Raw genomic sequence first — 57,966 nt, 5'->3', positions numbered from 1 at the left:
AGTTTATCTAAAAAATTGTACCAAACACTATTAATGTAACTTTTTATAAGTAAAAAAAAAAAAGTAACTTTTGAAATTTTCCAAACAGACCTTTATATAGACTTGTATAAAAAAATGACTTATATGTGAAGAATATTTGAATTGTGAAGTCGGTAAAAATGATTATTAAACTCATTGGTTACAAATTCAAAACAAAGAATAATTAATATTGAATTATAATTATTTATGTAAAATAAAAATCGAGTTATAATCATCTTGAGTAATGGATAACTGCAACATATTCAAACTTTTGTATGAATACTAAATATAAATCTCTATATAATACATATAATTACTGATTAGTGACAAATTTTTTTATCAAACATGATTTATTTCAGTATATATTTTAAAAATAATTAATCATACTATTTTATACATAAAAAAATTAATTATTCGTATAAAATATATATTAAATTACAAAGTACACATTAAAAATTAATTAAATAATACATATATTTATATATAAATATATAATAATTAATTTTTAGTATGTACATAATATTTTTAAAAATAATTATAATTATCTATTTTTAATATTGTATCTAATTTAATATATAAATAAAAATAAATAGTTATAATTATTCTTATATACACATTAAATATATTTCAGAGGTACATATTTTTTATTTTTGGATAAACTATCGTTTTAAATTTTTTAGATAAGAAAATAATAGTATACTTACTTCTTTTCTTTTCTTTTATTTACCTACCTAGCTATGTCATATATGTCTCACATTTTCCATATCTACATAGATACCTTCAATGTGAATCGAGGATACTTTACTTAACACACTTCCTCCTTTTCTTTTCTTTTCTTTTCCTTTTTTTCCTCTTCGCTTGAGAAATTCAAATTGTCTTTTTTTTTTCTTCTCTTGAGAAATTCAACTTGTTCCTAGAACTTTAACGTTAATGTGAACCAATAAAGTAGCAGGTGTTCCGTGAAGAACGTAAAACAACATTAATAAGACCAGCAGAGGAAAATTCGCAAAATTGAAAAAGAATCATCTACTTTTTGGATTTATCACATGTATTTGTGTGTATATATGGTTGTCCCTTTCTGTCCTTAATGTGCGTGTCACTATCTTTGATTTATTCAAGTTGATGTAGAAGCTATATTTGAAATTACACGACTCAGTTTCTTCCTAATTCAACCAATTTGATGCATTAGGTTTTCTTTCCCCGCCAACTAAACCACTCTACACTCCACTGTTAGGCCCATTAATTCGAACTTAGTTATTTAATTTATTCATCTTAATTTAAAGATTTTTGTTTTTCAAATATTGTTTAAGTTCTTATAGTCTATATAAATCTTTTTTACAACAAAATTTGAATATATATATATTTCTAACAGATATAGTACAAATAATTTGATATTCTAGTTTTTTCTATATCTTTTAATGTTTTATTTGCCAAATCTCCGTTTATATATGGAAAGATTATTGAAGAATATTAGGCAGTAGTTAGTTGGGGATTATTGGATACGATATTCAGCATATAGCATTTATATTAGAGAGAGAAAGCATGCATGCATTCAAAAAAAACGCCGTATTAATAATATACATTACAACTCAACAAAAATTATTGGAGATAAGTGTTTCAATGAATCGATGCTTGACAAGTTTCCTAATTCATCAACAACCACCATCATGGAATATAGGAATAAGTATGGTAAATGTATATAGTTGAATAAAATTAAGGTGTATGTTATGAATATTGAAAATACTTGATGTTGATGAAAATAAAAATCAGTCGTCGGTATATTTGTATTGGTCACTACAACAAAAAATATTTTTAATCACAAATTTTTAGTGGCATTAATCTAATAGTCATTATATATTTTATTTAATTTATATTTTTATGGTAATTATTTATTTGCTATTATTATTAGAGTTTATCTATCATATGCTTTAAGGATATATGTTAAGACTACAAAATAAAAAACTTTTTATTAAAAATATAAAAAAAATTAAATTTTTAATGCATTTATTTTGTATTTATTAAATAAAAATATTTAAAATTGTTTACTATTGACACTACAGCAAAATCTAATTTTAGCAGCTATTTTAGGAGAGCAGTCAATTAGAATCGCCGTCGTTGTTACTCTAATTTCACATACCAGCAGTTGAGAACAACCCGCCTCTGAAGAACAAATATTAGCTAAATCTTATTACTATATGTTATAATGATAATTATATATTTTTTGCATCAAGTAAAAATATTTTTATTGCAATTGTATAATTGCTACTAGATATTTTTAAAAACAAAGTATAAAATAATTAATGTCTAATTGTCAGTAAATATATTAGTGATTATTTTTTTTCATTAAAAAATAAATAAATAAAGAACTGCTAAAAATAATTTGTCTAATAGTGTGTTTATATATATTATTATTTCACACATTCATTTTTCATAATTAAATTTGAGTTTAGTCCTTTTTAATAATTTAAAAATTAATGGTTCTTTTTCTTGATTTATATCTCTTAGGTCTTTGGTATTAATTAATTTTCCCTAAAGCTTAAGGGATATAGATGGCTCTCGAATTCAAGATAACATGATTAACATCAATAAACAAACTTTATAATTTATATTCTTAAACGATAATTTGGATGAACACGTTAGTTTTTCATTTATCAAACTTCACACGGTTGTAATTTTTGCTTAGCTTTTTGTGCTGCTAATCAAAATACTATCTCAGACTAAATACTTAAAAAATCTAATTAAATGTCAAATAGACCGTGTCATGTTTATGTTAAAATTAGACATTAAAATATAAAATATACCTTAAAAATAAATTAAATTATACATATATTTATATATAATTATATAATAACTGCTTGCTGGATGATTATTTTTAATATGCATATATAGCATTCTTAATATCGAAAATACATTTCTCTCTTGAAATTTTGCTTAATTAGTAAGGTTTAATACAATATACCATAACAAAAATACACATACCAAATGAATATTTAATAATAATAAGATCCTTTTCGTTTATAATTACTTATTGTGTGTTCTAAGTAGCGTGCAAAAGCATTTTTCATACCATAGAAGACGTTTATTTCAGCGCAAATTTTTGGCTTAAGGACAAAATCTGTAATTCACTAGGTGAACGAAAAAGAAGAAAGAAATGAAAATCAGTTTCTTCAAAACAGACAAACAAACAAAAAAAGCATGCAATTGTTAGGTCGATTTTAGGTGAACACCGCAAATCAGTGGAAAACATTCCCAAGAGAATGAGCCAAATCGCAGTAGAGGGCCACACCAACCGGCATTTGAAAATTGGAAACATTATAGAGATAATTGGACTATTATTATATTGAACTTCACTTAATGAAACCTAATTTCATAATTAACAACCACTGCCAGTACCAGCTACGTGTATTTATGTCACCTCAACACAACCATCCACTAAGATATCGAAAGCAACGCCAATCGCGTGAACAGGTTTCAGACTAATCAGGCGTTAGAATTAACCAAAAACTTAGCTAGGTATATATAGTTAGGTATAAATATAATGAAGGGAGCTACTTCTCTATTTCCCTTTATCTAGTAAGAGCTATATAGAGGAAAAGAAACAAAAATATGGATAAGAAAAACGGAACTAATTGAAACATATACGCCATGACATATCTGCTTAATCATGAGTCCATGACAGAACTAGGAAGAGCGATATATAATTATATATATACACAACAGAAGATGATATATATATTATTCATATTTGAAAAATTTTATTCTTATTGAGGAAGAACTAACCCGGATCCATGCTAGACTAGCCAAGTTAGCTCGTGGGAGAAGGAGGACGGTCTTACAATCGGCAATGGATTTGTGGTGGCACTACACCACATCCGGCAGATAGCAGCGGTTATGTATAGGATTAGCAGCGGTTTTTTACTGCTGCCAAACGAATAGCAGCGGTTGATAAATTCGCTGAAAGATAGTATGCGGCTAAACCCTTAGCAGCGGTTATTAGTAACCGCTGGAACAACCGCTATTAAATGGTATTTTGCAGCGGAATTATTTTACAGCGGTTTCATCCGCTGCTAAATCGTCAAAATATGATTTAAGGGAGATTGAAGCGGTTGTCAACCGCTGCAAAATCCCATACGTTTACTAATCCTGTTATGAATATAGCAGCGGAATTAAAACCGCTGCCAAATGTCGAGTAACACTTTTTTTAAAAAAAATACCAGAATTTATAATAGAAAATGACAACTCTTTTGTTTTTTATATGTTCATCCACTCAACTGCATTAATTTATTAAAATAACCAACAACCAATCCAAAAACAACACACGAAACAAAACATAATTAATAAATGCAAAGGTGAATCATTATAACGATAATTTGCATCCATTACTGTAAACTACAAATAAAGTCAACAAAATAAAAAATTACAAATAAATATCTCAAAAGTCATTACGAAAGTAAATAATAAAAGAGTATAAAGATTCCAACACTGATAAGTCAAATCATTAGTGTCCACACATCATCTTGCATGGGATGAGGTTGGTGCACTTCTCAAAGAATCCAAACCCGCAGCTATTTCAGGTGGCAAATTACCTCCTTGTTGCTGGATTATGTATGTCAACAAATCTCCCATTGTCTATATTTTTGCCTTCCCTTCAGCTGCCTCTGTCTCTATTATCTGTCTCTTTGCCTTTTCCTCTGCTGCCTCTGCCTCCATTCTTTGTCTCTTTGCCTTTTTCTCTGCTACTGCTGCCTTGAGTTCTGCTGCCTCTGCCTTGAGTTCTGCTGCTTCTGCCTTGAGTTTCACAATCTCCATTTGATACTCCTCAATCTGTACACCGTAGTCCGACTGCTCTGGAATGTTACGAAAACACCGATTCGGACATGTACCAATACCGAGTCCACGAACTCTTCTTGGGTGCTCCTTTCCAAGCACTTGTGCAAGGGAATCATTCTGTGAAAATTCCTTGCTAGAGGGGTCTTGGCTCTCAACAAATTCAATTGCTTCCTGCAAACATGTGAGGTCCGGATTTACACTAATCTAAATTCAATGATAGTAATTGCAAAAGGAAATTTGAAAAAGTAATGAACATGATTTACCCCAACCAAACGCGCTTCTTCATTCATATACTTTCCATTCTTTTTTTTATGACTCATGGTCCATCCCTCTCCTCTCCCAATAGGCATTTCCAGTCGTTGCTCCTATAACAATCATCAACACACATTTGTATTAAACACAATACTGTATTACCAGAAACACGTCAATATTGTTGAACTGAAGTTAAATTAATTACTTCTTCGTGTCTCTTTCTTGCCATCATTTTAGAACCTCCGGTATGTGTGTATTGTTGCTTTGAACGATTAACGGTATTTTTTCTACACTTCTCCTGCACACAAAACGAAAAAAAATAAATGTTATCGGAATAAATTACGACACTGTTAATGATTCTATAAATCAGCCTTGAGCGTACAACTTCAGGAAACAAAAAAAAATGATAAAGTGATGACCTTTTGGGTAGTAGTTTTTTCACTATCACAATAAATTCAGCATATTTAAAATCGCATACATTGAAATTTCAACTACATATTTGTTACCTGCGTGTCATCGTCCAATCGATATTGAAGAAACTTTTTCCAGTGATTTGCCTCTATTCCTACTGGCTTACGCTTGATATTTTCCTCAAAAGTTAGTTCTTCGTCATAAACCTTATGGAACAAATGATTTCTTGAATTCCTCCAGCAGTTTCCTATTCTTTGTAAAATTTCCCGCTTTATCCACCCTCTTTTATCGTCCTCATAGTGGAAGGCTCGCTACAAGTAGTTCAAATCAAAAGACAACATATAATAATTAACCACCTCAAAAAGACATGTATTATCAAAATACATACTTTATGACATCAACAATTCTCTACAACAAAACTCACAGAATTCAACTACAAGAAACCCAACATGCACTATCCTTCTCTATTTTACCAGACTAAAACAAATAAAATAGAAAACCAATTATGTATCCACCTACTAACGGAGAGTTGCTGCATAAAAAAACAGCATCCCCATAGAAAGAAAACAATGAAATAATCTCTCAAGAAAAAATTAAAACCACATAATCGTTCAAAATTTCAAAGTTAGAACGGTAACATAATCAACTTGTGCGGATGTGTTCCAATTTTAATTTTGAAAGGCATTTTCATCTAACCGAAAATCATAAATAATAGCTAGTCACTCTCTAATTAATAGCAATAGGAGCAGCTTTAACATTCTCATGAGATTAATAAGTTTCTTCATTATTGTTGTTATTATTATTACTACAATTATTAGTTACATTGCTATACACGAAGGATCAGATTAATTGGGGATTAAGCTGTATAATTTTAAAAGTAAAAAAAAAAAACTAAAAATAGAATCACAACAAACCAAAAATACCCTTGTGTTAGTTTTACTTCAATTCCACCTGATTAGGCCACTTCCCATGTGAACAGAAACCTAAACTAGAAACACCATTCACATTCATGAATCTGATGCCATAATCCAAATAGCCAAACAACAATAATAATTCACCCTATATAGTACCCCATCCTCAGATCTTTTCACAATTGTCTATTCTCTCACACTATTCTAGCACCTCATCTATATCCCTCTCTGTATGTACTTGTGGACGCTGTTTTTGTAATTATCACACATTCAAAAAGCACGAGTTATATGATTCCTTTTCTCTATCCCAAATTATCTGTTACACTTTTACTAAAAAAATGAAGAAAGCAGAATTCTCAAATTCAAAATACATGAAATTCCTTCTCAAATTCAAGCTAAAACAAACATATTCACATTTGATTAATCATATAAAAAAACAAAATTAAAAAATTAAAAAATTAAAAAAAACAAGAAGAACATAAGAAACGAAGTCTGCAGAACACAAGGCCAGAACCAAAAGTGAATAGTTGAAAACAATGCTAGAAAGTATAAACCCAGAACTTACCCGGCAGCGACGGTGAGTGAGCAGCGACGGTGAATGCCCGCGACGGTGCGTGCCCGCGACGGTGACTGGCCCGCGACGATCAGATACAGTGAGGAAGAGAAGAATGGCGGCGGCTGGGGGAGCTGACAGTGGCTAGTAGGGCGTTGCCTCAGGGCTAATGTTGGCGGTGGCTGTTCTCCCCTAGGTTAAGCAAACTAGGGATTTAGTTTACTATGTGAGAGTGATGAGACATACGGAAGAGAGGGTCCGGTGTATTAGGGGTGGGGTTTTCTATTTTTTTGAGAACCGGTTTTTTGATAAACCTGACCGGTTCAGTCGGTTCACCTAATTATCTTATATTATTATTGTATAATATAATCATTTTAAATTTATTTTTGTGATAAAATTGTTTGAAAAAATTTTGATGAATTTCATAAATTTTTTGGAAATTATTTTATATTTACTAACTATTTTTCATCTTTTTGATATACATTTCAGACTATTTTTTTGGTATCATTGACCTATAAACATAAGGTGCGTAATTATTTATGTGTTCTATTTGTATTATTTGGAGTATTTTAGAGTTATTACTTCCCTTTTTTTTTTGTCATAATACTATTTTCGATGTGTGTTCTAATTATTTATCTCAAAAAAAAATTAATGGTTTGTTTACATCAATTTCTATCACCCTAATATTAGTACCAAACTATGGTATGTTCATGTTCATGTACAATGTACAGGATAATTAATAAAAAATAATTAAAAATTTATTAAAAGAGTTTAAACACAAATTATTATTATATTTAATATTATAAAAATCTTCAAACACATTCAAAGTAACAATATATGAATATTTCGTAATTTATCTACTAAATGCGGTAGGATTGAAAAAAATGAAATAATATTTTTATAATTATATTTAAATATAACTAAAACATTAAAAATAAATACACAACACTACAAAAAATCTACGGTAAAATATAAACTATAATAGTTACTTAAATTAAAGGGGAACATGCATGTCACGAATTATAAAAAAGTTATATATGAAAAATAAAAATAAATTGTCAAGTAAAAAATAAAATAATGAGAAGATTTAAGATAAGTCAAATAAGGTAAAATAAATACTGTGTAAAGTAAATAAAAAATGTATTGTAATAAAAGATTAATATAACTAATTAATATAATACATAAAGGAGAAAAAATTACATACGATATCATTGAAAAAATTTATAGAAACTTTTTTCCAAGAACAAACTAGTAATCAGCTTTTATTAAAATATTCTAAAAATGTATTTAACAAAAATAGTTCTATTAATCAAATTTTTAAAAGAGACCATCGAGTTATGCACGCACCGAATTATACTATGTATGTCAACACAGAGTGGTGTGGTAATAGTGTGTCATTTTTATTTCAGTAATTTATTCTTTTATTTGTTTTATGCTTAAAATATTAAAAAGATGCTAAAATAATACTACAAACTAGGGAGTACTTTTGAACTTAGTTAAAATTAAAGTTGAGTACCTTAATTGGTTGTAGATATGGACAGACCTTCGAATAGTTGTCCCTAATGATGTTGTCGGCTTACAATTTCTCATGAGGCTTATTTTTTTTCTTTTAAAACATATTTATCCATCATAAGTCACCAAAATGAAATTATTAACAAATATATGAAATTATATATTATCCAAATAATTAGGTTTAAAATTGTAAAAATTTAAATTAAATTTATTTAAAATTTAAACATTTAAATAATAACTATTTATATGTTACATAACTTGAGTAAAATATGTTATTATTAATAAAAATTTGAGAGACTAATTTAAATAAATATATATATACATATACGTATTAGCAATTTAAAATATTATTTAAATATATGAGCCAAATATTCGAATGACAACTTTAAAGTAAAAGATTAAAGTTTAACTAGAATATAAATTCTATTTAATTCAAATTATATTTTATTAGATCAAAACAATTTGAAAACTAAATTTAAAATAGCACGTTACAAATCAAGCATTTGCATAAAATTAAATTACGTGAAAAAGTTTAAACCAAATCAATATTATCCAAATCGTTTAAAATTATATCATTCTTATATTTTGAATAAGTTCAAAATGTACTACAAAATATATCTAAATTGGCGTACATTTCATCGTCGTTGTATACATGTAATTATGTACGTTTTTTGGTGTACAATAGATATGGACAAAACCTGGATTCTTAAGCCACGAGATAGCATAGAATATAAACGAGGACTTAATAAGTTCCTAGACTTTGCATTTGTGAATGCATCGTCGGATAACATGATAAAATGTCCATGCCCTCAATGTGGGTTTCAATTTATGCAAACAAGAGAGGATGCATACGACCACCTGTTGATAAAGCCTTTTCCTCCTGGATATACTTTGTGGTTGCGTCATGGTGAAAAACCAGCTGATGAGAGATCTACTTGCACACCGATACTTGAGAAAGTTACAACCGATGAAAATCCATATCTTCAAATGGTGCAAGAGGCATTTAACTTCACAATGCCTCCTGGAGGTGAGGAGACCACAACAGGGGATCCTGTAGAAGACGATGATCTGGAGTTGCCGTACTTGTACGATGGTCGAAGTCACGAGGCACAGAATTTTCACGATCTTCTTGCGGATGGAGCAGAGGAATTATATCTCGGCTGCTCGAAATACTCAAAGTTGTCTTTTTTGGTGAAACTTTATCACATTAAGTGTATGTGCGGGGTGAGTGACAAGACCATGTCGATGATCTTGGACTTATTGCGGGATGCATTCGAGCAAGCCAAACTCCCATCCACTTTCTATGAAGCGAAGAAAACTATACGAAAGTTGGGGTTGAATATAAAAAGGTTGATGCATGCCCAAATGATTGCATGTTGTATTAGGGTGATGATGAAGACGCGACCAAATGCAAACAGTGTGGGACTTCACGATGGAAGCAAAAAACGCGAAAGGGTTCCGTTACGAAAATCAAAATACCGGTCAGGAAGAACGGAAAGCCTCTCCCAGCAAAAACTCTCCGTTACTTTCCTCTTATACCACGACTGCAACGGTTATTCATGTGTAGCAAGACTTCAACTGACATGGTATGGCATAAAGAGTCTGACAATAATGATGGGTACTTGAGGCATCCAAGGGACGCTGAAGCATGGAAAGAATTTGATGCAAAGTATCCATATTTTTCCAACGATCTGCGCAATGTTCGTTTAGCTTTAGCTAGTGACGGATTTAATCCTTTTAGCAATATGAGTACGAAGTATTCCATTTGGCCAGTGATTCTTATTCTGTACAATCTTCCTCCATGGCTTTGCATGAAACAAACTTCTTTTATCTTATCTATGATTATTCCCGGTCCTAAAATGCCGGGTAATGACATAGATGTATATTTGGAGCCCTTGGTGGATGAGTTGAAGCAATTGTGGGATGGTGTTGAAACTTATGATGCTAATAAGAGGACCACTTTCAAGATGCGTGCGGCGCTAATGCGGACTATTAGCGATTTTCCGGGGTTGGAAAATTTATCTGGATGGAACACGTACAGTGGGTTAGCATGTCCGAACTGTAATGTGGACGCTAAGCCTCAGCGACTAACATTCAGTCGAAAATGGTGTTACATGGGATATCGCCGCTTCTTGCTTCGGAGCCATAAGTATAGACTAGACCGTAGTCGATTTGACGGACAAGCTGAAAGCAGGGATCCACCGAAGAAGTATTCTGGAACAGATGTCTTAAGACAGCAGTGTAACATGCATGTAACGTTTGGGAAGAACTCAACTCTGACAGCTAAAAGAAGACGCATTAGTGAAGATACAGATCAAGATGACTCGTATTGGAAAAAGAGGAGTGTGTTCTTTGATCTTCCGTACTGGAAGGATCACATGTTGCGTCATAACCTTGACGTGATGCACATAGAGAAAAACATTTGTGACAATGTGGTCTTCACTATTTTAAACGATAGCGTCAAATCAAAAGATAATCTTAAAGCTCGCAAAGATTTACAAAGCATGGGCATAAGGCCTGAATTGTGGCCGGACGAAGGTGGTAAATATCATTCAGCAATCTTCACAATGTCGAATCCACAGAAGGATGTATTTCTGAAGACTCTACAGAACGTGGTCTTTCCAGATGGTTACTCGAGTAATATTGCTCGTTGTGTTGACATCCGGCAGCGCAAGTTGTATGGGTTGAAGAATCACGACTGCCACATTCTAATGGAACAATTACTTCCAATATTGGTGAAGAATGCATTGCCAAGTCCGGTATCGAATGTGATTGCAAATCTGTCCTCATTTTTCCAAGAACTCTGTGGAAAAGCTATAAATCCTATGCAGCTTGGTTCCCTTCAGAATCATGTTGTGCAAACTCTGTGTCAGATGGAAATGATATTTCCTCCATCCTTCTTCACTGTCATGGTTCACCTTACGGTGCACCTCGTTGATGAACTAAAACTTGGTGGCCCGGTACATTATCGGTGGATGTATCCAATAGAAAGGTTAGCGTGCTAATAAACTCATTTAAGAATCCTTTTTCCAATTTTCTTACGTGTATACTAAACGTTATGTCGGATTCATGTAAAAGGTACTTGGGACGATTGAAGCAATACGTGCGTAACAGGGCACAAGCTGAAGGCTCAATTGTGGAGGGCTATTTATCCGAGGAGATTTTGACATTCTGCTCCAGATATTTGGATAATACTGAGACTAGAATCAACCGTCCAGCGTGAGTTGACGATCGACCTGTTGAGATAACAAACAATGCAGGATGTACTATGTTCCCTGAAATTGGAAAAGCTTCGGGGGCTGTATCACATTTTGCACTAACCCCAATGGAAAGAGATCAGGCACATCGTCATGTGCTAGTCAATTGCGAGGCCGTCGCTCCATTTATTGAGTAAGTATGCACATGTAATCATTAAGCACGATTATAACCAATTTCAAATACTCAGTCGTTGGAATAATTTCTTGTTATGTCATGAAGTAAATTTAGGTCAGAAACCAAGCGAAAGTTACGGGATCAAACAAGGTCGCACTTTAAGATAGACCGTGTTGTGCATGCAGAATTTTCAAGTCGGTTCAAGCGTGAGGTTCGCTGAAATTTAAGCTGACCAACTTATTTCTGTCCTAGAATTATTTCTTGTAAATTTCAATTTTTAATACGAACAAACTCTAATTTATGGTGCTAGGTTCCAATAGATAGTACCGTACATTCGAAAGAAATGAAGTTGCTGGCATGTGGTGCCATGCTTCAGGCAAGACGGTTTGGGTCATACAACGTCAATGGGTACAAGTTTAGGACTATCACAAAGGAAGATGGGCTGAAAACACAAAATAGTGGAGTTTATGTCTCATCCAATACAAGAAGTTATGCCAGCATGTGTGACAACAGAGTGGCTGTTGGTAGTGTTCCATATTATGGAAAAATTGTGGACATCATCGAACTGAACTACAGCTGCCATTTCACAGTGGTTTTGTTCAAATGTATTTGGGCTGATACAACTACGAGCAGAGGAATCAAAGAAGACCATCTGAGCCTTATCAGCATTAATTTCGCTCGTCCAATTCACACCGGTGATCGAGAAGAGGATGAACTGTACATATTGGCATCAGAAGCTCAGCTCGTGTACTATGTACGTGATGAAGTAGATCAAGAATGGAGTGTAGTGGTTCATGTAAAACCACGAGACTTGTATGACATGGGAGGAGAGAATGAGGATGTTGAAGCTGCTTTTTCTCCTCAGCCCGGGTTGAACATGTCAGCATCAGGTGACATCAGTGATTTACAGTTGACAAGAGATGATGATATAGAAGACCCAGTAGCAGATGGTTCTGATAACATAGATTATGTGCCATAGTGAAAATAAGGCAAAACATGTGCATCATTTTCATAGTATATGTGTGTGTTAGATAAGTTTAACAGTGTTTATGATGTGCGCAGTTTGCTGGTTACATTACTATCTGTGTTTTCGTATTTGAATTAAGTTTTCATTTCAAGTTGATTTTCATGAATGCCATCAGTTCCTCATCATCATTGTTATTGTTCTTAACATCCAATAAAGAAAATTATGACATCGAGTAAATTATCTTGAATTACAATATTGTTATCATTGACAAGTATAGTTAATATAAAAAGGTGTTGTAACAAGAGAAATGAAAACGGAGGATTTCTCATCATGCTGTGCAGGCACAACGTTCGCTAACAAAATGGCTATGGCCTCTCCATTCTCTTCATTGGAACATGCAATTACGGTTGCCAGAGACATATGGTCCCGTAAGTTGAATGTTAGGTCTTGGTTGGAGGCTTTATCAGGTCGATCTTGTTCTAATGAATACTTGGAAACGGCGAACGAAGCAACTGTGCAGGTATGTTCATTAGCCGTACTCTTAAACACTTGCGTTCAACATTATTTGAAAAATAAGAATTTTAAGTTGCTATATACTTATGACATTTAACCAGTGATAGTTGTTCCATTAATGCTAAAATTTGTAGGAACTTCATGAATGTGGATCAAGGTACGAGGAGAAATTTGGCTATGTTTTTGTGACATTTGTAGCTGGTAGGACATCTGAAGACATACTTGCTGAATTAAAGGTTGGTAATAAATTTCTAGCACAGTAAGTGAATTACAGAAACACGATATGTTTTACAAAATAGACCATCAACTATACATTTTATTATGGTGCAGATGCGCTTTAATAACTCGCATGGTGTTGAGTTGGAGATTGCTTCAAAAGAGGAATTCAAGTATATAGAACGTGCTATTAGAGAGCTTCTTTCCAAGAAATCTGTCCAAACTACTGAAGAAGGAGACGGTAATATTTAATTTTGCATTTGTTAATTTTGAAAGTCCTCTTCCCATATTTCCGAAAATTTCTTTCCTTAATAACTAGAATGACTTGGAAGTTATCATTATCTTTTAACTAGTGCTATATGTTGTTGGTTGCATGTTCATATATTCAGTGTCAGCGGAATATTCAGGCGAAATAGTTGCTGACACTCTAGATGGAGCAGGCACTAATTCAGAAGATGATTTAGATGCTATCTCCTCCGGTGGATATGACATCTCCAGGGATGTTGAGCTTAATAGGGTTCCAGAAGAAGACAATGAAACTTTAAACACCCAACACAGAGAAGATGCAGTACATGCTACAAAAAGGGGTTTCGATCTGAACAAGATGCCATGGTTTGGAGATGACTTATCAGATCCGTTATCACGTCACTGCAGTGCTTTTTTGACAGAGTATTTCTGGCCAGGTCAATACGATGTTGATGATAAATTTTGACTCAAAACTTGTTTGTCTACATTAGTAATTCTGATTTTTTTTCCATTGAACTTTGTCTTGACTTAGTGAATTCGGACGTTTACTTGATTTTTATGTTACCAGTTATGGTTAAATACAAACTCAAAATGGCTGATACTACAAGAGAAAACATGATTCGTAAATTCGACTTTAGTTATTCATGTATAATTTTTTTTTAACTAATGAATTCTTTTTTATGTAACACAAGATTGAAAATCTATTTAATGCATTAATTAAGTTGCAGTATTTGAACCTTATCTTTTCATTAAAAAAAATAATGAGGATTAGAACAGTTATAAGAAGGCAATAATGTTTATACAAAAAAAATTCAAGTATTAAAAAATATTGCAGCGGTTGGGAAAAATCGCTGCAAAACGAGTATCAATGTTTTCAACAACTGGACATTTAGCAGGGGTTACAGAAAAATCGCTGCAAAATGAGATTATTTAGCAGCGTCCCCTAAAACCGCCACAAAAACCGCTGCAAAACGGGTACATCTTGCAGCGGTTACCGTAAAATCGCTGCAAAATAAGCTCATTTGGTAGCGTCCCCTAAAACCGCTACAAGAACCGCTGGCAAAATCTATTTAGCAGCGATTTTATAAAACTGCTGCTAAATAACCGCCGCTATCTGCTGGTTTTCTTGTAGTGTGGGTACTTACATAAAAAACTTCGGTTCTCAAGTTAATAATAATCTAAAAAGTATAATATTTATGGTTAGATACCATATTTTGAGTATATGTTAAACTTTTTATTTATTAATAATATTATTTTTAAATTTTTAGTTTAATTTATATTATATATATTGATATGGCCACCTTTAATACGAGTTATAACTCGGCATTATAGCCGTTGTCACTAAGAACTATAACTGTCGCCCGTTATAAGCTCGGCCTTTCATGAGGCATAACTCGGTCAGATTAATACTCCTATCATAACTGACATCAAAACGACATAATAAAGTCGGTTACAAATCAATTCGAGAACCGACGATTATGGTCGAGAAGGTAACGGATGAAGAATTCATCATATAAAGGGAGGTAAAACATTTTTTTGGATGAAGTTGAAATAAGACAATACACTGACTTAAACTTTGGAGTGCTTTTGCAGGTACACTCCTCCCCTCTTCCTTATTTGCTCACGCTGTGACGAGAAGAAAAGCTCGGAATCGAGTGTTGGACGCTCAGGCCCTAAGGTTATAGCTTTGCCATCACCAAGTTGTGGAGGCCGACCTATTTCACAGACAAGATCAATTGGCGTCCACTGTGGGGCTCGAGGAAATCCATTCTTTCTTTTGGTCCCATCACCCTCACTTACACCTATGGCTGACGTACTACCCCCTTCCATTTCCGAGCTTATGCGGATGGTAACCGAGCTACAACAAGCCAACCAACGAATGGCCGATGAAAATCACATAATGGCTGCTCAAATCGCTGAACTGAACCATGCTCGGATAGAAAATAATGACACTCATCACCGGTAATTAGAGGATAATGAGCATCATTCCGAACACACTCACATCTCGAAGACCCTCCGAGCTGAGGGAGCTCAGCCTGAAGAAGAAAATGAAGAGTCTGACGACTCGTAGGACCCTTCACGCCAGAAGTGATGAACTTCGAGCTACCAAAAAGATTCACTCTCCCGCTGACCCTCATGCCCTATGATGGGATCGGAGACCCGAAGAAGTTTCTCGAAAAATTCCGATCAATAATGATCGTTAACGGTGCATTAGATACTGTTTTGTGCCGTTGTTTTCCGAATTATTTAGATGGTCCTGCACTTGATTGGTTGTGTGCTTTGCCTGCAGGTTCCATTTCACGACTTTAGCAACTGGCCAAACTATTTGAAGAGCATTTCGCCGGATCCACAATTTATTTGCATGACTCGGATTATCTTAATACAATCAAGCAAGGACAAAATGAGAGCCTGAAGGATTACATGACTCGTTTTATGAAGATCGCCATAAGCATACCAGACCTTCACCCCGAGGTCCATCTCCACGCAATCAAAAGTGGACTCCGACCAGGAAAATTCCAAGAAACCATTGCGGTAGCCAAGCCAAAGACTCTTGCTGAGTTCCACGAAAAAGCCAAAGGCCAAATCGATATCGAGAAACTCAGACAAGCTCGGAAGTCAAACAAAACGAACTACAGAGATGAACATAAGTCGCCGAGCAGTAAGCAAAGTTTTAAACTAACCCCTCGGTTTGATTCTTATACGCAGTTCAACACTAAGCGAGAGGACATAATAAAGGAAATCCTGAATTCAAAATTGATCAAGCCACTGAGAAAGGCTGGTACCTACCAAGATACTAAAAACGCAAATAAATCTAAATATTGCGCATTCCACCAAAAGCACGGCCACACTACTGATGACTGTGTGGTGGCCAAAGACCTTCTGGAAAGACTAGCTCGGCAAAGCCACCTTGACAAGTATATTGGAGGTCACATCCAAAAACGTACAACGACGTCTACAACCAATGAATTACCCGAACAACAACACCGGGGAAAAGAAAAGGTAACATCGAGCAATTATGAAAAGCCTTGAGGAGTAATTAATTATATTTTAGGAGGATACGCCAATGGAGGCTCCTCAAGCTCGGCGAGAAAAAAGATCATTCCGAGTAATATGTTTGTTAGAAGGTCCGCAAAGCGAAGCCGAAGCACTAACACAACTCCCACAAGTCACATTTACACAAGCAGATTTCAATTCTACCATACAGAACCTGGATGATCCCGTGGTTATTACTCTTCAGTTGGGCGACCTACTGGTCAAGAAAGTACTTCTAGATCCTGGAAGCAGCGCCGACGTCCTGTTCTACTCAACGTTTCAAAAAATGAAGCTCAGTAACAACATTCTCCAATCAACAGGGGGAGATCTTGTCAGTCTCTCAGGCAAACGAGTTCCAATAATAGGGTCAGTGTGGTTACAAACCACACTGGGTGAGCATCCTCTTTCAAAAATATGTGATATTCAGTATCTAGTAGTAGACTACTTCAGTCCATATAATCTTATCATTGGCCGTCTATGATGCACGGACACGGGACACGACACGACACGGGACACACCGACACGCGAATTTTAAAATCTTACATGACACGGAGACACGCATATATATAAAATATAAAGTATTTTTTAGATAAATTATAATAATATTTTGATATTTTATTGATATTAAAACATAAATTAAAATTTTTAATTATTTTTAATGTCTTATTTTAATTATATCAAGTATTTAAAATATTTTTTGTTTTAATAAATAATAATATATACTATATCTAAATTTATTTTAAGAATATATGTTAAGAATAAGACTGGACACGCAGACACGTGATGGTTTTTAGGTGTGTCCAGACGTGTCCGGAGAAGAATTTTTTATTTTTTTATTAAGACACGGTTGGACACAGCAGACACGCATGTCGGACAAGTATCGATGAGTGTCGTGTCCGAAATGTGTCCGACACGCGGACACGATAACTCAGAGAAGTGTCTGTGCTTCATAGTTGGCCGTCCTTTTTTAAACAAGTTCGACGCCATTGTATCTACTGTTCACCTGTGTGTTAAGTTCCCCTTGCAGGACGATCATGTTGTCACAATCCATGGAGATCACAAAGAAGCTCGGCACTGTTACAACATCGGCATGAAGTTCCAGAATAATTGGAAACAACAAGTCAACAATGTCGACCTAAACAACGATAGTTCGGCATTAACCGACCTAGATCCAAGAGCCGACTTCCAAGAAAGACCTACTCCATCTGATGACTTACAGAAAGTATATTTTAACAATGACCCTAACAAATTCACCTTTGTAGGTAAGTCAGTCAGTGTAGGCGAGCTACAAGCCATCATTGCCTTCCTACAAGAGCAAGCCGACTTATTCGCATGGACGCCTTCCGATATGCCTGGCATAGACCCACAAATCATCATCCATAAATTAGCTATAAACTCATCTGCAAAACCTGTGCAGCAAAAGAAAAGAAAACTCGGCGAAGAAAAAAGAAAGGCGTCATTGGAAGAAACACAAAAGCTTATCAATGCAGAATTCATCAAAGAGATCAGATTTACCACTTGGCTAGCCAATATGGTCATGGTAAGGAAACAAAACGGTAAGTGGCGCATGTGCGTTGATTTTACCGACTTAAACAAAGGATGTCCAAAGGATTCTTATCCTTTACCATCCATAGACTCTCTGGTAGATAACGCTTCCGGTTACGCTACCTTAAGTTTCATGGATGCCTACTCCGGGTACAACCAAATACTTATGCACCCCTCTGATCAATGTAAAATAGCTTTTATTATTGACTTCGGCAACTACTGTTATAAGGTTATGCCTTTTGGATTAAAGAATGCAGGAGCAACTTACCAGCGTCTTATGGATAAAGTTTTCACCAAACAAATTGGCAGAAACATTGAGGTTTATGTAGATGATATGGTCGCCAAGACAAAGGTCGGCAGCAACCATATTGACGACTTAATAGAGATATTCGGCCAAATATGCCACTACAACATGCGTCTGAACCCAGAAAAATGCGCTTTCGCAGTGCAGGGTGGTAAGTTCTTGGGGTTTTTATTAACAAACAGGGGCATTGAGGCAAACCCTGACAAATGCCGAGCAGTTGTGGATATGACAAGCCCGAAAACAATAAAAGAAGTATAACACCTCACAGGAAGGCTTGCGGCACTATCAAGATTTGTACCTTGTTTAGCTTCAAAGTCTACTCCTTTTTTCCAAACAATAAAAAGGAAAAATAGATTTCAATGGACCGACGATTGTGAAAGAGCTTTTAACACACTAAAAGCAACTCTCTCACAACCGCCGATTTTACAAAAACCCCTTCAAGGAGAAGATTTATTTTTGTACTTATCAGTTACTGATTGGGCGATAAGCTCTGCTCTTGTTACAGAAAGAAACAAAATTCAACATCCAGTATACTTCGTCAGCAAAATGCTCCATCACGCCGAGCTTAATTATCCGAGGATAGAGAAGTTGGCCTTAGTATTAGTCTTCTCAGCATGAAGGCTCCGGCCTTATTTCCAGAGTCATGTCATTAATGTCAATACAGATCACCCACTACGACAAGTGTTACACAAGCCCGACATTGCAGGAAGACTTATAAAATGGTCGATCAAATTATCCGAGTTCGACATCAGATATCAGTCAAGAGGGCCAATTAAATCACAATTCCTGGACGACTTTATTGCAGAACTTACAATACCCACAGAAGAAGACCACACAAAGCAATGGACCTTGTACATAGATGGCTCATCCAACAAAGAAGGGTGTGGTGCTGGAATACGACTGGAGGCCGATGATGGTTCCATCCTTGAACATTCCTTACACTTGTCTTTTAAAGCTAGCAATAATCAATCGGAGTATGAAGCCCTGGTCGCAGGACTCCGACTTTGTATAGACCTCCATATATCCACTATCAAGGTATACTGTGACTCACTGTTGGTTGTTCAACAGGTAAACGACCTGTTTCAAGTAAGAGATCCTCTTCTATCTAAATATTTACTGTTAGTAAAAAATTTAATTTCACAATTTTAAAAAATTTGAAATACAACACATACCAAGAGAACAAAACCAAAGAGCCGATATTTTATCCAAGCTCGGCAGTACCCAGTCAGAGATCTCTAGATTACACCAATTTACTATAACATCTCCAAGTGTTAACCTGACACAGGTGCTAAGTGTTACACAGGAAAGAGATTGGCGAACAGATTTCATAGATTACTTACAAACACACCGAGTACCAGATAACACCGATAATGTAAAAAAGTTTCGAAGACAAGCAACCTTTTTCACATTACTGAATGGAGCCCTATACAGACGAGGATACACTCGCCCATTACTAAAATGCCTTGGCAAAGACGAGGCCGAAATAGCACTGTCCGAAGCATATGAAGGGATCTGCGGAACACACACAGGAGCTCGGAGCTTAGCCTCCAAAATCCTCCGCGCCGGCTTCTTTTGGCCATCACTAAAACAGGACAGTCAGAACAAAGTTCGGACCTGTGCAAATTGCCAGAAGCACGCCCCGACCATCCATATTCCTGCCGAAGATATGCATCATAGCGACGTTACATGGCCTTTCAACCATGGGGATTAGACATACTCGGCCCATTCCCTACGGCGCCGGGCCAGGTAAAATTTCTCATAGTAGCAATTGATTATTTCTCAAAATGGGTCGAGGCCTAACCTTTGGCTAAGATTACATCCCACCAAATGATCTCTTTTGTTTGGAAAAACATTATTTGCCGTTTTGGCATTCCTCATCATATCATCACTGACAATGGTCGCCAGTTTAGCGATAAGAAATTTCAAACTTTTTTGCAGAACCTCAAGATCAAACAGCACTTTGCCTCCGTTGAGCATCCTCAGACAAACAGGCTAGCAGAAGCAGCAAATAAAGTGATCTTGCACGCACTTAAGAAAAAGTTGGACGACGCAAAGGGGCTATGGGCCGACCTTATACCTGAAGTCCTGTGGGGATATAATACAACACCCCAATCATCAACCAAGGAGACGCCATTCCGGCTCGTATATGGCTCTGAAGCTATGATACCACTAGAAATCTCCCAAAGCTCAATTAGAACACAGCTCGGCAACCAAGAAGAAGCTCGGCGAGCCGAGCTAGACATCATCGAAGAAATTCGAGATATAGCCATGCTCAGACAACGTGCGCCACAACAAACATTATCTCGGCGCTACAATAAATCGGTCAGAAGCCGAACATTCGAAAAAGGAGACTTAGTCGTTCGAAAGACAGAAGTCGCACGGCGACCACCATCACATGGCAAGCTCGCCACAAACTGGGAGGGCCCATATCGAGTTACACAAGTCCTCGGCAACGGAGCATATAAACTAGAATCAATAAATGGTACAATCCTACCCAACACTTGGAATGTATCTTCCCTAAAGAAATTTTATAGTTAAAAAGTCAGGGACAGGCTTGTACTCTTTTTCCTACTACCAAGATTTTGTTCCTAGAGGGTTTTGCTTGGAGAGGTTTTAACGAGGCTAGCCTACTTGCACCTTTGTATTCAAAGGTTCACCAAATTCATATATCAAATTCATCTTCAAGTATATATGCCCTATACGCATCTATCACTTTCTCGCTTTCCAATTTCAAAGCATAACTACAAACTCGTCTACAACGACGAACAGTTGTCAATCCGAAATAACTCGGCGCCACTAACATACACACATAGAAAGAATATCCTGCACATAAATTTCAATCAAACAAGCAAAAAGCTTTTCTAAAAAACAATTCAAATCCATGATATATAACCAAAACAAAGCAATTCCACCAGCATCCATACAAAACAGAAATTGTCACAAGTTTTTAACCTTAAAGAGGTTCTAACAACATATCCAAAAATATTCAAACAAGATCTATTAAATAGAGTTTTTACAAAACAACAGAAGAAATACTAAACATTCTCAGCCTCGTCTTCGGCCTCCCCATCATCCTCAACTAACTTTCCGTCACGAACAATCTTCGCAGGATCCATTTCAGAAAGATCAGCATCAGGAACCAAGAACTTCACCTGTAAGCATGCCCTCTCAAAACCTTCAACAAAAGAGTCCAAAATTTTATCACCTTTCTTTTTCTCCATCTCTTTCAGCCGAGCAGTAACCTCAATCAACCGAGTTTCCATGCTCGCCAGATCAGCTTCCTTTTTCTTCAAATCTTCTACATCCTTAGCATAATTATCTTTTGTTTCCTTCAACTGCTTCTCAGTTTCAGTCAACCGACTTTGTAACCCAGCAGCAATACCATTGCTCTTAATTAGCTCTTCTTTGTACACAACACATTCCGCTTTCTCACCCGCAAGCTTCTTATGCCTCAATTCTTGGCTACGCCCTAAACTAGCAAGACTAAGACCAACCACCTACGAAAACATGATAACTACATACATAAAACATACAAGTAAATAAAACCAAACTACCAATATAAAAACAAGACCTTACCTGCATGCACTGGCCAATAGCCATCTCACCAACCTCATTTGCCAAAGAAATGTCGGCGGAAGATTGACAATATTGGTCGGCAACAGCCATGTAGGGGTACTCCTTCCCCCACACAGACACACCTCCACTCTGCTCAAACATCTCATGAAGCCTTTTTTGATTCACAACAAAGGCCTCAATTTCCTCTATAGACACACCATGTTCTTTCCCACTAGACTCCTCAGATAAATCCACCACATCCGACTTCCTCTTTTTCACAATCACCTTCCGACGACCCTGAAGGGGCTGACTAACTTCTCCGGCCACTACCACCTTCTCACGATTTGAAGAGAAAACCTCCTTTTCCAAGTTCTTATTCTTAAAACGAGACCTCAACGACGCAGCCGAAACGCCAGGGTACTTACCTCCTGCAAATTCCAAAGAGACAAAAGCAAATCAGCAAATAACTAAACAATAAAAACAACAGAGACCACAAACAAAACTCACCCATATATTCTACCACAGAATTTCTATCCTCATCCCACTTCAACAATTCAAACATCGAAATCAACTCTTTCCGATCAATTTGTTCTACCAAGAACTCAATAATACAAACATTCCTCGGAGTAATAACTTCGGCACTGAGGATGTTCTGCGGTTCCGAACACCACCATAAAGGAAACCTCTCAGCCAGCAACTCATCAATATAAAACGGAAAATCTCTTTCCACATTCCTCACTTTAAGATACATCTCTTTAAAATCCTTGAAGGATGATTTGTATAGTTTAAAAATTCCAAACCCAGGAGTACTGTTCAAATTAACCCACCCTCTTTTCAAACTCCTTTAGCTTGAAACAGAGAGAAGAATAAATCCACAGAAGGCTCCAACTCCAGAAACTCCATCAATATCTCAAAACTTCGAAGAAATTCCCACCCATTAGGATGCAACTGTGAAGGAGCACATTTAAGTTACTTCAGAATCTGACACTGAAAAACAGTGAAAGGCAGTCTCACTCGCAGCTCCTCTAACACACAACTATGCATGTAAAAAAACTCAAACCCCTGCCTCCTATGATAAACCCTATCCTCACTACTACATGGCAACAATTCGACTTCAACACCACAACCAACCCTCACGATTTTCTTCACATCTATCTGCTTCACAGCAGCATCATAACAAAACAAAGAAACCCGACACTTTACATCATCACTTACCCAGTCATACGACCAGTCAATCTCCCCTTTTTTCTCCTTCTCTAAACCCATGAAAGAACCAGAACAGAAAAGAAAAGAGGTAGAAGATACAGATGATAAAACAAAAATGAAAGAAATGGCATGCATACCTCTTTTACTCATTCTGTTTCCCAAGCTGCAAAAACCAAGGGTCATGGATAAGTTACCAACCCAAACCTTTGAACTTAACCACATCACAAAGTAACTGCCAACTCAAATCACACCAAACGACGCAGTTACCTTGGAAAAATAACAAGCCTTTAATACCCCACGCACTAATTCTCTCTCCTAAATACAATACAAACGAACCCCATTCCTTTTTAATGAAATACGTTGAATTGGGGGCTCACTTAATAAACCATCTGACCGAATTATAACTCATCAAAAACTCAACCTGCTTCATTAAAAAACCCTCCTCAGGTCAAGCTTGGGGACTATGATATGACCACCTTTAATACGAGCTATAACTCGGCATTATAGCCGTTGTCACTAAGAACTATAACTGTCGCCCGTTATAAGCTCGGCCTTTCATGAGCCCTAACTCGGTCAGATTAATACTCCTATCATAACTGACATCAAAACGGCATAATAAAGTCGGTTACAAATCAATTCGAGAACCGACGATTATGGCTGAGAAGGTAACAGATGAAGAATTCATCATATAAAGGGAGGTAAAACATTTCTTTTGGATGAAGTTGAAATAAGACAATACACTGACTTAAACTTTGGAGTGCCTTTGCATGTACACTCCTCCCCTCTTCCTTATTTGCTCACGCTGTGACGAGAAGAAAAGCTCGGAATCGAGTGTTGGACGCTTAGGCCCTAAGGTTATAGCTCGGCCATCACTAAGTAGTGGAGGCCGACCTATTTCACAGGCAAGATCATATATAATTATAATTATATAAATTTTAAAATTTTATTTCATTTGTTAAATTTTAATAACTAATAAGAGCAGAACAAGTACATGCATAGGCAAATTAGAGTATAAATTTTTACTACTCATAAATATGGATGAGGTGTATTTTAATACGGACTATAAGAAGAGACTAGGAGCCCGTTTGGGAACGCACAAAAGTTACTTTTTTTTACTTTTGAATTATGAAAAGTTACGATAAGCGTATTTGGCACTATTTTTAAGAAGAGCTTTTAACTTCCCGAAAAGTTAATTTATAGCTTTTGGAAGAAGTAAAAATAGATGACTTTCTCCTTTTTGATAAGTCATTTTATCACTTCCGTGAAAAAAAATTGATTTCAAAACAAAAAAATTTACTTTCGTTCTTGATTCTGTGGAAAAATGTTTCCTGTTTCTGCTGGAAATACTGGTCATCCACCACCATTTTCACTCAAGGTTCCATCTTCTAGAAGCACTGGCCTTCCACCATCATGCTCACGCAATGTTCCATCTACTGGAAGTGTTGGCCTTCCACCACCATTTTCACGTAATGATTCATCTGCTGAAAGTATTGACCCTTCACCACCATCTTCTGTTCCATCTGAACCAGCATATATTTCTTCCAGGTATTTTTTTTATCATTTTATCATTCTATTTTTATTATTAAATTTGTATTGAATATTTTGTATGCTATGAAATCTCAGTTTTAATTTTATTTTTTTATATGTGAATTTAATTTTAATTTTTTTATATGTGATTTTATTTTTATACAACTTGCTATTATTTTTATAATTAGTTTTATAATTTTCTTTTTTTTTATGTTCTTCCCCAACAAATTCATGAAAGTGGCAAGTCCGAAAGAAAATTTAAAGCTGATTGGAATGAATTATTGGTGCTTGTATGGCTTTACACAATTTTATTCGACGGAATGGCACAAGCGATGAACAATTTGAAGAATTCTATGAAAATTTTGATTTTATGGGTGAAGGTGAAGGTGAAGTAGAAGAACCAGTTTCTAATGATATTACGTGGGAAGAATCGAATGCTGAAAGTACTAGAAAAATGGAACTAATTAGATAACAAATAAAGAATCAATTGCCTGATCGATTGTAATTTTAGTGATTTGATTATGTAAAATTAACCTTCAATAATGGAAAGTATTTGTTATTATCATTATTTTAATATCCATTCTCTTATGTTAAAAAAATTGTATTTTTTGAGTTATTTATCCAAACACTACAACTTTAAAATAAGTATTTCTATAGTTAAAAATCCAAACACAAAATAACTTATTTATAAGCTACTATTAATAAAAGTCCTTATACTTTAAGCTCCTTTTTCAAAAGAACTTATTTAAGTTATTTACGCAACTGGACCTAGGTTGAATAAGTCAAAAATCCGTCAATACGCTATTTCTGGGTCAGCCCTATCCCCAACAAAAGGAACGGGCTGGGTAATATAAAATTGGCCCAAACCCAAATGGGTGAGCGTGCTAGTTTTTATATCTAAAATAAAATGTAACGTTCACATGACCAAAAAACCAAAATGTAACGTTCATGTTCGGAACTGAGCAATTGGCAGAATAACACAAAGTCACAAACACAGACACCATTGGCCCCCACATGAAAATTTCAAAATTCAAAAGAAAAGAAACTCCACTTTCGTTAAAATGAGGATAAAGACAAAGAAAGAAGCGGTCCACGCTTCGTTGCCCACTATATTCACTGCTCTGCTCTATCACTCTTTCCAAGTTTCAATTACACTCAAACTCAAACGCAGTGATATTCCTCTGTCTCTTCATTACTTGCGTCGTGTTATACTTATACGTCGTCGTTTTAGGGTAAGCGAAAAACAAGATGACCACCATGGAGAGCTTGATTGGGCTCGTTAACAGAATCCAGCGTGCTTGCACTGTTCTTGGTGACTATGGAGGCGATGACAACAACACCTTCTCTTCTCTCTGGGAAGCTCTTCCTTCTGTTGCTGTTGTCGGTGGCCAGGTTCGTTCTCTGCTCTCTCCAATTTTTTTGAGAAAGTATATGGTTTTGTAGAGAAAATTTTGGATACATGTATTCTTCTTTTGTATTTTCTAGCTCGTTGTAAGTCTGAATTCTTGAAATTTGTGGTGGAGAAAAATTCGAATATCTGAAAAATGATTCTTTCGTTATATTTATGCCTTTATGGTACCGATTATCCAAAAAAAAAAAAAAGAAAAAAACACAATTTTTTATCTTGTTTATGTTATTTTCGGTTTTGCAGAGTTCGGGGAAGTCTTCAGTTTTGGAGAGCATTGTTGGTCGTGACTTTCTGCCTAGAGGATCAGGTTAGTGTTAGGTTTTTATTTTATTTTCTTTTCTCTGTCGTGATTAGTGGTTAATTTATTGATTGGTCTATGTTGATAATTTACTAAGTCTGATTTGTTTCATATTTTTTTGTGGCATGAATGAATTGCAGGGATTGTGACAAGGCGGCCATTGGTGTTGCAACTCCATAAGTTGGAAGGTGGTTCACAAGAGTATGCTGAGTTTCTTCACCTGCCAAGAAGAAAATTCACTGATTTTTGTATGATTCTAACCAACTTGCCATTTTGTATTCCGGTTGCTCATAAAATAACTTGAATGCTTGATACCATCTTTTGCACCTTTGGTGCATAAATGTGGGAATGGTTGGTTTTGCTCACTCTTCACAATAGCAAACTTGCTTTGACTAATTCTTGGATGTCCCCTGTTTTAGTTCTTATTACATGCCTGGTGCTGCTTTCTCTTTTTTTCATCTTTTAGAGAAAACAATTGATAACATTAGAGTTATCCAATTGTATTGTCTCTGGTAATGAAGGTTCAATTTCAAGATGTTCAAGTTCATTATTTTATTTTATTTGAGCTATAGGTCAAGTTTTAGCGGACTCCTAACTAGCAATTTAGAATGATATTGATATAATTCGGAAGCTACTTGTTTAGTTTTGATGGTTGAAGGATTTTGTATGCATTTGTATTTTCCCGTTGCATAAAGTGTAAAGGAAGTTGATAATCCTTTTAAACCATCTATCTTGCTTTTGAAGCCTTGGTCCGCCAGGAAATTCAGGATGAAACTGATAGAGTAACAGGGAAGACAAAGCAAATATCTCCCATTCCAATTCATCTTAGCATCTACTCACCAAATGGTATGCTATTGTCTCTCTCTTTTCTAATATCTTTTAAGTTGGTTAGCTTCTTGTTTAGATAAGAAGTAATTATATGATATACACTTGAACTTCTTTCATATTCTGTTTGTTCTTTGAACAATTTGAATTTCTAATATTGCTTGGTCTGATAATGTTATTATTGTTATTATAGTTATTTGTAATAATAGCAATAGGCTAGTGTATATGTTAGGATTCCATTAGTTTATGACTTAGTTACCATTAGCAAGGTTATAAAATCAAATTTGGATATGAATTGTTTATCTGTGGGCTTATTGTTTGAACCGTGAATTGGATTGTATTGTGAATTGTTAGAATCATGATCAATATAGGAAGTAACACAGTAATATTCTTAATTTAAATGATTATACAAAAACCAGCTATATATTAGTATAATTGAAGTCCGATAAAACTACAAATAAAACAACATTCAAGTAAAAAATTCCTATATTTTCAGCATTTTGACTTTGATTAGTTACACAAAACTGATTCCACAAATGGTTTGCCTGCTTCCTTTTCTCCTTCTAGAATTGATACTTGCACAACCTTTTGGTACACCATAAAGTGTATACTTTCCATTTTCGGAAATGGTACACATTTATTGCTTTTGATTCTTTTCATCATATTCACTTTATACTTAAAAAAGGAAGGTCTACACAAAGGTGTACAAAAAGAGTGGTGCTAATAACACAACTTGTGTATTGGCTGCGAAGGGTTGTGTAGTTGCCTTCTCTACCACAGGTCCGAATGGCTTGCATACAAGGTAGCGCTGGCTCCAAACTTGGTGAATGATGCAGAATTCCATATGCAATGTGTATGGTGCAAATGCAAGATGAAGCATGAATCCTATGAATCTAAGATACAGCTCCAATATGCATGGTTCACAAATTATACAAACCCCATTTCAATACATGATACATTGTGCTATAAGTATTGATATTGTGATGAATTGCATCGAATTGGATCACAATTTATTTGATTCTTACTAGAATGTGGCATTAGTAAATGGAAAGGTTAGTTAAGAGAGTGAGTTAGAACTAATTAGTAGTGAATTAGAGTAAATAGAGAACACGGAAGAAAGAACGTGTCTTTTATTATCTAGTGAGGAGTCTTTAGAGAGTAGAGGAGCTCTAGCTCTTCCTCAAATTAGTTAAGCACTGTATGAGGGCTCTCGTGCCCATTTTAAACGACTTCCTTATTCAATAAGTATTTTCCTTTCAATAAGTATTTTAAAATTAGTATTTTCCTTTCAATTCTTCCTCTCACTGGTAGGGGTTCTGAAATTGGCAAAGCTCCCAAGATCTTGGGGAGCTTGTAAAGTTGCAAAATAATAGAAATATTATGAACAACGACAGGAACAGAGGAGTTTGTTGATTTGGTGGATAGATTGGGTATGGTAAATCATCTTGTCGACGAATTCTCGGATGCCCAAGGAGCACTGATGGCATATAGGCTATTGGAAGTAAAGAATTGGACCATCTTCCATTCTTTCTGCTTTTTTATTCCCCTCCTGATCTATTTATTCCAACTAAAGAAGCTAAAAATTACTTAACTAGGTGACTACCACTTCTTTTATGGAGTGGGATTAGAACCCTCCATTCTCATTCATTAATTTTTTCACAGTTACTCTTAACTATACTGATCAAAGTTTCGATCAATTTGAAATACTCCAGGTCATAGTTATAAGAAATCACCAATTAGGTGATGTACCTTGTTCTACCTCTTGCATTCCAATTTGCAGTTCTTTCACGTATTGGAACGCTATGGATCGCGAATTGGATCATCTATGGGATTGCCAATAGAGAGGGTGATGGTACTAGTTCTCAACTAAAACTCAAGGTAAAATTAAGGCATAGAAATTCCAAACCTACCTCAACATGGAAGATGTTTGGATTTTGGAACCATAAACTCATCTAGGAATTAAGGAAAGAATAAGTGAAGAGAAAGGGAGGTAGAAGGTAGGGGGTAGAGCCAAACTAAAGAAGTAAAAGGGAAGAGCACAAATTGAGAGCGTGCAGATTATTGTGTTAGAATGTACTGCGTACCGAAATCACTTATTGGCAAAGCCAATTCTCCCACGTACTATATATTTGTTAGGTAGCTTAGCATGTACAATATACATGTTCCCTACTACTCTCTGCATTCTTTATCTCTAAGATGTAGTATTTGATGTTGAAGTATAGATTGTGGCATTTGATTTGATTATTAAATATGAATGACATTGGGTTTGATTGTGGAGAATTTCTTATTTTTGAACATACTTATATTCTATATATGTTTTATGAGATATAAATACATAACCATAACAATAACAATACTTTATATTTTATTGAAAAGTAGCTGCCGTCTCACTATCTGCTACACCTCTAGTGTGTTTTGCATTTAGGATTGACTACATTTGTGATTGTTTGACAAAGTGTAGTTGACTTTGCGGTCCGTTGAATTATTACCATGACATAGAAAGAAACTATTACTTCAGTGTAATTTCAAGTTGTTTAGCTGTAATAATTCTTGTGCTTACAAATCAAATGTCTTAGTTTTTCTGTTTTTGTTTTTTGAACAGTTGTCAACCTAACCTTGATCGATTTGCCTGGTTTGACTAAAGTTGCTGTAGGTATGCTTTTTATGCAATTGCTAATTATATTCCTTGGGGGAATGATACTTCTAATTTTTATTCATTAACAACTGTGTCTATCATTTTCAGAGGGACAGCCTGAGAGTATTGTTCAAGAAATTGAAACTATGGTTCGATCTTATGTTGAGAAGGTAAATGAGAAGTAATAATGTCATTGTTGCATCAAACATATTGTGGCATGCTTGCTTTCAGTCCGCCTTGTGTTTTTGTAGGCCAACTAAAATAATGAACATTTCATCTAAGCAACTTCTATAACTAGATTTCTCGATGGATCTGAACTTCTTTGTCTAGTTTGACTAAACATGATTAAATGAGCATGCCATGTTTTGTCTTTTTCTATTTATTCTGATTGCATATTTTTAAGTGGATTATATATCTTAATACTCCCATTACTTCATTTTTAATGTATTTGTTGTGTGGGCAGCTGGGCATATTGTTATCCGTCTCTCTCTCTCTCTCTCTCTCTCTCTCTCTCTCTCTCTCTCTCTCTCTCTCTCTCTCTCTCTCTCTCTCTCGAACAATCCTCTCTCTATGTTTTTGTTGGTGATGGTTTGGCCTCCTTTTGCCTGTTGAAGCATTTTTCAAAAATAAATGACTGTAGAATGCATGCGCCCAAGGTCCATTTTTTTTTACCCCTCATGCTTTATACTGTTGACTATTTACTTATGCTCTTGAGTCTTGACAGCCTAATTCTATCATCCTAGCGATATCTCCAGCCAATCAAGATATAGCAACATCTGATGCTATTAAACTTGCTCGAGAAGTTGATCCCACAGGTAATTTTTTTATTGCTCCCGGGGTGTTCATGGGTTGGGCTGGGTTTAATTAGACCCGGACCCGGCCCTAAAAGATGACGGGTCTATTTTGGCCCGACCCGTAAGTGACATGAAATAAACCGGGGGTCGACCTGATATAAAATTAGTATATACAAATTTGTAAATTTTATATGCTAGAGTAATAAAACTTTACTTTTAAAAATTAATTTAACAAATATATCATATTTATACCAAAATAAATTATTTTATAGAAAAGACAATACTGTGTAATATAAAAAATATTAATTGAAGTATAAAAATATAATAGGATATTACTAATCTCACTCTAAAACATATAATTTCGGTATAAAAAAACTTCCCCCTGGACCCGAAAATAACAAAGGGAAAATGACGAACCCGAACCCGGCAAAATATGCCTTGGGTCCGGGGCGGGGCGGGTCTTGGACATCCCTAATTGCTCCAAAGAATTTCAGATTATGTCATTTGCTTGTGTGATAGTCTAGCTCTAAAATCTTTTGTTATATATGTAGGAGAAAGGACATTTGGGGTGTTGACAAAGCTGGATTTGATGGACAAAGGAACTAATGCTTTGGATGTACTTTCCATTTCTCTTCTGAGCTGACGCATGTCCCTTTAATGTTCTTTTAAGTTTGAAGTGTGCCTATGAAAATTATATGATTTGTTTGTCTTCTTACCTAACTTTGTCACGTCAAGGTCCTTGAAGGAAGATCTTACCGTCTCCAACATCCGTGGGTTGGTATAGTAAATCGGTCCCAAGCGGATATCAACAAAAATGTTGATATGATTATTGCTAGGCGCAAGGAGCGTGAGTATTTTGCGAATAGTCCTGATTATGGGCATTTGGCCAATAAAATGGGCTCAGAATACCTTGCAAAGCTGCTCTCACAGGTTTGCCTTTTGGTTATTGTCTTTTATATCTTTCGTATGATATTTGATATGTTGTCTTTTTTATCATGGGGGTTTATTTTGTAGCACTTGGAGTCAGTAATTAGGGCAAGGATACCTAGTATAACGTCTCTGATAAATAAAAGCATTGAGGAACTTGAGTCGGAGATGGATCATCTTGGAAGACCTATTGCTCTTGATGCTGGGGTGAGTGGTTTGCCATTGTGATGATTTATTTCAAGATTGAAGCTGGGACATCCTTTCGAATATTTTTTGAGCCTCTGTTTTTGTTGTAGGCCCAACTATATACCATCCTAGAACTTTGTCGAGCATTTGAACGGATATTCAAGGAGCATTTAGACGGAGGGTAAATATCTTATATGAAGTTTCATTTTTGTGATATTTGAATGGTAGATAGGGAGGAGGAAATGAAGGAAAATGCAATCAATACCTTTTGAATATTACTATGATGCTGAGTTTTTTTCACTTTTTTTTCAGAATTTTTTCATGGTAAAATGTCTATGACCGAGTTATTTTTTTATTTAGGCGGCCTGGAGGTGACAGGATATATAATGTCTTTGATAATCAGCTTCCAGCTGCTTTACGCAAGCTTCCACTTGACCGGCATCTTTCTCTCCAGAATGTAAGGAAAGTGGTGTCAGAGTCCGATGGTTATCAGCCTCACTTAATTGCCCCAGAGCAAGGTTACCGGCGCCTAATTGATGGGGCTCTCAATTACTTTAGAGGACCAGCTGAAGCTTCAGTAGATGCTGTAAGCAGTCTTGCTATGTACACAACAGTTACTATTTTTGAGCTAGTCACAAAATGGATTAAGCTGTCTATTCTTGGATTTTCTGTAGGTTCACTTTGTTCTAAAAGAACTTGTGAGGAAATCAATAGCTGAAACTCAGGTAACATTCAAGAACTGTATTCTTTTGGTTAGCTCGTGCATGAAGTGCTGTGATTCTGTATGAAGGTATTCATATGTGCATTTAAGCAGGAACTAAAGCGCTTCCCAACTTTTCAAGCTGAATTAGCTGCTGCTGCATATCAGGCATTAGAAAGATTCCGTGAAGAGGGTAAGAAGACAACTCTTCGGCTTGTAGATATGGAATCTTCTTATCTCACAGTGGAGTTCTTCCGAAGACTTCCTCAGGAAGTAGAAAAAGCTGAAAATCCTGCTGCTTCAAACAGTGATCGATATGCAGAGGGGCATTTCAGGAGAATTGGATCTAATGTGTCATCATATATAGGACTAGTGTCTGATACGCTTAAGAACACTATTCCAAAGGCTGTGGTCTATTGTCAGGTTAGACAAGCGAAGCAGTCGTTGCTGAACCATTTCTATACACAAATAGGGAAGAAAGAGGTACTTACTTTCTAGTTGGTTGTTAAATTCTTGATTTTAAATCTTTTAGGAGCTGATGATTATACCATGCCAGAATGAGATAATCTTCTAGTAGTAATATTATATGCCATATCCTTAATTAGAACTTCTTTTTGGGCGGATACTTCTCTAGGGTACACAGCTTTTGCAAATGTTAGATGAAGACCCTGCAATGATGGAAAGGAGACAACAATGTGCGAAAAGGCTTGAGCTATATAAAGCTGCGAGAGACGAAATTGATTCAGTTTCGTTTGTACGATGAGCATCGCCGCCTGGTGATTGTCTGCCTCATATTGTAACTTAACTGTAACTGATTGTAACTTTCTTAGTTTTTGTTCTTGCCCAGTTGTCCGAAGGTGTGATATACATCCGTATAGACTGATCTCAGGCTATATGTAAAACTGATATTTGTATTCATTGTGTATCTATTATGTGTCCATTCTTTTGTTTGTTTGCTTTCTTTTCTCTGACATCACTACAGAAATAGAAGACAGACCGAGTCCAGAAGAACTCATCTCAAATAGTACAAGTGAATGTGTTTAACTGGCAAGGAAGGATGTATATATAGAAGGCAAAGTTACCGTATGTTATTATGTTGTGTGCAGCAAATTAATGCACGGTTTTCTTAGGTAATAGTGGGGGTGTTTGTAGTTTCTTAGTGTTAATATAATCCTGTTTAGGGAAAAGGAATTGTAACAATCCCTCCCCCCCGCCTTTCCCAATTTTTTGATGATCAAGACCTTGGTGTACGGAATGTGCAGTCATATTCGTTAGATTTCTTCAATTTACATTCATCTTCCCTCTGACTATACATCCATTAAACTCGTAGGTTATATTTATTTTACAAAGAAATACAAAAAAAAAAAAAAAAAATTAAACATTTACAATTTTACATTCTTTCCCAAAAGAATTTTAAATGGCACACTTTATTTTCTATCAATTTTTTATTTTCTTTTTTATAGAATTAGAACTTGTTTGGGTGGTATTAAATTGTTAAATTTTTTTTTTTAATTTTTTAGTATGTTTGGCAAAAATTTTAGTAGTAAAAGTAAAAATACTAAAAAGATAAATATTTTTAGAAGCTATAATTTATAATTTTTTTAAAATTTTTTATTTATAAAAAGATATTTTAATATTATAGATAAATAAAAAATATTTTTATATTGTCGTATTAATTGTTAGATCAACAAAAAATATAATTATTAAATAAAAAAATATTTTTTACATAAAATATTCAAACATTAAATTATTTTTATTTTTTTAAAAGATTTTTAAAAAAAATAATTATTTCTTTTTTCGTAAAATCGAACCCAATTAAACCCTTATTCTCTTCTATTTTAAGATAAGATTAATTATAATTGTCTTATGATAATTTTATTAGAGATTTATTTGTCTAATTCAAAAAAATAGTACGAATTTAAAATGGTCGTCATTTCTGCAGCTTGAATAACTTATTTTGATCACCCTGTCAAATATAAATCAAAGCAATAACAAATACGTTTGCTAAAATAACTTTTAAAATTTAAAAATATTATAATAGAAATTAATATAATAATTAAATTTAGATATTAATTAATGGATGAGATTATATTTAATTTTTTAATTTTAATAAGTATAAATCAACTTTAAAAAATTCTTTTTAAGTGCTTTTAAAAAATACCATAAACCTTGAGAGACAAGTGGGGCAATTGGCCAGGCAACTAGCTGAACAGCCAGCTAATGCCTTTCCAAGCGATACAATTCCTAATCCAAGGGAGGAATGTAAAGCTGTGCAGTTGAGAAATGGAAAGTTGGTTGGAGAAGACACCAAAGACATCAACAAAGATGCAACAGAGCTAAAGGAAAATGACAAGGTGGAACATAAGAAAGACAAAGATGCACAAACCTCTAAGAAAGATAAGGAAATCATGAAGCCACAATAAGAGGAAAGGAAGGGAGGAGTAAAGCCCTATGTCCCCAAACTCCCTTACTCATAGAGGCTACACAAAGAAATGATGGATCAACAATTCCCTAAGTTTTTGGAAATCTTCAGGAAATTTGAAACCAACATTCCATTAGCTGAGGCTTTAGAACAAATGCCACTTTATGCAAAGTTTCTTAAGGAACTTATCACCAAGAAGAGAAGCTGGCATGAGAAAGAGACTGTGATCCTAACCCAAGAATTAATTTATCAAACATAAAATGAGGTTTAAGTAGCGATGTATATTTAAAATCTAAAATGTTGTTAATTGAATAAAAAATCATAACCAAATTTTGATTAACTAATTTAATAAAATAATTTTAAAAACGATATCCATATTATTAAAAATTGGTTAACCAAAACTAAATTTTAAAAATCAATTTTTAACTGATTAATCAAAACCAAATTTTATGCTACTCTTAATTATTTCAAATTGGTTGTCTGTTTTTTTTTTTTAAATTGAGTTATTTTTTTAAAATTAATTTTTATTTTTATAACCGGTTAAAAATTAATTTTTTTATTTTTTAATCGATTAATAACTAATTTTATCACCTAAATTAAATATTTGATGACAGCCCTAGATTTAAGCACGTGTTCAAAAAGTTTTTTCAATCAGGGGTGAGCATGGGTAGCGGATACCCGATTATCCGTCCGAATTCGAACCAAACTAATTAAATTGGTTCTGGAACCGACGGGTAATTGGGTCCAACTAGAGGTGAGCACGGGTCGGTTTGGTTCGGGTTTATGGTAAAATTAGAACCGAACCGATCAAAATATAATTGGTTCGGTTTGGTTCAGATTTGCATTTTTTTGGTACATATACCCGAACCAAACCAAACCGATTAAAAACGGATTAGTTCGGTTCGGAAAATTGAGTACCCGATGACTTTGAAATTCATAATAAAAAAACTAAATTTTTATCTTAAAAATTCAACAAGTACAATAAACATGTAACATCAATAGAAATAATCCAAACATGTTAAACACCAAATACATTAAAAACTAAACTCATTAAAATCCAAACATATTAATAATGAATAATCATTGTCTAATGGAAAAGCCATATATATTTTTTTTTTTTTTTATTTAATTAATATATGATCGGGTTCGCGGGTTGGTTCGAGTTCTACTAGGGGTGAGCACGGGTCGGTTTGGTTCGGGTTTATGGTAAAATTAGAACCGAATCGATCAAAATGTAATTGGTTTGGTTTGGTTCGGATTTATATTTTTTGGTACATGTACCCGAACCAAACCAAACCGATTAAGAACGGATTGGTTCGGTTCGGGTAATTGGGTATCCGATGACTTTGAAATTCATAAAAAAAAAAAAAACTAAATTTTTATCTTAAAAATTCAACGAGTACAATAAACATGTAACATCAATAGAAATAATCCAAACATGTTAAATACCAAATACATTAAAAATTAAACTCATAAAATCCAAACATATTAATAGTGATTATTTTTGTCTAATGAAAAAGTCATATATATATTTTTTATTTTTTATTTAATTAATATATAATCGGGTTCACGGGTTGGTTCGGGTTCCGCACCTCCAGAACCGATACCCGAACCAATCACTAACAAAGATCATCGGTTTGATTCGGATTGGACCCAATTATCCGTTAATTCCAGAACCAATTTAATTGGTTCGGTTCAGATTCGGACGGGTAATCGGGTACCCGCTACCCGTGCTCACCCCTAGGTTCTGCACCCCTAAAACCGATACCCGAACCAATCACTAACAAAAGACATTGACTTGGTTCGAATTGGACCCGATTACCCGTTGGTTTTAGAACCAATTTAATTGGTTCGGTTCGGATTCGAACGGGTAATCGAGTACCCGCTATCCTTACTAATATTATAGCTTAAAATCACATAGAGACAAAAGAGAGAGAGAGTTTATTAACAGAGAAGAATATTATAGTAAAAGAGAGAGAATGAAATGTTTTATTGCTGTGTGTCTAATACTCATGCCATACTATCACTATTTATACATGTACGAGCACTTCATTTTCAACTCTCAATTAATTTGATTTTGTCTTGAAAAAGATTCCTTTAGCATTGAGAAAGATAGCCACCCAAGATATACGTGGTCATCCATATCTTTATCACAACACTTTAAACTTTTTTACAAGTCAATGGCTATATCAATGTCGCAGATTTCACCCGTATGATTTTGCCTCAAGACACGGTAGAAACTAGGAGCTTGAGGCTGACCCAAGATACTATTGGCACTGCAACAGACGATATTCATACCACAATAGCCTCATAAGTCATAATAACAAGACTAAAAACATAATAACAAACTAATAATGGCATCATAATTTCATATGGAAGAACTGTGTGACTCAACTTGGTCAACAAAATTATTTAATTAATACAACTTTTTCTCCTATTAAGTGGACATCAATGCCATTCCCAGTGGTGTCACATCCTCCATTGCATGATTACTTGACCACCCTGAAAAATAGAAACAAGAAGGCATGCCTCTGTGGAGCCAAATAGCTTTCATTTCTGTAAATTGCTTTCAAGCCTTTTGATTGCAGCACTAACACCACTTTTTATGTCTCTCTTATCTAAGTTTTCATTTGCAGCTTGATTCCCTTCATTAGCTTTTTCTATCAGCTTCAAATGGAGCCAACCTGCCAACATATCATGAGACAAGAATTTCAACAAATATAGTGAAAACTTGGTTGAATATGAGAGATTGCTACCAGATTGAGCATCAAGTGATGCTTCTAACAGCATTATATTCCACAACATATTATATATGAAACTTATGCATCTGCAAAAGTCACATCGACAATCTGAGCTGACAAAGTATCAAGAAATATAGCTATGTTACCAAGAGGAAAGCAAAATGCTGCTCCCAAAACTGATCCTAGCATCATGTTCCTAGCTCGCCAACGTAGTGATCCTGGCACTAAAAAAGGAAACAATCTATTAATACAATGAAATGAATGAAAAATGAATTGTTTTTGTGATTCAGTCCATGTTATAAAGAGTCTAGTGGCAGAGTATCATTTCTTACATATTAAACCAAAAGCTAAAGCAGTAGCTGAACTAGCACCAACAACATTAAAAACATCATGCACACCTCGCTGCTCTACAAGTAAATTTTGTAAGCTATAAAATGCAGCAGTGAACATTCCAAGGCGTACTCCTCCAACTATTGAGCCCCGTGTAACCCTAATGAACCGTTTCTCCATAGCATCTCTCATCAAACGATATTGCTCACGTTTGTCTTCTGTACTTCCAAGCTTCAATGTCACTTCTGCGTCCTTGCTCTAGCAAAACATTAGGAACTTATAAATACCATGACTAAAATTGGATAATAAAGAATAAAACCTCCACCTTCACATACTTGACAACAGAATATTTAATCAACAAAGAAAAGATAAACCATAGCACTATGTTCATGGGTTTTGTTTCTCTGTCTAAAGAAAATGCTAGCAAGGTTTATTTTTGCATTCAAATATTAGCATTCATTCCATCTATTGATTATTGAAGTGGGTCAGGTATTTATCTCCTCAACTTCATAGCAATGCATTAAAAGGAAAACAAGCTTATACAAATAGTAGAAAAGAGTGAAACTTCACATTAGATGACATGAATAAAGAGGATATATACTATCTATTGTGACAAAATAGAAACATCTTTGCATTCATTTAAGAAAGTAAGTACTCAGTTATTCTTTGTACTGCAATTGCAATTCAACAAATTAAAACAACTCTAGCCTTTTTAGCTTAAGTTCTTGAAAACCTACAAATGGATCAAGTATACCTTTATGCCAGCCTGTTGACGGGATTAGACAATCTTTTGACATCTTTATGGTACACTAATGGATTGGTTTACACCTTCCTTCTGATGTTACTAGTTCCCCAAGAAAATAAATCTCATCAAGTTAGAAGGATTGAGCAAAAACTCTAACATTTTTTGGATTATGAATAAACAATATCAAAGATAAAGTTCAAGTACATTTAACTCTAAATAGTTTCTTACCATATTATGGAAGGTAGCTTAGCGTTATATACAAGTAGTTTTTCAAGGAAAATAAATCCTCTGCATCCACACAAAAAGAAAAAAAAAAATTCTTTTGACATCAACACCAAAGTGTTATTCATGACACATCTAACAGTAAGCAAAAGAAGATCACTTTCATACACTGAGTTACACGCAACATTGAATTCTATAATGTAAAGAATGAAATCCATGATTGTAGTCTGGATGTTAGCAGTAACACCTGTTCTGTATTCAGCATAAAACACTCTCGTAGCCATACGGGAAAAAATAAAGAAAAAGGAATCGAGGCCTCTTGTAATCAGAACTTACAACAGAAGCATGCCTCCTTGCTACCGCCTATAACATGCCAGTAAATATTCCAATAACAGTTGTTGTACCCCAGTTAACAGCTAACTTTGGGGAGGCCTGGTAAAGGAAATTAGATAATATCAATGAAACTAATAATTGAATGAACTCAGGATGGTGAAGGCAAACACATTTCATAGTTATCTTCAAGAACCTAGAAGAAAAGGAAATGGGCCCAAATCAATGCTTTTTCCAATTTACTAAATTATTTCCAATATACCAATACAGATTGACCTAGGGTTGGTCAAATACATATTCATTATATTAATATCTTTGTGCAGTGGCAAAGAAACCAGTTCACTTACGAATACCTTCATATAAACAAGAAAATTTTAGTGAACCCTACTCAAATTCTTTGCCTAATGCTACTATATCAAATATTGCAGCTAGATCAATTTAAGAATAATAATGATATAAAATTGAGGAATAAAGAAATATGTGAGGAGTTTCGTACAATTGGTGTGGGGGATTCTGCGTCGTCGGTGGCTTCCATGGCGGTAAACGCCGTAAAATGGAAACGGAGTTGTGTACGGAGAAATTAGTTAAATTAGGTAACCAAATCGAAATGGAAGGAGCTCTAAATTCTCAATTTCTCATCGTCAAATCTGCCCGCGTTCTGATCGGCGTCGGCACTGACAGTTGTGACTCGTGAAAACAACTTCCTTCCTCTTCTTTGTCAGTCGATGTCACCTTTCGTTGTGACACCTTCTTCGCCAGTCCATTCACCCGAGTTTTTAAAATAGTATTTACTATCTAGACGTAAAGTTTAATGTGGCTATTACCAATTAGTACAATTGAAAGACCTTACTGCAGAGTATTTATTAACATTGCAAGCAATATGCCCCCAAAATGGAAGTTTACAATAAAAAAATAAAACAATATAACACTGCAGAGTATTCATTTAATTACTCAACTAATTAGAGTACAGTTTACATATAATTTCTTCATAGTTACTATCTTATATATAGTATGTACCGCTAATATAAATCTAAATCTCACCATTAGTTCTAGCTTTCTTTCAATTTTTTTTTCGTTTATCTGCTACCATGAATTATAACAGTAAATGAATAGCATAATATTTTTGAAGTTAAAAATCAAAATTAGATTATAGAAGATCCTCAGTTCAAAATCAAATCTAGCTTTTATATAAGAGCAAGATTCTATTAATATTTAAAAAAATTGAACAGCTCGATTATTTTAGAGTGATCAAGATTGTTTTATTCAACAACTAAGAATGTATAATTTCAAAGATTGAACAGAAAATAAAACAATTAACACTTTAACATATAACATTCCCCAAAAATTATAGACTAACCTGACTGAGTGACCGAAGAAGACGACGCTGGAGCCTGGAAGAAGCTGGCTGCTAGTAGGGGTGTAAGTTATCGAACCGGACCGAAAATAGAATACATGTATAATAGAATACAAATACTATATTTACATAATTCTCTCTCACACACACACTATTTTACATGACTTTTCTTTGTTTTCACATGACTTATAATTAATATGTTTCACAATTTGTTGTTGTGGCTTCGTGCTTCTCCAATGACAACTGATATTGAGGAGCTTATTTAAGAGTTTGAGAAACTTGAATTAGGTATGCAACAAAGAAATTTGTTGTTCCTTTTATGGTTTATGTTTATAATTTATAATCTATATTATGTTTATAATCTATAATGATTTTTTTGTTTTATTTTTGTAGAAATTGCACCAACCGGAGAAGATGATGATGAGTCTGGTGTGGATTCAGATTAAGCATAGTGGCTGTTTGGTTTTTATTTATTTTAAAGTGACTGTTTCAGTTTAAAATGTGTTTATTTTTGCTGTTTTGCTAGACATTTTTAATTGTCTTTGTTTTATGTTTAATTAAGTTGAATTTGTATTGAATTTGGATGTGATATACTCTTGTTATTCTAGTTTATTGAAAGTTTTAAACTTCATTTTATGGTAATTTAAATTCTGATTATTAGGTGTAAAAAAATCGAAAAAACCGACCGAACCAAACTGCTGTTGGTTCGGTTCGGTTCGGTTCGGTTGTTCAAACAGCAGCCAACCGAATGGTTGATATCATTGTAGAACCGATCAGGTTGGTTCGGTTGGTTTTCAGTCCAAAACCGAACCAAACCGAACCGATTACACCCCTAGCTGCTGGAGAGGGAACGGCTGACTGAAGACGAAGCTGGCTGTTGGAGAGGGAACCGCGAACAACGATGCTAACAGAGATACCGACTGAGACGCCAACAACAGAGAAAAAGTTGGTTGCTGCGTCGCTACTACTACCAGGAAGACGATGGAGAAGACGATGCACCAGATGGTCCCACGGACGAGGTGGAGAAGACGATGCGCCTGACGCCTAATGGAGAAGACGATGAAGATTGGAGAAGCTGGTTGCGTGGTAGGAGGAAGCTCTGCCTCTGCTAGGGTTTCTACTTTTTGGGTTTACTCCATGGTTCCGCCGTTAGTAAGATAGTATTAGGGTTATGAGTTGGAAAACACATAAAAAGTCATATATATATATATATATATATATATATATATATATATATATATATTATTTATTTATTTAATTATGATCGGGTTCACGGGTTGGTTCGAGTTTCGCACCACAAAATCGATACCCGAACCAATCATCAGCAAATGTCATCGGTTTGGTTCGGGTTGGACCCGATTACCCGTCGGTTCCAAAACCAATTTAGTTGGTTCGGTTCGGGTTTGGACGGGTAATCGGATACCCGCTAACCGTGCTCACCCCTAAATTAGATAGTAACAAATACATGACTTCTCTTATTTTATGTATTTTGTAAGTTCAAAAAAATGGGAAAAATTAACCCTAAAAGTGATACGGTTGTTGGAAGTACTTCTTCTCCAAGTGCAGCTACTCCCGCTGCTAAGAACGATGGTCTTTCTGGTGGAACATCGCAAAGTCCAGCTCCCCCACCGTTGCCTGCCTCAAATCCTTCATCAGAAACATAAACCGAAGCTGCTGGAACTACTGGCGAGCCTCCAAAAGAGGTAAAATGTAAACCCAGTAGAGCACCTAGTAGTGTTTGGGCGCATTTTTCTATAAGTTTTTTTAATGAAGCCTGCTGCAACTATTGTAAAAAAAAATATGCATACAATAGTTCTAGTCATGGTACAACAAACTTGCATAAACATTTAAGAATTTACACTAAAAATCCTCATAAGCAAGCTGAAGAGGGGCAGAAAAATATTGCACTTGGGAGCCAATTTGAGGATGACCCTAATGCAGTCACTATGAAACTTGTTGATTTTAATCAAGAGAAAACTCGTCTTGCTCTTGCAAATATGATAATTGTTGATGAACTTCCTTTTAAATTTGTTGAGACTTAAGGTTTTAGACAATTTATAAGTAAAGCACAACCTAGGTTTAAGGTTCCTCCCGTTGGACAATTGCTAGAGATTGTATGGCTTTGTTTAGATATGAGAAAGAGAAGTTGAGAAATTTGTTATCTGAAAATCGCCAAATGGTTTCCCTTCCTACCGATACTTGGACCTCAATTCAGAATTTGAATTATATGTGTGTGACTGCGTATTATATTGATGAGTCTTGGACATTGCATAAAAAAATATTGAATTTTGGTTTGATTACTGATCATAAGGGTGAAACTATAGGGAGAGCCTTAGAACAATGCTTGCAAGAGTGGGGTATTAGAAGGATATGTTGTGTAACTGTTGACAATGCTAGTGCTAATGGTATTGTAATTTCGTATTTACTTAGAGGCATGGGTGATTGGAATGGGTCAACATTGTTAAATGGGGAGTTCATGCATATGAAATGTTGTGCTCACATATTAAATCTAATTGTCGATGATGGTATGAAAGAGATTGATAGCTCAATAACTAAAATCAGAATTGCATGCAAGTTTGTTAGGTCATCTCCTTCTAGGATGCAAGCTTTTAAGAGGTGTGTTCAAGAGGCTAATATAACTTGTAAAGCCAGTGTAGTGTTAGATGTGCCTACTAGGTGGAACTCTACCTATTTGATGCTAGAGGCTGCTGAGAAGTTTGAATCGGCTTTTAGTCGGCTTAGTTATCAAGACTCATTTTATTTGTTGACGCTTGAGTCTGAAGGAGGACCTCCTGATGCTAATGATTGGAAAAGGGCACGTGTGTTTGTGAAGTTCTTGAAAATATTTTATGATGTAACTCTTACTTTTTCTGGTTCTTTGAATGTCACATGTAATAATTTTTTCAATAAATTGTGTGACATTCAAAAAATTTTGAATAAGTGGAGAAAGATGGCGACACAAATGAAAATGAAAGTAAAACTAGACAAATATTGGGAGGGTGATGGCATAAATTATTTTTTCTTTGTGGCTGTTTTTCTTGATCCTCGTTACAAGTATGAGTATGTTGAATTTTGTTTTAATCGGGTGTATGGGTTGAATCAAGCCAAAGATATGTTGAAAAAATTGAAGGATATCATTCATAAGTTGTTTGAGTATTACTCCATGATATATCCCCTTCCGGATGGTAATTCTTCTGGTAGTTTTAATTCTAGTATTACCTCTCATGATCATGGGGTTGGTGGTGAAAATGCAAATGAGGAGGAAGATGACTTCGAAGATGAGTCTAGATTGAGGGTTAAAAAAAGCAAGGTGAGGTCAAAAGGAATGAATTAGAAAGATACATGGAAGATGATGTGGAGGATAACATTTCCGGTTTTGACATTTTGCGTTGGTGGAAATTGAAATCAATGAAGTATTATGCTCTTGCTCACATGGCTAAGGATTTGTTGGCTATTCTCGTCTCTACCGTATCTTCTGAGTCGGCATTTAGTACTAGTGGTCGTGTGCTTGACCAATTTAGAAGCTCATTAAGTCCTTCTACTGTTGAGTCTCTAATTTGCTCACAAAATTGGTTGAAGACTCAAAAGAAGATGTATGACTTAAAGCAAGAACTTAAGGACCAAGAAAAACTTGAATTAGGTAACTATTTTTAAATTATATTGCTTTAAATTATTATGTAATTGTTGTTATTGTTGAGTCTTTAATAATAATTTAATTACTGTTAATGTAGAGCTTTCAACTTTAACAATATCTAATGAAGCCATTAGAGTTGATGTTGTTTACAACAATTTGAGGTTAATATTTTTTCACTAATTATTTATTTGTTGAATTACTTTTAATTAATCAATTTTATATATTAACATTAGCTAATTATATGCTGATTTTTTGAAGGTCACAACTTCTCTCTTAAATATGCTTGGTTGATGGAGTGAAGGATTATGAAGTGAAGACTTCGAAAATTAGACAAATATTTCTATTGCACTTTTGTATTTAGCTTCTAATGTTTAGATTTTAATGTGTTTTGGTTTTAGCTTCTTTCAAAGATTATTCACTAGACTTTTGTATTTAACTTCTAATATTTCTATTGCACTTTTATATTTTCATTAGACAAAGATTATTCACTTTTAATATATTTGGATTTTGATGAGTTTAGTTTTTAATGTATTTGGTATCTAATATGTTTGCATTATTTCTAATCTATGATGTATAGACACTGACACGGACACGGGACACGCTGACACACGAATTTTAAAATCTTACATGACACGGGGACACGCATACATATAAAATATAAAGTATTTTTTAGATAAATCGTAATGATATTTTGATATTTTATTGATATTAAAATATAAATTAAAATTTTTAATTATTTTTAATGTCTTATTTTAATTATATCAAGTATTTAAAATAATTTTTGTTTTAATAAATAATAATATATATTATATCTAAATTTATTTTAAAAATATATGTTAAGAATAAGACAAGACACGTTGACATGTGATGGTATTTAGGTGTGTCCAGATGTATCCGAAGAAAAATTTTTTATTTTTTATTAAGACACGGTTGGACACAGCAGACACACGTGTCGGACGAGTGTCAGTGAGTATCGTGTCCGAAATGTGTCCGAGACGCGGACACGACAACTCAACAAAGTGTCCGTGCTTCATAGTTTCTATTGATGTTACATGTTTATTGTATTTGTTGAATTTTTAAGATAAAAATTTGCCAATTTGATTTTTTTATGAATTTTAAAGTTATCGGGTACCTACTATCCGAACCGAACTAATCCGCTCTTAATCGGTTTGGTTTAATTCGGGTAGAAACACAAAAAAATACAAATTCAAATCAAATCGAACCAATTTTTTTTTATCAATTCAGTTCTAATTTTACTTTAAACCCGAACCAAACTAACCTGACCTGTGCTCACCCTATTTTCAGTTCTTATGAAATTTGCTGTTAAAGCGTGAAATTTCAAAATCATCCTTGTCCAAATTATAATATTCCAAATGTATCCTTGCCTTTATCTAACCATGTTGCTCTTGCTCTCCTTTCAACTCTTTAGTGTAAACTGTAATTGAGCAGTGACAACAGCTGAGGTCCTTGGAGCAGTGCGCCGTCGCCACCGCTCGCCGCCGACGCAGTGCGTCTTTGCCCGCTCGTCAGTGAGCCACTGCCACTGTGCACCACCACCCCTGTATTTGTGTGCGACTCCTCCTAAGTGACAAGTTGTGTAAATCTTGTATATTTTCGCTCTTTGCTTGTGTTTTCTGAAACTTGCCATTACATGCTCACTAAGTTTGTTAATGCTTTATGTTATTACGATGCCCTAGCAGTTAGTTATTAGCGTATTCTTCTTGAATCAATATCTACAGCAGTAATTCATCGTTCATCGTTGTGTTCAAGTCTCTTTGGCCACCTAAGCATCGAGTAACACTATAAGAAGAGAGATGAAAGCCCCTTCCTCTCTGTTCCTGAGGGGCCACATTCCTTGCGCCAATTCACTCCTCACTACTTACAAAGGTTCTATCCACTTCCCTCATTTCTCAACTCTTATCAAGTGTGACCACAAAAATCGCTTTCCAATAATCAATTTTCTTACTTGGCACACGGCTGTATTGTTATGTGATTAGCTGCAATTGTTGGCTGTTGACTTTGATATTCCTTCCATCGGTAGCTTTTCATTTACATTTTCCCATTCAAATGAAGTTTCAGTTTCCTTTGTAGTTGACTATAGTTGGGTATTAATGCAGGAGCACCCAATGCAACAAAGCATCCCATCTTCTACTTCTGTAAGAGCATCCAAACTAATTCATATGAAATTGCTAATGGAAGCTACAATCCCACTGTACAGCAGACAAAAGAAAAGAGTATGATGGTATGTGTTACTCCCATAACTGTCATGTGCTATCATGAAAGTTTATCATGATTGGTTTTTTCTAAATACAAAAGTTAGCTCAAGGAGGAGGACTAATGAAGCTATTAATAAAGGGTAATATTGGCCAATAGCCTAGTAGACTTAACACCTCCACATCGCTCTAGCACTAGGCCATAGCCATTTGGAATGTGAAGTTTGCGGATCAGATATTTATGGCATATGATATTGTTACATCATTAAATTGATGTAGTGGATTATCTATTAAAATGGTTGGAAAAGACTTGGTTGTTGTATAAAATTTTATATGATTAGAACTTCCAATTCAGTGATGGATTTTGTGAGTAAACAAATCAGCAAAAAGTTATTTAATGCAAGTATAAGCGTTATTTTATGGTGAACTTATGTAACTCGATCATCTCCTTTATATTCAACATCTTTTTAGAGCAGATGTTTGGGCAAGTTTCAGTCGGAAGGATTTAGGCATTTGGCTTCTATTTGGTCCAAAGAGCATGGCAATTTTAGAGGGGTTTCCTTGTTGAGTCTTCTTTTGTCTATTCTTATTTTTATAATGAGGATTCTTTCTTCTAAAATATTTTTTTTGTTATATTCTTCTTTTATCAATGGATATTCTCCTATTGAAAACTAGCATGTTGTCATTAGTATTTTCTTTAACCTTGGCATAATCTTTGTTTCTTTTGTTTTTATCTAAATATCCAATTTAGTTATTCTTTCTTATGAGTGTTGTTTTGGTAGCATGGAAATATTTGCTTATGTTAAATATAATTATTCAAACTGTAGGAGAAGCAATCTAAAAAAATTGAATCTATTGGAGCTTTTCAAAAGTTGCCAATAGTGATGCCATCTATTGACATTCTTGAGTCAGCCCTAAGAAAGGTGAAGAAGATTTCTCCAACGAAAGGTTCTTGACCTCAATTTGTACTTAATTTAGTTACATGTTAATCTCTTTCATCAACATTGAATTTTGGTTTGCATAAACTGTAGGAATTGCAAATATTGCAAAAAGAGAGAAAAACAAGGGTGCTAAGCAACTTGATGCATTAATGAAAGTATGTTATTAACTTCCTCATATTCAATGCCTAGAGCTATATAATGCCTATTTTGGGCTTTCTGGCAATATGTCTTATAAATCATAAAGTGAATAGGGATAAAGTTAATGCTATAGTTCTTGCTAGGAACTTGCTGTTCCTTTGAGGACGTATGTGGAGAACTTTCCTGATAAAGCATATCTTCATCCTTATGAAAGGTCTCTTATTGAGTTGACACTTGGAGACGGATACTATGAAAAGGTATGTTTAAAGAGTTGCATTGCAGCACTGGACATGTTTTAGACTTCCATTTGCATGTTCCCATAATTATTAAGGGTACAGTACTATATGTTATATTGAGATAAATCTGTTATATGTTAGACATAATTTTTCTACTGTAGATTTACAATTGTTTAACAGGTACTAGGAAAAGTAGATACATTAAGGAAGAGGGTAGTCTCTGTTGGAAAGGAACATGCTTCACTTTGTGCAAAGGTATCTAATTATTTACATAATTGTTTGACATATTTCTTGGTTGCGTATGAAAATACCAAACCTGTTAATTTATGAAATTGGGAACGAAACACCCGATCTGGCAACCCTTGGTTTCTAGTAAAATTCAGTCTCTGATTTTATAGGGTGAAGTTCTCTGTTTGCTCACAAACTGTTAAAAGTTCTATTTTTGCTCATTCAAACCAATGAAGTTTCTGGTTTGCCATCTCGTAAACTCACTTATTGGACCAGCAGACCAATTTTTTTGGGTCAATAGCAGCTTTCAAGCTCATGAAACAGGCCAACCTATGCACTATCTTACCCAAGTCCGAGCTAAGATGTCACATTCTGTCCTCATATAGGCTATGATGTTTGGCAGCTATTTGTCCTTGCAAAGGTGGTTGTAATTTTTCTTTCTCTTTCAAGATTCGTCAAGCTTTTCAAGCCAAATCCATTGATGGTTACCTAGTTATATTGTAGTGATTGGAGAAGAAAATGACTGGATATTGATTATATAAAACAGAGGTGATCAATTGGCAATTAGTAAAATGGGTTTTGAGTAACAGCTCAGTCTCTCCCACATTCTAATCCAATATATGCCTTCCTCTCCTAACCTCTCCACACCTTACATATAATCCCATTCACTATTCTCTCTCCACCAGTTCACCATTCTGTTATGCTCTATAGGATTCCATGCTCACCGTTCTAGTTATGTTTTAATGAGATTTTTACGGTCCTAGTTATGTTTTTCTGCTTCTCTAGCCTCCAGAACCATTCCATCATCACTACTATAAGCATTTTATTGTGATCCATGCCCTATTAATGATGGCTGTGCCTGTGATGCTCAAAATCATGAGTTTGTTATTCTTTCATAATATATGACAATTATAGCATAAAATCTCATGAAATTGCATTAATTCATCCATGGTTGATTGAATCAAAGAAAACATGGAAATCTACCCAATTGGCTTGCTTATGGCTCAAGAAAGTGCATAAAACCTATTGAAAACAAAGGAAAAAGCATAGAAAAACATGACATGGTGACATGTCATCAGAGGACACCTAAAGGCGAGCTGTAATGGCCTCATCTTCGGCAGGTTCCTCCGGTTTTTTTCTGGTTTTTTCCCGAATTTTTTTTTACGTTGTGCTGACCCTCATTCTTTAAATGACACTATCTCGAGGAGGACACCTAAAGGCAAGCCGTAATGGCCACATCTTCGGCAGGCTCCTCCGGGTTTTTTTTTCCGGTTTTTTTTTTTACGTTGTGCTGACCCTCGTTCTTTAAATGATGCTATTTCGAGGAGGACACCTAAAGGCGAGCCGTAATGGCCTCAACTTCGGCAGGCTCCTCTGGTTTTTTTTTCTGGTTTTTTTCTCGGTTTTTTTTTTACGTTCTGCTGACCCTCGTTCTTTAAATGACGCTATCTCGAGGAGGACACCTAAAGGCGAGCTGTAATGGCCTCATCTTCTGTAGGTTCCTCCGGTTTTTTTCAGTTTATTTTCCCGGTTTTTTTTTATTTTTTTTACGTTGTGCTGACCTTCGTTGTTTAAATGACGCTATCCCGAGGAGGACACCTAAAGGCGAGTTGTAATGGCCTCATTTTCGGCAGGCTCCTCAGGTTTATTTTTCCCGTTTTTTTTTTTTTCGTTGTGCTGACACACGTTCTTTAAATGATGCTATTTCAAGGAGGACACCTAAGGGCGAGCCGTAATGGCCTCATCTTCGGCAGGCTCCTCGGGTTTTTTTTTCCCGGTTTTTTTTTTTTACGTTGTGCTGACCCTCGTTCTTTAAATGACGTTATCTCGAGGAGGACACCTAAAGGCGAGCTGTAATGGCCTCATCTTCGGCAGGCTCCTCCGGTTTTTTTTTTCCCGGTTTTTTTTCCCAGTTTTTTTTTACGTTGTGCTGACCCTCGTTCTTTAAATGACGCTATTTCAAGGAGGACACCTAAAGGCGAGCCGTAATGGCCTCATCTTCGGCAGGCTCCTCCAGTTTTTTTTTTCGGTTTTTTTCTCGGATTTTTTTATATGTTGTGCTGACCCTCGTTCTTTAAATGACGCTATCTCGAGGAGGACACATAAAGGCGAGCTGTAATGGCCTCATCTTCGGCAGGTTCCTCCGTTTGTTTTTTTGTTTTTTGCTGAATTTTTTTTACGTTGTGCTGACCCTCGTTCTTTAAATGACACTATCTCGAGGAGGACACCTAAAGGCGAGCCGTAATGGCCATATCTTCGGCAGGCTCCTCCGGTTTTTTTTTTCCGGTTTTTTTTTTATGTTGTGCTGACCCTCGTTCTTTAAATGACGCTATCTCGAGGAGGACACCTAAAGGCAAGCTTCAATGGCCTCATCTTTGGCAGGTTCCTCCGGTTTTTTTCGGTTTATTTTCCCGGTTTTTTTAATTTTTTTATTTTTTTACGTTGTGCTGACCTTCGTTGTTTAAATGACGCTATCCCGAGGAGAACACCTAAAGGCGAGCCGTAATGGCCTCATCTTCGGCAGGCTCCTCCGGTTTTTTTTTCTTTTTTTTTTCTCGGATTTTTTTTTTACGTTGTGCTGACCCTCGTTCTTTAAATGACGTTATCCCGAGGAGGACTCCTATAGGCGAGCCGTAATGGCCTCATCTTCGGCAGGCTCCTCCGATTTTTTTTCCGGTTTTTTCTCGGATTTTTTTTTTATGTTGTGCTGAACCTCGTTCTTTAAATGACGCTATCTCGAGGAGGACACCTAAAGGCGAGCTGTAATGGCCTCATCTTCGGCAGGTTCCTCCGGTTTTTTTTCTGGTTTTTTCCCGAATTTTTATTTTACGTTGTGCTGTCCCTCGTTCTTTAAATGACACTTTCTCGAGGAGGACACATAAAGGCAAGCCGTAATGGCCACATCTTCGGCAGGCTCTTCCGGTTTTTTTTTTTCCGGTTTTTTTTTTACGTTGTGCTGACCCTCGTTCTTTAAATGACGCTATTTCAAGGAGGACACCTAAAGGCGAGCCGTAATGGCCTCATCTTCGGCAGGCTCCTCCGGTTTTTTTTTCTGGTTTTTTTCTCGGATTTTTTTTTACGTTGTGCTGACCCTCGTTCTTTAAATGACGTCATCCCGAGGAGGACTCCTAAAGGCGAGCCGTAATGGCCTCATCTTCGGCAGGCTTCTCCGGTTTTTTTTCTGGTTTTTTTCTTCCAGTTTTTTTTTCTTCTTTTTTTTTTTACGTTGTGCTGACCCTCGTTCTTTAAATGACGCTATTTCAAGGAGGACACCTAAAGGCGAGCCGTAATGGCCTCATCTTCGGCAGGCTCCTCCGATTTTTTTTCCGGTTTTTTCTCGGATTTTTTTTTATGTTGTGCTGACCCTCGTTCTTTAAATGACGCTATCTCGAGGAGGACACCTAAAGGCGAGCTGTAATGGCCTCATCTTCGGCAGGTTCCTCCGATTTTTTTCTGGTTTTTTCCCGAATGTTTTTTTTACGTTGTGTTGACCCTCGTTCTTTAAATGACACTATCTCGAGGAGGACACCTAAAGGCAAGCCGTAATGGCCACATCTTCGGCAGGCTCCTTCGGTTTTTTTTTTCCGGTTTTTTTTTTACGTTGTGCTGACCCTCGTTCTTTAAATGATGCTATTTCGAGGAGGACACCTAAAGGCGAGCCGTAATGGCCTCGTCTTCAGCAGGCTCGTCCGGTTTTTTTTCTAGTTTTTTTCTCGGATTTTTTTTACGTTGTGCTGACCCTCGTTCTTTAAATGACGCTATCTCGAGGAGGACACCTAAAGGCGAGCTGTAATGGCCTCATCTTCTGTAGGTTCCTCCGGTTTTTTGGGTTTATTTTCCCGGTTTTTTTATTTTTTTATTTTTTTTTACGTTGTGCTGACCTTCTTTGTTTAAATGATGCTATCCCGAGGAGGACACCCAAAGGCGAGTTGTAATGGCCTCATCTTCGGCAGGCTCCTCGGGTTTATTTTTCCCGGTTTTTTTTTTTTTTTACGTTGTGCTGACACTCGTTCTTTAAATGACGCTATTTCAAGGAGGACACCTAAAGGCGAGCCGTAATGGCCTCATCTTCGGCAGGCTCCTCGGGTTTTTTTTTAGTTGTACTGTCCCTCGTTCTTTAAATGACGCTATCCCGAGGAGGACACCTAAAGGCGAGCCGTAAGGGCCACGTCTTCGGCAAGCTCCTCCGGTTTTTTTTTCTGGTTTTTTTTTACGTTGTGCTGACCCTCGTTCTTTAAATGACGCTATCTCGAGGAGGACACCTAAAGGCGAGCTGTAATGGCCTCATCTTTGGCAGGTTCCTCCGGTTTTTTTCGGTTTTTTTTCCGATTTTTTTTTACGTTGTGCTGACCCTCGTTCTTTAAATGACACTATCTCGAGGAGGACACCTAAAGTCGAACCGTAATGGCCACATCTTCGGCAGGTTCCTCCGTTTTTTTTTTCCAGTTTTTTTTTTTTACGTTGTGCTAACCCTCGTTCTTTAAATGATGCTAATTCGAGGAGGACACCTAAAGGCGAGCCGTAATGGCCTCATCTTCGGCAGGCACCTCTGGTTTTTTTTTTCCGGTTTTTTTCTCGGATTTTTTTTTATGTTGTGCTGACCTTCGTTCTTTAAATAACGCTATCTCGAGGAAGACACCTAAAGGCAAGCCGTAATGGCCACATCTTCGGCAGGCTCCTCCGGTTTTTTTTTCCAGTTTTTTTTTTTTACGTTGTGCTGACCCTCGTTCTTTAAATGATGCTATTTCGAGGAGGACACCTAAAGGCGAGCCGTAATGGCCTCGTCTTCGGTAGGCTCCTCCTGTTTTTTTTCTGGTTTTTTTCTCGGATTTTTTTTACGTTGTGCTGACCCTCGTTCTTTAAATGACGCTATCTCGAGGAGGACACCTAAAGGCGAGCTGTAATGGCCTCATCTTCTGTAGGTTCCTCCGGTTTTTTTGGGTTATTTTCCTGGTTTTTTTATTTTTTTATTTTTTTTACGTTGTGCTGACCTTCGTTGTTTAAATGATGCTATCCCGAGGAGGACACCTAAAGGCGAGTTGTAATGGCCTCATCTTCGGCAGGCTCCTCGGGTTTATTTTTCCCGGTTTTTTTTTTTTTTTACGTTGTGCTGACACTCGTTCTTTAAATAACGCTATTTCAAAGAGGATACCTAAAGGCGAGCCGTAATGGCCTCATCTTGGCAGCCTCCTCGGGTTTTTTTTTAGTTGTACTGTCCCTCGTTCTTTAAATGATGCTATCCCGAGGAGGACACCTAAAGGCGAGCCATAAGGGCCACATCTTCGGCAAGCTCCTCCGGTTTTTTTTTCTGGTTTTTTTTTTACGTTGTGCTGACCCTCGTTCTTTAAATGACGCTATCTCGAGGAGGACACCTAAAGGCGAGCTGTAATGGCCTCATCTTCGGCAGGTTCCTCCGGTTTTTTTTCGGTTTTTTTCCCAATTTTTTTTTACGTTGTGCTGACCCTCGTTCTTTAAATGACACTATCTCGAGGAGGACACCTAAAGTCGAGCCGTAATGGCCACATCTTCGGCAGGTTCCTCCGGTTTTTTTTTTCCAGTTTTTTTTTTTTTACGTTGTGCTAACCCTCGTTCTTTAAATGATGCTAATTCGAGGAGGACACCTAAAGGCGAGCCGTAATGGCCTCATCTTCGGCAGGCTCCTCTGGTTTTTTTTTCCGGTTTTTTTCTCGGATTTTTTTTTATGTTGTGCTGACCTTCGTTCTTTAAATAACGCTATCTCGAGGAAGACACCTAAAGGCAAGCCGTAATGGCCACATCTTCGGCAGGCTCCTCCGGTTTTTTTTCTAGTTTTTTTTACGTTGTGCTGACCCTCGTTCTTTAAATGATGCTATTTCGAGGAGGACACCTAAAGGCGAGCCGTAATGGCCTCGTCTTCGGTAGGCTCCTCCTGTTTTTTTTCTTGTTTTTTTCTCGGATTTTTTTTACGTTGTGCTGACCCTCGTTCTTTAAATGACGCTATCTCGAGGAGGACACCTAAAGGCGAGCTGTAATGGCCTCATCTTCTGTAGGTTCCTCCGGTTTTTTTGGGTTATTTTCCTGGTTTTTTTATTTTTTTATTTTTTTTACGTTGTGCTGACCTTCGTTGTTTAAATGATGCTATCCCGAGGAGGACACCTAAAGGCGAGTTGTAATGGCCTCATCTTCGGCAGGCTCCTCGGGTTTATTTTTCCCGGTTTTTTTTTTTTTTTACGTTGTGCTGACACTCGTTCTTTAAATAACGCTATTTCAAAGAGGATACCTAAAGGCGAGCCGTAATGGCCTCATCTTGGCAGCCTCCTCGGGTTTTTTTTTAGTTGTACTGTCCCTCGTTCTTTAAATGACGCTATCCCGAGGAGGACACCTAAAGGCGAGCCATAAGGGCCACATCTTCGGCAAGCTCCTCCGGTTTTTTTTTCTGGTTTTTTTTTACGTTGTGCTGACCCTCGTTCTTTAAATGACGCTATCTCGAGGAGGACACCTAAAGGCGAGCTGTAATGGCCTCATCTTCGGCAGGTTCCTCCGGTTTTTTTTCGGTTTTTTTCCCGATTTTTTTTTACGTTGTGCTGACCCTCGTTCTTTAAATGACACTATCTCGAGGAGGACACCTAAAGTCGAGCCGTAATGGCCACATCTTCGGCAGGTTCCTCCGGTTTTTTTTTTCCAGTTTTTTTTTTTTACGTTGTGCTAACCCTCGTTCTTTAAATGATGCTAATTCGAGGAGGACACCTAAAGGCGAGCCGTAATGGCCTCATCTTCGGCAGGCTCCTCTGGTTTTTTTTTCCGGTTTTTTTCTCGGATTTTTTTTTTATGTTGTGCTGACCTTCGTTCTTTAAATAACGCTATCTCGAGGAAGACACCTAAAGGCAAGCCGTAATGGCCACATCTTCGGCAGGCTCCTCCGGTTTTTTTTTCCAGTTTTTTTTTTTTACGTTGTGCTGACCCTCGTTCTTTAAATGATGCTATTTCGAGGAGGACACCTAAAGGCGAGCCGTAATGGCCTCGTCTTCGGTAGGCTCCTCCTGTTTTTTTTCTGGTTTTTTTCTCGGATTTTTTTTACGTTGTGCTGACCCTCGTTCTTTAAATGACGCTATCTCGAGGAGGACACCTAAAGGCGAGCTGTAATGGCCTCATCTTCTGTAGGTTCCTCCGGTTTTTTTGGGTTATTTTCCTGGTTTTTTTATTTTTTTATTTTTTTTACGTTGTGCTGACCTTCGTTGTTTAAATGATGCTATCCCGAGGAGGACACCTAAAGGCGAGTTGTAATGGCCTCATCTTCGGCAGGCTCCTCGGGTTTATTTTTCCCGGTTTTTTTTTTTTTTTACGTTGTGCTGACACTCGTTCTTTAAATAACGCTATTTCAAAGAGGATACCTAAAGGCGAGCCGTAATGGCCTCATCTTGGCAGCCTCCTCGGGTTTTTTTTTAGTTGTACTGTCCCTCGTTCTTTAAATGACGCTATCCCGAGGAGGACACCTAAAGGCGAGCCATAAGGGCCACATCTTCGGCAAGCTCCTCCGGTTTTTTTTTCTGGTTTTTTTTTACGTTGTGCTGACCCTCGTTCTTTAAATGACGCTATCTCGAGGAGGACACCTAAAGGCGAGCTGTAATGGCCTCATCTTCGGCAGGTTCCTCCGGTTTTTTTTCGGTTTTTTTCCCGATTTTTTTTTACGTTGTGCTGACCCTCGTTCTTTAAATGCCACTATCTCGAGGAGGAAACCTAAAGTCGAGCCGTAATGGCCACATCTTCGGCAGGTTCCTCCGGTTTTTTTTTTCCAGTTTTTTTTTTTTTTACGTTGTGCTAACCCTCGTTCTTTAAATGATGCTAATTCGAGGAGGACACCTAAAGGCGAGCCGTAATGGCCTCATCTTCGGCAGGCTCCTCTGGTTTTTTTTTCCGGTTTTTTTCTCGGATTTTTTTTTATGTTGTGCTGACCTTCGTTCTTTAAATAACGCTATCTCGAGGAAGACACCTAAAGGCAAGCCGTAATGGCCACATCTTCGGCAGGCTCCTCCGGTTTTTTTTCTAGTTTTTTTTACGTTGTGCTGACCCTCGTTCTTTAAATGATGCTATTTCGAGGAGGACACCTAAAGGCGAGCCGTAATGGCCTCGTCTTCGGTAGGCTCCTCCTGTTTTTTTTCTTGTTTTTTTCTCGAATTTTTTTTACTTGTGCTGACCCTCGTTCTTTAAATGACGCTATCTCGAGGAGGACACCTAAAGGCGAGCTGTAATGGCCTCATCTTCTGTAGGTTCCTCCGGTTTTTTTGGGTTATTTTCCTGGTTTTTTTATTTTTTTATTTTTTTTACGTTGTGCTGACCTTCGTTGTTTAAATGATGCTATCCCGAGGAGGACACCTAAAGGCGAGTTGTAATGGCCTCATCTTCGGGAGGCTCCTCGGGTTTATTTTTCCCGGTTTTTTTTTTTTACGTTTTGCTGACACTCGTTCATTAAATAACGCTATTTCAAAGAGGATACCTAAAGGCGAGCCGTAATGGCCTCATCTTGGCAGCCTCCTCGGGTTTTTTTTTAGTTGTACTGTCCCTCGTTCTTTAAATGACGCTATCCCGAGGAGGACACCTAAAGGCGTGCCGTAAGGGCCACATCTTCGGCAGGCTCCTCCGGTTTTTTTTTCTGGTATTTTTTTTACGTTGTGCTAACCCTCGTTCTTTAAATGACGCTATCTCGAGGAGGACACCTAAAGGCGAGCCGTAATGGCCTCGTCTTCAGCAGGCTCGTCCGGTTTTTTTTCTAGTTTTTTTCTCGGATTTTTTTTACGTTGTGCTGACCTTCGTTGTTTAAATGACGCTATCCCGAGGAGGACACCTAAAGGCGAGTTGTAATGGCCTCATTTTCGGCAGGCTCCTCAGGTTTATTTTTCCCGTTTTTTTTTTTTTCGTTGTGCTGACACACGTTCTTTAAATGATGCTATTTCAAGGAGGACACCTAAGGGCGAGCCGTAATGGCCTCATCTTCGGCAGGCTCCTCGGGTTTTTTTTTCCCGGTTTTTTTTTTTTACGTTGTGCTGACCCTCGTTCTTTAAATGACGTTATCTCGAGGAGGACACCTAAAGGCGAGCTGTAATGGCCTCATCTTCGGCAGGCTCCTCCGGTTTTTTTTTTCCCGGTTTTTTTTCCCAGTTTTTTTTTACGTTGTGCTGACCCTCGTTCTTTAAATGACGCTATTTCAAGGAGGACACCTAAAGGCGAGCCGTAATGGCCTCATCTTCGGCAGGCTCCTCCAGTTTTTTTTTTCGGTTTTTTTCTCGGATTTTTTTATATGTTGTGCTGACCCTCGTTCTTTAAATGACGCTATCTCGAGGAGGACACATAAAGGCGAGCTGTAATGGCCTCATCTTCGGCAGGTTCCTCCGTTTGTTTTTTTGTTTTTTGCTGAATTTTTTTTACGTTGTGCTGACCCTCGTTCTTTAAATGACACTATCTCGAGGAGGACACCTAAAGGCGAGCCGTAATGGCCATATCTTCGGCAGGCTCCTCCGGTTTTTTTTTTCCGGTTTTTTTTTTATGTTGTGCTGACCCTCGTTCTTTAAATGACGCTATCTCGAGGAGGACACCTAAAGGCAAGCTTCAATGGCCTCATCTTTGGCAGGTTCCTCCGGTTTTTTTCGGTTTATTTTCCCGGTTTTTTTAATTTTTTTATTTTTTTACGTTGTGCTGACCTTCGTTGTTTAAA

At 36.2% G+C, this 57,966-nt stretch overlaps 4 protein-coding genes and 1 pseudogene across 10 annotated transcripts; 4 read left to right on the top strand and 1 right to left on the bottom strand.

The window, feature by feature from the left end:
• The first annotated feature begins 10,070 nt into the window (after window positions 1-10,070).
• LOC148561289 (uncharacterized) lies at window positions 10,071-12,838 on the top strand. Its single transcript, XM_088490721.1, has 4 exons — window positions 10,071-11,479; window positions 11,566-11,706; window positions 11,974-12,070; window positions 12,170-12,838. Exons 1-4 carry the CDS (start codon window positions 10,071-10,073, stop codon window positions 12,836-12,838), a joined length of 2,316 nt encoding a protein of 771 aa, XP_088346847.1.
• Window positions 12,839-16,865: 4,027 nt separating this feature from the next.
• On the top strand, window positions 16,866-17,315 carry LOC148561288 (uncharacterized). The gene has a single exon (XM_088490720.1). The coding sequence runs from the start codon at window positions 16,866-16,868 to the stop codon at window positions 17,313-17,315; it is 450 nt and encodes a 149-aa protein (XP_088346846.1).
• Window positions 17,316-25,976: 8,661 nt separating this feature from the next.
• Window positions 25,977-33,682, top strand: LOC107605325 (phragmoplastin DRP1E). Its single transcript, XM_016307176.3, has 15 exons — window positions 25,977-26,363; window positions 26,623-26,686; window positions 26,818-26,925; window positions 27,422-27,523; window positions 30,105-30,155; window positions 30,246-30,307; window positions 30,862-30,952; window positions 31,483-31,547; window positions 31,667-31,861; window positions 31,946-32,065; window positions 32,155-32,225; window positions 32,405-32,630; window positions 32,719-32,769; window positions 32,859-33,227; window positions 33,379-33,682. Exons 1-15 carry the CDS (start codon window positions 26,220-26,222, stop codon window positions 33,505-33,507), a joined length of 1,848 nt encoding a protein of 615 aa, XP_016162662.1. The 5' UTR covers window positions 25,977-26,219; the 3' UTR covers window positions 33,508-33,682.
• A 3,754-nt stretch (window positions 33,683-37,436) lies between these two features.
• On the bottom strand, window positions 37,437-40,383 carry LOC148561287 (uncharacterized; annotated as a pseudogene). The gene is made up of 5 exons (XR_015885629.1): window positions 40,031-40,383; window positions 39,541-39,636; window positions 38,240-38,495; window positions 38,054-38,131; window positions 37,437-37,850 (listed from the first exon to the last, which is right to left on the bottom strand). The product of XR_015885629.1 is annotated as an uncharacterized LOC148561287 (transcript).
• Window positions 40,384-45,889: 5,506 nt separating this feature from the next.
• On the top strand, window positions 45,890-49,128 carry LOC148561286 (uncharacterized). 6 transcript variants are annotated; one of them, XM_088491620.1, is made up of 7 exons: window positions 45,890-46,114; window positions 46,223-46,409; window positions 46,640-46,764; window positions 47,563-47,683; window positions 47,767-47,831; window positions 47,958-48,071; window positions 48,231-49,128. In XM_088491620.1, exons 2-7 carry the CDS (start codon window positions 46,337-46,339, stop codon window positions 48,378-48,380), a joined length of 648 nt encoding a protein of 215 aa, XP_088347746.1. In that variant the 5' UTR covers window positions 45,890-46,114; window positions 46,223-46,336; the 3' UTR covers window positions 48,381-49,128. The 6 variants fall into 6 exon arrangements, with proteins under 6 accessions (XP_088347746.1, XP_088347747.1, XP_088347744.1 ...); XM_088491621.1 differs by having other exon boundaries at window positions 45,890-46,128; window positions 46,262-46,409; window positions 48,212-49,128; XM_088491618.1 differs by having other exon boundaries at window positions 45,891-46,114; window positions 46,265-46,409.
• Window positions 49,129-57,966: the final 8,838 nt, after the last annotated feature.

Source organism: Arachis ipaensis, chromosome B6 (assembly GCF_059453495.1).
Source record: "Arachis ipaensis isolate K30076 ecotype BB chromosome B6, ASM5945349v1, whole genome shotgun sequence".
Classification (NCBI taxonomy): domain Eukaryota; kingdom Viridiplantae; phylum Streptophyta; class Magnoliopsida; order Fabales; family Fabaceae; genus Arachis; species Arachis ipaensis.
This window is presented reverse-complemented; position numbering and strand designations above follow the sequence as displayed.

Bases quoted from the DNA above. Each gene is read 5' to 3' on its own strand.
- LOC148561288 (XM_088490720.1), top strand. From the start codon at position 16,866: ATGGAGGCTCCTCAAGCTCGGCGAGAAAAAAGATCATTCCGAGTAATA.
- LOC148561289 (XM_088490721.1), top strand. From the start codon at position 10,071: ATGGTATGGCATAAAGAGTCTGACAATAATGATGGGTACTTGAGGCAT. The intron at 11,480-11,565 runs GTTAGCGTGCTA...TTCATGTAAAAG, and splicing joins TGGATGTATCCAATAGAAAG to GTACTTGGGACGATTGAAGC. The intron at 12,071-12,169 runs GTTCGCTGAAAT...TTATGGTGCTAG, and splicing joins CAAGTCGGTTCAAGCGTGAG to GTTCCAATAGATAGTACCGT.
- LOC107605325 (XM_016307176.3), top strand. From the start codon at position 26,220: ATGACCACCATGGAGAGCTTGATTGGGCTCGTTAACAGAATCCAGCGT. The intron at 27,524-30,104 runs GTATGCTATTGT...TTTTTTGAACAG, and splicing joins TAGCATCTACTCACCAAATG to TTGTCAACCTAACCTTGATC. The intron at 32,770-32,858 runs GTAACATTCAAG...GCATTTAAGCAG, and splicing joins AATCAATAGCTGAAACTCAG to GAACTAAAGCGCTTCCCAAC.
- LOC148561286 (XM_088491620.1), top strand. From the start codon at position 46,337: ATGAAAGCCCCTTCCTCTCTGTTCCTGAGGGGCCACATTCCTTGCGCC. The intron at 46,765-47,562 runs GTATGTGTTACT...TTCAAACTGTAG, and splicing joins CAAAAGAAAAGAGTATGATG to GAGAAGCAATCTAAAAAAAT. The intron at 47,832-47,957 runs GTATGTTATTAA...AGTTCTTGCTAG, and splicing joins AACTTGATGCATTAATGAAA to GAACTTGCTGTTCCTTTGAG.